Here is a 53,434-nt window from a genome sequence, read left to right as displayed (position 1 = left end):
TAATTAGAATATCTGGAAAATTCACATTAAAGACAGTATATTTACCTGTGATTTGTCAATCCGTATTTGTCATGATATTTAATCAGTTTCCTTATAAACTAATGATGGGGATAGACCTACACCTAGCGTCACCCAGAGCTAATTAATCTCCCCAAGAGATCGTACGTGATCGTTAACACTAGCAACCACCTATACAACTAAGTAATTACCGTACACCTGCTTACTGAGAATATAAAGTCTCCTCATCACAAAGCTGACAGTGTGATGAATGTATCTGAATGGTCGTGTGATTATGGACATTTTTGAATTACCAACATTTTCAGAAGATAATACCCGGCTTAGGCAGTAATAATGTGTCATCATATACCTATTTCTTATACGTTTTTAACGAATGAAAACCACCTACACACACATATATATAGCAGATGTCCTTCAGGATCTAGACGAATAGAATAACATCAAGATTTCACAAGGCTTTATTCATTCACTGACGCCACACGTAAGCGTCTGTAACAAGAGGTTATAAAAACAGTAGATGGACAGAGGTTATAATGGCAGGTATAAGATCCATTGGTACATTTGTATAATACTAATTATCTAGATAGACAAAGGTGTTAATGGAAGATAATACAATTACATTTGTTTTCACTTCTTACGTAGATGAACAGAAGTGAAAATGGAAGACATTTATGTAATATTAGGACAGAGTTAATAATGGAAGACATTTATATAATATTAGGACAGAGTTAACAATGGAAGACGTTTATATAATATTAGGACAGAGTTAATAATGGAAGACATTTATATAATATTAGGACAGAGTTAATAATGGAAGACATTTATATAATATTAGGACAGAGTTAATAATGGAAGACATTTATATAATATTAGGACTGATTTAATAATGGAAGACATTTATATAATATTAGGACAGAGTTAATCATGGAAGACATTTATATAATATTAGGACTGATTTAATAATGGAAGACATTTATATAATATTAGGACAGAGTTAACAATGGAAGACATTTATATAATATTAGGACAGAGTTATCAATGGAAGACATTTATATTATATTAGGACATAGTTAACAATGGAAGACATTTATATAATATTAGGACAGAGTTAATAATGGAAGACATTTATATAATATTAGGACAGAGTTAATAATGGAAGACATTTATATAATATTAGGACAGAGTTAATAATGGAAGACATTTATATAATATTAGGACAGAGTTAATAATGGAAGACATTTATATAATATTAGGACAGAGTTAATAATGGAAGACATTTATATAATATTAGGACAGAGTTAACAATGGAAGACATTTATATAATATTAGGACTGATTTAATAATGGAAGACATTTATATAATATTAGGACTGATTTAATAATGGAAGACATTTATGTCATTCTAATTATAACTTTTCCTAGCGAGGGATGTTATTCCAACGTCATGTCTCAATGGGAATTTTAAATTTGCGGTTCTAAATTTATATAAAGAGAATCATTCTTTTTGATTAAGTTTTATCATGTAACGTTCCAAATTGAACCAAGATTTATAAACTAAATAGACTTGTCCTCGAGAGGAATTTTCAATGTCATTTTTTTGATAAACTGGTCTTTGCTTAAATTCTGGTTAAATGATTCTCTTGTTATTGTGGTAGATTATTGGAATACCCTGCTTCATAAAACCCAGTATTATTTAGAATATCGTGTATATGTAATGACTACTTAGAGCAGTATACAGAGTCCTGGTGTTACTTACATATTAACTTATACAGAGCAGTAGATAATTTAGTTCCATCCGGTATCAGTCTATAACAAATCATAATCATTCTTAGTTTTTATTCAATTTCTAGTGGGTATCTACCCAACTCCCCATTAACCATATACCAACTGTACAGGTACGAGCATTTAAGATCCATTTACAAATCTGTAAATTAATTTTTCTATAATTTCAGTATTTTCGTAGCCCCGTATTTTACATGTGTTTATAAAATTGTCATCACAAGTACATCAAACAATTTCAACTGAGAATCTATGAATAATGAAACTTTTTTTTCTTGGTATACAGAGCGTACATAACTATGTTTCCTTGTTCAGTTTATTCAATTTTCGCTTTTGAAAAAAACCCATTAAAAATGTAGTAATAATCCAAGATATGTATAAATATCTTGGATCTCTATCCACCTAATTGTCATTTTTGACAAGTTCCAAAAATCAACTCGTGTGTATTTCTATAAAACTATATACCTTGTAAGTCAGTTAAATAAACAAAAACTTTCGTGCACACCATACGTCTGTATCTACTGTACACATGACACACTGTCGCATTACCGCATTCCGTTACGTTTGGGATTTTCAGTCCATTCAATGGCTCTCGTTTGGTTTCAGGTTATTGCTGACAGCAGAATGACAATCCTCTGTAAGCTTGGAGACTCAATAATAAAATCAAATACTGTAATGGATAAAAAAGATACGGTTTGATCGCTTTTCGCGCCCCCAATATAAAGACCCGGAATCAAATTTCCAGTTCCGCCTGGGATTTCCACGCACGCCTCTTCCGAATCGTGTAGTGAACTGGGTGACGACAGGTGATTTTTTTCGTGAAATGTGAAAGTCAGCAGTTCTCAGAAATTTTTAAAGACGTTGATCATCCATACTGCAAGTAAAAAGATCACGTGCTTTTTGTATACATCTAAACCTCACAAAAGATTCACCTACGTAAAATGCAGTACATTACAATTTGAATGCACAAATTGTGCTTTGATGTGTCCACCTTTTTCTAAAAAAAAAAAAATAAAAAACAGCAAGAAGGATATATACATATGTTGTGGTTTTATTTCACAATTATTTGTTCGTGCAAAATTTTGTTTAAAGGGATTTTGAAATGTTTCCTTTGCAGTTTTGACGGCAGCTACATATAAAGAGTTACAGTCAATTACGGAAGCATGTTCAGAATTCTTGAATATGGTCATGATAATGTTATCTAGTTATAAAAACTTTTTCTGCTAGAAAACACATAAAAACAAAGACTGAATAGATTATTAAATTAAGCCTAATGACGTTGATGACTTTCATTAATCTCATTCATGTCATTTCAAGAAATTTATGATACAAGAAATATGTTTTGTTCATCCTTGCAGGCTTTGTAGTTAAGGGTGTATCCTTCCTCACTCTATCACAAAAAATCGAGAATGTCCACTTTTTTCGTCTTTTCCACTTTGACATGGAAGAGTTCTCCTCTGACGTGTCAACAAACTTATGAATGGTGTAATTGAATAAACAAACTTATGAATTGTAAAAATGTTTCATTTGATGATTGATTTGTGGTTTTTGAGGGTTTGTTTTACAGTTACATTTTCATAAAAGTGTTTAATGTCACTTCACTTCCGGGTACATAGCATCAAAGAAAGTCTGGTGCGTGGCCTTTGACCTTTTCTACGAACGAGAAAATATAGGAAAAGTAGAAGTATGATGTGAAAGTAGATAAGGAGAGGGTAGAGGGATGATGATGACACTCCTTATCGTGATGTTAACCCATAACCTTTATTCGATACTCGTTCCGAGGCGCCGAGATGATGATTAAAACCAGGTCCCGTGTGCCGATGTCGGTATACAAGGCGCGATTAACATTCCAAGCATGTAAGAGTTATTTCCCCTTAATGAGTGTGTCTTTGTTATTGAGATGGTTATCAATAAACCAGGACCCAGACATATAAATTGTACAACATTCAGGGAATTACATACAACAAAACCAGGACTCAGACATATAAATTGTACAACATTCAGGGAATTACATACAACAAAACCAGGACCCAGACATATAAATTGTACAACATTCAGGGAATTACATACAACAAAACCAGGACTCAGACATATAAATTGTACAACATTGTTGACATCTTCCACATATTGTAATAACATTATCTTATCTTTTATTTTACTCGTTTAGTGCCCTCTATGTTATATCTTAATATGTAAGACTCTCTTCCCTTTCTTTATCATTGCTCAGCTGTTCAAAATACAAAGAAACAAAGACTTTTCTAACAATTGTATCCTACATCTATTCCCTACAGAGGTTCACGACACCTCAAGTCCGTTATTAGTGTCATCTCTCGGATCGGAAAAATAAATCTAAAGAGAAAATTGTTCTTCAGTAGACACCCATGTGTTCTATAAAACACAAACACTCATCAATATCATATCGTGACAGAAAACATAAGTTATATGTTGTGGACAGAGTGTACCACGAGTTGATTGCTACAGTTAAAGTTTTCATACAAAAGCTTAAACCAAATGTTTTCCCATTAGTAGTATGTAACATCCACACAGAATATACCATAATCCTCCTCTTAATACTGAAGTTAAACAAGAGGCCCACGGGGCATGTATCGCTCAGATGGATATTTATGTCAATAATGCAAAACTTTACATTTTTTAGAAAGAAAATATTTCCCCTGATGAGCCTCACCCCACAGATTCAGCTTTAAATTCCCTTGTGGTGGGGACAGAGATCAGTTGTTAATCTTTTGATGTTCAGCAATAATATGCAATATGAAAATTAACTAAATCTACTTTGGGATTAGATTTTCCTTGATGAACCTGCCTATCTGACCCCAAAGGCCGAAACCCACTCTTTATACAAAACTGATTTCCTTTCTCCCAAGGATGCTTCAAACCAAATTTGATTAAAATCTGCTTGGTTGTTCATGGATCGTTGCAATATATGGTAAAAGTTGACAGACAACGCACAATGCAATATCTTTGTAGCCCTTCCAGCCAGGTAAGTTAAAAAAGAAAACTAGACTTGCCCAAGTGACATGAACGCCCCATCAGTAGGCCTCTCATGACTTGTGAAATGTAGTTCTGCATGCCAAATCTATGGTAGAGAAGGATAATTAAAAATACATAAGGCTCTGCTGCCAAATTTTAAAATTCCCACTGGACCTAGGTAAGGGTCTCCAGTTTTGGTCTTACCATTTTTTGGAATTTTTTTAATATTACAGTAATAGCTATAACCCTGGAAAAAGTAATCTGATTACAACTAAATCATAATTTGACCTGTAAACTATCAATAAACAACTACATACAAAATCAGTATCCATTGAAGAGTAAATGAGTGAAAACAAAATACGACGGAAAAATAAAATGATGCCAATGATGCATGAAACAGTCTTGCGTAAATAGAGAATGATAAACAACATATTACAGCATCTCTATGCTATATGAAATATCAAAGCTTCAGTATAAATATATTTTATTCACTAATCAACAAAAAAACTTTTAATCGAAGTTGATGTACATGCACCAGCAGACGGTGGAGACCAAAAGCCAGAGCACTTTACAACAGGACAAACAAGTTCTTTCTACATTAAAATTTTTTATTTAAAGTCACTGTTATCTTAAACAAAAGTATACACCATGATAGCATTGATATGTATCACAGCAACACAATACTAAATATGGTAACAAAAATTTACTCGATAGTATGAATGGCTGTAAGTAAAAACTAATAATGGAATAGAGGGGAGTAAGTTTCAGAGTGAAAATTATCAAATAATTTTGTGTCAAAAATTGACCTCTACTGAATAAAAATAATTTATAATATTCATAAGACAAAAACATCAGTAATTACAGAAATATATTCAAACAATAGATTATAGGTATCTTGAATTCAGAAATAAAAGTTATACATACAAGAACATATTTAACTATGGCACACATATGATAACAGGTTTTATGGAATTTTTAATATTGATGAAATTGGATCTCAATTTGATTCCCTTTAGATAAATAAACAACATTAAATTGTTTAACAAAATCAATCAGTTGAGCAATAAATATGAATTTCGAAAAAATGAACACTAAGTGATGACTTTCTAATTTTGACTCACTTATTAATATTTTGAGTAAGTTTTCTGTAGTACAATACACAGGCAATATAAAACCTGTTTTTTTTTGTTTTTTGTTTCCAACTAATCTATGACTAAGACTTCAAAACAATAGTCTAAGTTGTATACAAAGTTTAATTAAATGTAAAAGCTGAATTTTGTGATGCTAACAACATTTGCGATGTACCTCACACAAGGTTTTTCATGAATCTAACACTGTTTAGTATTAATGTAAATTTTTTCATATCTCATGCCTACAAGAAAAATGGGAAAATTGACAAAATTAAAAAAAAAAATCAAAAAGCTAGATAAGTTTTCCATGTGATAAATTTTAATCAACTTTCAAACAACATACATGATATACTAATTTTGAGTGAAAAAAGTGTAAATAGAGAAGTTTATACATCAGGTCTATAAATACTTTTTAACATTTGATCACAATTAAAGTTTCCCTCAAACCTAAAAAAATAGTTTTTGGTCAAATGCTTTTTTTTCAGTTGATTTTAAAATTTTAGATTTTAAAAACCAGTTAGAGCTGTAATGATATTCATACAGAAAAACAGTACAACATTTTTTTTTACATCAAAGTAAATGCACATACAACATCACATTTAGATACTGAACCACATAATTTGCACCAGATTCAAATAAAAACAAATCTATCATATCTTCACACAAACAGACAAAATATTACACTACACATTGTTAGAATGATTATACTTAATAATATGTAAAACATCTATTCCACAAATGGATTTCTTTACATAAATTAATAAAATTTCCATTTATCTAACGGTTTTACGTTTACTCCATGGCCTTTCAGCTGACTATACTCTCTCCAGTTTAAGTTTGGTGTATTCATCCTGACGAAGAATCATAATTAATTCACTAATCTTGTAGAAAAAAAAAAGAAAAAAGATACCAAAACAGATTTCAGTTATTCACCTTTGATGAAATAGTTGCTTAATACTTTGAGAATCTGAAAAAACAGGTGTGACTGTAAAGGGAAGTAACTCTTCTAAGACTGAAGTTACAGGTAGAGCCTTACATTCACGACACATAAATTATTGACATAACTTCAAATTTACAAAGATATACAAAAGTCTTCTGTAAAATTTAAAAAGTTTTTGACTATCAGTTGAACATGTAATGCTGAATTGCCTTATCTAACATTTATTTAACCCTAATTCAACTTCACTATAGCAAGCTTCTACATAAATTATCATTCATCAGAAGTATATCTACTGATAAAAATTATTGTATTAATCAACTAATAAACTGATGTCTGGTAATATGCCCACCCATATCTGTTGCTGTTCTGTTGGATCACCAACAATTGTTTTTCTTTGACCTATACTAAGCTCACTCCTTTCCTTTCAGTTTGAAGTTACATATGCTGACTCTCTTGATTTCGTGTAGAATATCCCTCATATCTCAGAATATTTGTCTATATTCTTGAAAAACATTTTCAGATAAAAAAAAGTGCAGTGTTGAAATAATGAACATTGATAAACCTCAACATGTGGCAATAAAACGATTCCTTTATATGGTATTTCATCACCAATATTGAATTCTTACTGCCTGAAAAATATTTTCAGAAATTATTCTATAAGTGATGATAATTTAGGATTATTAATTATCTACATATTTATGTGTGTATTTATATGTATAAATAACAACTTTTCTAGCCTTGACAGACTCATACTAAGTGTTGGTTTCCTGAACATGATAAAACATTGTTGCACTTTCTCAATGAGTGTTTTCTATAAGCACTGTGACTAACATAGGCTCCATGGTTACCATCACTTAACAAAAGTGATTGATAAAATGAAATAAAACTTGGTTTGTGAATGTTTTAAAATATACAAACCTAAAGTAAAACAATCCCAATAGGAACATTTTTCAGAAAATGACAAATGAAAATGATTTCAAAATTTTCTCCAACATATATTAAAATAAGATTTCTTCAACAGTCTATTTTTATCTTAAAACATAAGTGTGTGTATGTGAGTGAATTAGCTACATTTTATTGAGGCCAACAAGCATGATTCATATGAATACAATATATGATGATATACAATTTGAAGTCACCACTTCTTACGTGCAAAGTTGCAACTAATTTCATTCTACAATAATTTTTTTAGAGGTAGCATTTATTATCAATAAATTCAATTCAAAGCCATAAAAAGATCTTAAAAACTAAAAATTTGTTGAAGCATATTGAAAGTTTCCTGGACTCTCTAACGATACTTTCCATATTAAACAGTGCAGATACATATATTTACACCCCAAGCCTCCTGAGTGCCAACTACAAACAACAGCATGTAGATCTACAGAGGTAAATAGTAATAACTTCAGTATAAAGAAAATTATTTATTTGTACAAAAAATTCACATGTACTTCACTGACAATAAGAAATGAGGAAATTAAAAACAAAAAAAAAAGAAGTCTCCATTATTACAATCTTATTTCTCAATGATAAGCTCAGAGCCTTAGTCACACCATTAAAACCAACACTTTTCATATACAATGTATACTGGGGGTAAATGTATTTGACTGAATTGTCTTCTCTGTAGAAGTGTAAGATAGACATACAAAATTTGTTCTCAATTGAATACGATGTTTGTATATGCCAATGTCACATAAAGGTACCTGACAAATAGGACAAGACTTAAAGATTCTTTCAACCTTTGTAGGTAAGAACTGAAGTCTGAAATATGGTGCATGATTATTAAGTAGGCAAACACGAGACATGCTCTGTGTTTGCAGCTGAAAAATCTTTCCCTAAGGGATGGGAATCCCCTAGCTCACTCCCATGATTATCGTTCTCTAACCCAGCTGACTTTTGTGTCATTAATTGCAAAGATTGACATTTTTGGCATGACATCATTGTTACAAATCAATAAGAACCCATGTCCCAACCCTAGGTTAACACCGGGAAATCTCACACAGGTAAATTCTATAATTAACACAATATACTTTCAACTTAATGAGAATGTAAAGACAGTTAAAAATACTCTAAATATACTTCACAACACACACACATACATATATATATATATATATATATATGCTTAATTGTAAACTGATTTCAGTTCAAACCTAGTATACCAATCTCTTGTTAGTGATACTCACAATCAAGGCTGACAATAATGAGTACCATAAACAGGTGTATACTCAACACAGTTATGACAGACTTGATGCCAACATTCTCAAACACAAGTTGATATATAGATATACACCAAATGCCTTGACAGACAGAACACTGAATACCAGCAAGGTATGTTTACTTTAAAGCTTTCACTCATTTACTCAGATATCCAGCAATAAGCCCATACCTTGTAAACAGCCCACTCACATCTAGTATAGTGTGAGGAAAAATGCCAAGAAATGCTTTATCATTGTCCTGTAATATACACAATTCCTTTGTTTGATTGAGAAAAAAACAAGCCCAAATTCATTAAAACTAGGCCAAAATGTAAATAAAGAGAGATTTTCAAGAAGATTCCTGAAAAAGTACAAGGAGAATGAGACCAGGTGTTCCAGAAGGGTAAGTGCCTTCTGTTTCAATGACAACGCCTGCCATGTGAATCCTGCTCAGACTTTATGTATTGGTCCCCTCGGCTTATTGTAAGATCAGTACAGCAGTGTTAAGCAAGATATAAGAGAGAAAAAGATATCACAGTATGGAACAGATCTTGTTATATAAAGAAGACATTTAATGGTTTCCTGCATAATATCATATTTCATATTTAAGTATGACAGGATATCTATATTTTACATGAGTGAAAAATATAGATATCATCTGTGATATGAGTGAAATTTATGTGATATTTAATGGGAAACCATTAAATTTTCATAACATTTTCAACGAAACAACAAAAGAAACAAAAAACAAATCTAGACATAAAATCAATTGCCTCAAAAAAGTTCGGGAAATATTTGTGTGCTATTTGATGTCATATAGTTTGACTTTATGCTTGACAACAAGACTGCATTACATTGTATTGTAGCATTTTTTATGCTATTGTCTGGCAGGAATCACTCATAATTCTTTTTATATGCCAGAAATGTACACAGGAATCATTGGATTAAAAACCATCTTTTTCAACCTAGGCTTCATATGCATCTGGACAGGTAAATTACGGAATTTTCTGATTTGTCAAAAGTACATATATCCTTACTCGAAAAGCTATGTCATATTTCTTATATCATCAATCTTTGCAGTGACACTACAAGTATTTATCAAACTGATTATTCCTATATTTCACTGGCAAAAATGTGATAATACATATCAAACTTTGTTGAATGTTCTAGAAAAAGTGTGTCTGAATTTTTGTGCTTATTTTAATCAAAACATCAATTAATGAAAGACCTGAAATGTATGTTCTTTACTCAAGTGGAACTTATTTAACAGGGAATGTTATTCTACTATATCCATTTTCATGCATGCTGACCATTAAGACGAGATGATTGGGTCAAATGATGCATTGACTTGTTGGATTTGATGGAGGAACAAAGTCTGTACCATCTTATCAAACTCTAATGCTTTTTCAAATATTTATGCAGGAATTTAAATTTCTTTTGTTGATGTGATTACATACCGATATTTATTTGTTCTTTCACTATGGCCAAAGTTGTAATAGTTGAACATAGTTTTATCAAAAACCTTGAGTACATGCTTCAAGTTTGATGGACGAAGCTTGGAAGATAATTTTTATTGGCACGAGTGGAGAAAAACTGCCCATGGTTTATGTATGTGATGTGTCTGATAGTTTACAAAACAAAACACCTGATTTTGTTTCATAACAAATAGGGGGAAATCATTTGGATTGTTTGCAATTTGCTAATGTCAAGGTCACTGTAATGAACCTTTACTGGCGATGGCTGAGTAGCTAGTCTTAGGATTATTGGTGGCCAGAGTTGGTGTGTTACAACTCTTTTACTGTCGCCGTAAAAGACAAGCAAGATGTAGGACAATGGATAATTGCACTCCCCATCTTTCTAATGATGTGGTTCATTTGAATATGTCAGGCATGCGTAGGTGCATCCTTTCTGTTAGAGGAACATTGCTGTGTGGTTTACAGTCAGTCAATATGTCGAACTTTTCCAGATATGAATATTTCCTGAAGTAAGCTTATCTCAACAGTGAGGCATGTAGTTCTATTTAATTACTAAATATCTGAAACATACACCTTTCAAAATTTTCATCAGAAAACTGTTGTGTTGCTATTTTAACCAGGAAACCATGTCACTTTGTTTAGCCAATCACAGAATGAATCGGTCAATCTGCTCTCCTTACACAGAATGAATCGGTCAATCTGCTCTCCTCACACAGAATGAATCGGTCAATCTGCTCTCCTTACACAGAATGAATCGGTCAATCTGCTCTCCTCACACAGAATGAATCGGTCAATCTGCTCTCCTCACACAGAATGAATCGGTCAATCTGCTCTCCTCACACAGAATGAATCGGTCAATCTGCTCTCCTCACACAGAATGAATCGGTCAATCTGCTCTCCTCACACAGAATGAATCGGTCAATCTGCTCTCCTCACACAGAATGAATCGGTCAATCTGCTCTCCTCACACAGAATGAATCGGTCAATCTGCTCTCCTCACACAGAATGAATCGGTCAATCTGCTCTCCTTACACAGAATGAATCAGCACTTATTACTCAGAATTAATCAACTTTCTTCACAGCGAATGAATCAGGAATACATGTTTAACGTATCCGTGGATTTGAAACACCAACAGTCCTCACCAAGTATTGATATCGAGTGTACTACAATCCAGTCCTGATCTGGACACATCAGTTCACTCACAATATCACTGTGTTATAAGTAGTTGTATGGATGTGGAATCTATGCACTAGCAATGGCAGACTGGGTATATGATTCCACTGAATCTTGACTGACTGGACTATACTGTGAGTTTACTGAGCTGTCTGCAAACGTTGGACGTCTGTAACCATCATCATCCACATCATCAGCCAGACTATTTCGGTGGTCATCTGACTCGCTCTGTCGTGTAGTTGGTTCTGTGTTAATCGTCTGTCCTGTGCCAATAGTTGGTTCTGTGTTAATCGTCTGTCCTGTGCCAATAGTTGGTTCTGTGTTAATCGTCTGACCTGTGCCAATAGTTGGTTCTGTGTTAATCGTCTGACCTGTGTCAATCCCACTAAGACCAGAATCTTTTTCCTTTGTAACATCCAACTGTAATGAGCTGCTGCCATTTTGTTTATTAATGATATTTCTGACAGAAGTGGAATGTTGGTCAGTGGAATCTTGGTGTTGTATCAGTGGTGTTTTACACAGCTCATTTCTTCGTATCTGATGATCTGATAAGTCCTTAGTTATCTGAGGCAGTAAAGCAACTCTTGTTGGATCCTCAGAGGAATATTTGCTGTCCTCGCCTACGCCAGAATCAATACTGTTTCCTTGAAAATCACCACTGGTCTAAAAAACAAACAAAAAACTTTTTCATTCTGTCTTAAGGTTTTGTATTAATATGAAGAAGCCATGTCAAGTTCTCCGATTATGGGACAAATGAAAAGGACTCACTAACACACCAACATCTACTTAGACACTGTTAAATGTAAAGCGTGGTTTATAACAGGAGAAAAGATAGACTCAGATTTATTTCAATGATATTTCCTGGGACATTAACAATTTTGTAGGTCCTTGGCCATATCTGTTAATTTTTTGATAGTGAGATACATACTTTTGCTGTCACTTTGCCGACCTCTGGAACGTCAATCTCTTTTGTAGCTATATAAGCTTTGTGATTCACTTGCCTGAAAAATAAATACCAGCAGACAGAGTTACTTTAAGTGAGAAAAGTGCTGTCAGACAGACTTAACTAGGTACTGGAGGTACTCAGGTAATGAAATATTAACAGACTTAACTAGGTACTGGAGGTACTCAGGTAATGAAGTATTAACAGACTTGACTAGGTACTGGAGGTACACAGGTAATGAAATATTAACAGACTAGATTAGATACTGGAGGTACTCAGGTAATGAAATATTAACAGACTTAACTAGGTACTGGAGGTACTCAGGTAATGAAGTATTAACAGACTTAACTAGGTACTGGAGGTACTCAGGTAATGAAGTATTAACAGACTTGACTAGGTACTGGAGGTACTCAGGTAATGAAATATTAACAGACTTGACTAGGTACTGGAGGTACTCAGGTAATGAAATATTAACAGACTTGATTAGGTACTGGAGGTACTCAGGTAATGAAGTATTAACAGACTAGATTAGGTACTGGAGGTACTCAGGTAATGAAGTATTAACAGACTTGACTAGGTACTGGAGGTACTCAGGTAATGAAATATTAACAGACTTGACTAGGTACTGGAGGTACTCAGGTAATGAAATATTAACAGACTTGATTAGGTACTGGAGGTACTCAGGTAATGAAGTATTAACAGACTAGATTAGGTACTGGAGGTACTCAGGTAATGAAATATTAACAGACTTAACTAGGTACTGGAGGTACTCAGGTAATGAAGTATTAACAGACTTAACTAGGTACTAGAGGTACTGGTAATGAAATATTAACAGACTAGATTAGGTACTGGAGGTACTCAGGTAATGAAGTATTAACAGACTTGACTAGGTACTGGAGGTACACAGGTAATGAAATATTAACAGACTAGTTTAGGTACTGGAGGTACTCAGGTAATGAAGTATTAACAGACTTAACTAGGAACTGGAGGTACTCAGGTAATGAAGTATTAACAGACTTGACTAGGTACTGGAGGTACTCAGGTAATGAAGTATTAACAGACTTGATTAGGTACTGGAGGTACTCAGGTAATGAAATATTAACAAACTAGATTAGGTACTGGAGGTACTCAGGTAATGAAATATTAACAGACTTAACTAGGTACTGGAGGTACTCAGGTAATGAAGTATTAACAGACTTGACTAGGTACTGGAGGTACTCAGGTAATGAAGTATTAACAGACTTGATTAGGTACTGGAGGTACTCAGGTAATGAAGTATTAACAAACTAGATTAGGTACTGGAGGTACTCAGGTAATGAAATATTAACAGACTTAACTAGGTACTGGAGGTACTCAGGTAATGAAGTATTAACAGACTTAACTAGGTACTGGAGGTACTCAGGTAATGAAATATTAACAGACTTAACTAGGTACTGGAGGTACTGGAGGTACTCAGGTAATGAAGTATTAACAGACTTAACTAGGAACTGGAGGTACTCAGGTAATGAAGTATTAACAGACTTGACTAGGTACTGGAGGTACTCAGGTAATGAAATATTAACAGACTTAACTAGGTACTGGAGGTACTGGTAATGAAATATTAACAGACTAGATTAGGTACTGGAGGTACTCAGGTAATGAAATATTAACAGACTAGATTAGGTACTGGAGGTACTGATAATGAAATATTAACAAACTTGATTAGGCACTGGAGGTACTCAGGTAATGAAGTATTAACAGACTTAACTAGGTACTGGAGGTACTCAGGTAATGAATTATTAACAGACTAGATTAGGTACTGGAGGTACTCAGGTAATGAAATATTAACAGACTTAACTAGGTACTGGAGGTACTCAGGTAATGAAATATTAACAGACTTAACTAGGTACTGGAGGTAATGAAATATTAACAGACTTAACTAGATACTGGAGGTACTCAGGTAATGAAATATTAACAGACATAACTAGGTACTGGAGGTACTCAGGTAATGAAATATTAACAGACTTAACTAGGTACTGGAGGTACTCAGGTAATGAAGTATTAACAGACTTTACTCAGGTTATGAAGTATTAACAGACTAGATTAGGTACTGGAGGTACTCAGGTAATGAAATATTAACAGACTTAACTAGGTACTGGAGGTACTCAGGTAATGAAATTAACAGACTATTAACAGGTACGTAATGAAATATTAACAGACTTAACTAGGTACTGGAGGTACTCAGGTAATGAAATATTAACAAACTTGATTAGGTACTGGAGGTACTCAGGTAATGAAATATTAACAAACTAGATTAGGTACTGGAGGTACTCAGGTAATGAAATATTAACAGACTTAACTAGGTACTGGAGGTACTCAGGTAATGAAATATTAACAGACTAGATTAGGTACTGGAGGTACTCAGGTAATGAAGTATTAACAACCTTAACTAGGTACTGGAGGTACTCAGGTAATGAAGTATTAACAGACTAGATTAGGTACTGGAGGTACTCAGGTAATGAAGTATCAACAGACTTAACTAGGTACTAGAGGTACTCAGGTAATGAAATATTAACAGACTAGATTAGGTACTGGAGGTACTCAGGTAATGAAATATTAACAGACTTAACTAGGTACTGGAGGTACTCAGGTAATGAAGTATTAACAGACTTAACTAGGTACTGGAGGTACTCAGGTAATGAAATATTAACAGACTAGATTAGGTACTGGAGGTACTCAGGTAATGAAATATTAACAGACTAGATTAGGTACTGGAGGTACTCAGGTAATGAAGTATTAACAGACTAGATTAGGTACTGGAGGTACTGGTAATGAAATATTAACAGACATAACTAGGTACTGGAGGTACTCAGGTAATGAAATATTAACAGACTTGATTAGGTACTGGAGGTACTCAGGTAATGAAATATTTACAGACTTAACTAGGTACTGGAGGTACTCAGGTAATGAAATATTAACAGACTTAACTAGATACTGGAGGTACTCAGGTAATGAAATATTAACAAGGATTTCATGCAATGTGCTTATAATATGTTACATGTTTGTAACAATGAAACAGAATACCAGTGGCAGAAATCTTGTATCAATAATATCGATATGGCTACTCTGTGATTTTAGTTAAATAAATATAAAATTATTAATTAATATTTATCACAAAAATCTTTAAAAAAAATAAATGATATTTTCTATCATAAAACTTCAATCCATTACTAAAGCATTTTACTTGATTTTTTAACCCTACCTGACTCTGACAAACCTACCTGACTCTGACACACCTACCTGACTCTGACAAACCTACCTGACTCTGACACACCTACCTGACTCTGACACACCTACCTGACTCTGACAAACCTACCTGACTCTGACAAACCTACCTGACTCTGACAAACCTACCTGACTCTGACACACCTACCTGACTCTGACAAACCTACCTGATTCTGACAAACCTACCTGACTCTGACAAACCTACCTGACTCTGACACACCTACCTGACTCTGACACACCTACCTGATTCTGACAAACCTACCTGACTCTGACAAACCTACCTGACTCTGACAAACCTACCTGACTCTGACACACCTACCTGACTCTGACACACCTACCTGATTCTGACAAACCTACCTGACTCTGACACATCTACCTGACTCTGACAAACCTACCTGACTCTGACACACCTACCTGACTCTGACAAACCTACCTGACTCTGACACACCTACCTGACTCTGACACACCTACCTGACCTGACTCTGACAAACCTACCTGACTCTGACACATCTACCTGACTCTGACAAACCTACCTGACTCTGACACATCTACCTGACTCTGACAAACCTACCTGACTCTGACACACCTACCTTGACTTTGGTGACCCTGCCTTGCTTTGTTAACCCTACATAACAGTGGTTACCTTATATGACATTGGTAACCCTACATGACTTTCTACTTTTGACTGACTATGGTAACCCTACATGACTTTCTACCTCTGACTGACTATGGTAACCCTACATGACTTTCTACCTCTGACTGACTATGGTAACCCTACATGACTTTCTACCTCTGACTGACTATGGTAACCCTACATGACTTTCTAATGCAGGCTGACTCTATCCTGTAGAACTCCCAACACAGCTCAGTAAACTTACTGGACTTTACCCTCTGGTCTGATGAGGATGATAAACAGAGTAGAACTCCCACAACAGCTCAGTAAACTTACCAGACTTTACATTCTGTCCCAATGAGGATGATAAACTGGAGTAGAACTCCCACGACAGCTCAGTAAACTTACCAGACTTTACATTCTGTCCCAATGAGGATGATAAACAGGAGTAGAACTCTCACCACAGCTAAGTAAACTTACCAGACTTTACATTCTGTCCCAATGAGGATGATAAACAGGAGTAGAACTCCCACCACAGCTCAGTAAACTTACCAGACTTTACATTCTGTCCCGATTAGGATGATAAACAGGAGTAAAACTCCCACCACAGCTCAGTAAACTTACCAGACTTTACATTCTGTCCCAATGAGGATGATAAACAGGAGTAGAACTCCCACGACAGCTCAGTAAACTTACCAGACTTTACATTCTGTCCCAATGAGGATGATAAACAGGAGTAGAACTCTCACCACAGCTAAGTAAACTTACCAGACTTTACATTCTGTCCCAATGAGGATGATAAACAGGAGTAGAACTCCCACCACAGCTCAGTAAACTTACCAGACTTTACATTCTGTCCCGATTAGGATGATAAACAGGAGTAGAACTCTCACCACAGCTCAGTAAACTTACCAGACTTTACATTCTGTCCCGATTAGGATGATAAACAGGAGTAGAACTCCCACCACAGCTCAGTAAACTTACCAGACTTTACATTCTGTCCCGATTAGGATGATAAACAGGAGTAGAACTCCCACCACAGCTCAGTAAACTAGAACTCCCACCACAGCTCAGTAAACTTACCAGACTTTACATTCTGTCCCGATTAGGATGATAAACAGGAGTAGAACTCCCACCACAGCTCAGTAAACTTATCAGACTTTACATTCTGTCCCGATTAGGATGATAAACAGGAGTAGAACTCTCACCACAGCTCAGTAAACTTACCAGACTTTACATTCTGTCCCGATTAGGATGATAAACAGGAGTAGAACTCCCATCACTGCTCAGTAAACTTACCAGACTTTACATTCTGTCCCGATTACGATGATAAACAGGAGTAGAACTTTCACCACAGCTCAGTAAACTTACCAGACTTTACATTCTGTCCCGATTAGGATGATAAACAGGAGTAGAACTCCCATCACTGCTCAGTAAACTTACCGGAGTTTATAAAAAATCGCGAAGAGGATGATAAACAGGAGAAGAACTCCCATTACTGTTCCGATGATAATACCTATAGAATCTGCTTCTCCTGTCAAACAAAAACAAATGTGAACAAAGAGCTGCAAAGCATGGCATTATCCCCCACATCAAGCCATTTGTGTAAAACCCAAATATAATATATATATATATACCAGTATAACAATATGTGATGTCACTCAATTATGTACCGCTACTATCACCTGAATAAATGTAACGTCTTCTTTTGTCAATCATCAATTAAATTTCCTTGCATCTCCTCAATTAATTTTATATATCAACCTTATAGTATTATTTTCTACATCTTGATGTAGATCCTGTGTGTTTGACTGTTGGTATTTGAATAGAGAGAATTATGCAACACTCTATAAGCTCTGGAGTAATACAAGAAGTCACAAGAAATCAAAAAATTTGATGACAACAGAAAAAAGATAAATAATAAAATGTTTTGATAAAAAAGGCACAACTACGGCCTTAACCTTATATATACAGAGAGTTTTGTGGAGTTGAGGGAATGATTTCAAAGTTGTTTGTGTTTCCATGGTAACCAAAAGTTATAAAATAAGAAATGTCTTCAATAGCAAAAGGCACAACTAGGGCACTAACCTAATATATACAGAAAGTTTTGTTAAGTTGTGGGGAATGGTTTTGAAGTTGTAGGATGGAAAGGAAAGCAAACACTAATTTTGTGGTTTTTGGCTTTGTTTACGTGGTAACACAAAAAAAAAAAAAATTAAAAAGGAAATGTGGCCAATAGCAAATGGCATGACTTAGGTGCTAACTTAATATTTACAGAAAGTTTTGTGACGTTAAGTTGAATAGTTATGAAGTTACAGTCCAGAAAAGCCTTCAGACAGACGGACACATGTATGGTCAGAGCCCAAATTAACATCCCCTGCAAAATGCGTTTGCCCATGGGACCTGCATCAGTCATCTGTCTAATTTAGCATTCAGCCATTTAACAAAGAATTTCATATGTGACAAACAATTCTGAAATAATTTCCCTAATGGGTCCCAGTTTTATGGTCAAACAGAAATCAGATTCACTATTAATAAAAATGGGGCAGGGCCACAATTGGCTAGGTTGCGGGATGAGTGAAATGTTATATGGTATATATAAGACAGTTAAGGGTGTTTCATTTGTTGAGTATGTAGAATATTTGTTATAAGAGAGAAAGTTTGGTTGTATTTTATGAATTGGTGCAGAAGAAGTGCATTTGAAGAAAGAAGTTGCAGCCATTTTTGATTCAGAGATGTTCAGGAAAATAGACAATGGACATCTAGGGCCCCAAGGTGATTTATATGTGAAAAGATTCTTGTAGCAGTTTCTGAGAAACTGATAACAAGAAAAGTTTCAGAAAATGACCAAGTTCGAAAGCCCGTAAAATCCAGAAAAATGTCCAGAATGAATCCATAATATGAGGTGCACATCTTCAACATATATATAAATATCCTACAAAGTTTCAAGCTTCTATGTCAAAAACTCTAGAAGGAGTTGATTCTACAAAACTGGTACCCCTTTCAAACTTTATAGCACTCCTATTTAGCATTCATTAATTTAAATGTTTAAAACTCAGTTGTAATGATAGTCAAACTAATACTTTATTTTTTGCTTTCAAATGTGATTTACTGAGGTGATCTCATACAACTGCTTCTTATAATTCATGAATAATACATGACCCTTACCTGAAACTGAGGCACCCATATTACCTGGAGATCCAACAACCAACTTGGAGGCAATGCTCATTGGACCATATCCACCAGAAAATACCCCACGGACAGTACAGTTGTAGGACCCAGGGTCCAAAGAGGTAACTGAGAACTTCATGGGGCTGTCACTGGCAGTAATATTGACCTCTGGAAAAATCAATGTTACTTAGTCATTCAACATCAAAGAGCAGAGAAGTAGAAAACAACAGTAGTTGTACATTTCATTCCTAATTTATAGAAATGGTTTTTTGCTTACAAGGTGTTGAAACTAAATATGGAACAGACATTAACCTTCCCTAAATATTTGATGTTGTGATCCCAATAATACTGTCATATTTAGTTACAATATAATCAACTGATCAGAAGCAGAGCTTTTATATAGTAAACATCCAAAAATCTCATTCTGGTCCAATTAGCAAGCCTGTTTTCATCGCTTGATATCCAGCAATATTTTATACATAGCTATGGGGTTACAATCCGAACCTGAATGTTTGCAATTCTGATGACTTCATAGACCACCGAATGTTTTCTAAATTAAAAGTTACCTGTACAATTGTGTTTCCTACAGTAGATAACTTGATAGGCCAAAGCTGGGCTATAGTCCGGGGAGTTCGTCTCATAAGGACCCCAGGTCATGTTAAAGCCATTGGGTTCGGTGAGGGAAGTTTCTACTTCTGGAGGAGCATCTGAGGGTACTGCAAATATCATTTATTGCTAAAATTTAATTAATGATACATCATGTTGAGTTGTTTATCATATACTGAAACAAATTCTGTGTTAATATTGATCCATTCCACAGTGCTGGACAGTTTGTTGAAATCACTATAACACTGAACAATTGAAAAACAAAAATGATCAAGAATTCTACATGAAACAGCATACCTTTTTCCCAAAAGTTAAAGAATAAAATTGAATACTATGAATGAACTTAAGAGAAAACAATGTGACTTGTTACAAAGTTTCAAATGTGGAATTGTAGTTGCATTCTTGCATGCTGCTTTTTCATATCTTTTTTTGCTTTTGAGAGAGATAACTCCCAGACAAATCGTCACCAAACAATTGTTTCAGTTCCACAGTAATAGTGTGACAAGTATCTTTACATTATCCTCTGATTCTATAGACTGACAATTTTCCCAGTGTACACTGTAGGAAGGCGATACACACACTGTAGCTCCATATTTAAGGAAGGGTTGCCGCTGTTAAGCCCTTGCTTCCCCCCCATTCTCAACACACACCTGTGTTTTTAAGGACTCTCCACACATACCTCCATATTTAAGTAAGAGTACTGCTGCCTTCCCTCTCCACACACACATACCTCCATATTTAAGGAAGAGTACTGCTGCCTTCCCTCTCCACACACACATACCTCCATATTTAAGGAAGAGTACTGCTGCCTTCCCTCTCCACACACACATACCTCCATATTTAAGGAAGAGTACTGCTGCTTTCCCTCTCCACACACACATACCTCCATATTTAAGGAAGAGTACTGCTGCCTTCCCTCTCCACACACACATACCTCCATATTTAAGGAAGAGTACTGCTGCCTTCCCTCTCCACACACACATACCTCCATATTTAAGGAAGAGTACTGCTGCCTTCCCTCTCCACACACACATACCTCCATATTTAAGGAAGAGTACTGCTGCCTTCCACACACACATCTCCACACACACACACATACCTCCATATTTAAGGAAGAGTACTGCTGCCCCACACACCTCTCCACACACACATACCTCCATATTTAAGGAAGAGTACTGCTGCCTTCCCTCTCCACACACATACCTCCATATTTAAGGAAGAGTACTGCTGCCTTCCCTCTCCACACACACATACCTCCATATTTAAGGAAGAGTACTGCTGCCTTCCCTCTCCACACACACATACCTCCATATTTAAGGAAGAGTACTGCTGCCTTCCCTCTCCACACACACATACCTCCAAATTTAAGGAAGAGTACTGCTGCCTTCCCTCTCCACACACACATACCTCCATATTTAAGGAAGAGTACACACACACACCTGCTGCTGTCTGTCCTCTCCACACACACATACCTCCATATTTAAGGAAGAGTACTGCTGCCTTCCCTCTCCACACACACATACCTCCATATTTAAGGAAGAGTACTGCTGCCTTCCCTCTCCACACACACATACCTCCATATTTAAGGAAGAGTACTGCTGCCTTCCCTCTCCACACACACATACCTCCATATTTAAGGAAGAGTACTGCTGCCTTACCTCTCCACACACACACACCTCCATATTTAAGGAAGAGTACTGCTGCTTCCCTCTCCACACACACATCCACACACACACACACATACCTCCATATTTAAGGAAGAGTACTGCTGCCTTCCCTCTCCACACATACATACCTCCATATTTAAGGAAGAGTACTGCTGCCCCTCTCCACACACACATACCTCCCACACACACACACACATACCTCCATATTTAAGGTACCTCCATATTTAAGGAAGAGTACTGCCTCCATATTTAAGAGAGTACTGCTGCCTTCCCACACACATCTCCACACACACATACCTCCATATTTAAGGAAGAGTACTGCTGCCTTCCCTCTCCACACACACATACCTCCATATTTAAGGAAGAGTACTGCTGTCTGTCCTCTCCACACACACATACCTCCATATTTAAGGAAGAGTACTGCTGTCTTCCCTCTCCACACACACATACCTCCATATTTAAGGAAGAGTACTGCTGTCTGTCCTCTCCACACACACATACCTCCATATTTAAGGAAGAGTACTGCTGCCTTCCCTCTCCACACACATACCTCCATATTTAAGGAAGAGTACTGCTGCTTTCCCTCTCCACACACATACCTCCATATTTAAGGAAGAGTACTGCTGCCTTCCCTCTCCACACACACATACCTCCATATTTAAGGAAGAGTATTGCTGCCTTCCCTCTCCACACATACATACCTCCATATTTAAGGAAGAGTACTGCTGCTTTCCCTCTCCACACACACCTCCACTGCTGCTTTCCCTCTCCACACACATACCTCCATATTTAAGGAAGAGTACTGCTGTCTGTCCTCTCCACACACACACACATATTTTTAAGGAAGAGTACACACACACATGCTGCTGCCTTCTCTCTCCACACACACATACCTCCACATTTAAGGAAGAGTACTGCTGCTTTCCCTCTCCACACACACCTCCATATTTAAGGAAGAGTACTTCTGTCTGTCCTCTCCACACACACATACCTCCATATTTAAGGAAGAGTACTGCTGCCTTCCCTCTCCACACACACCTACCTCCATATTTAAGGAAGAGTACTGCTGCCTTCCCTCTCCACACACACATACCTCCATATTTAAGGAAGAGTACTGCTGCCTTCCCTCTCCACACACACATACCTCCATATTTAAGGAAGAGTACTGCTGTCTGTCCTCTCCACACACACATACCTCCATATTTAAGGAAGAGTACTGCTGTCTGTCCTCTCCACACACACATACCTCCATATTTAAGGAAGAGTACTGCTGTCTGTCCTCTCCACACACACATACCTCCATATTTAAGGAAGAGTACTGCTGTCTGTCCTCTCCACACACACATACCTCCATATTTAAGGAAGAGTACTGCTGTCTGTCCTCTCCACACACACATACCTCCATATTTAAGGAAGAGTACTGCTGCCTTCTCTCTCCACACACACATACCTCCACATTTAAGGAAGAGTACTGCTGCCTTCCCTCTCCACACACACATACCTCCATATTTAAGGAAGAGTACTGCTGTCTTCCCTCTCCACACACACATACCTCCATATTTAAGGAAGGGCACCGCTGTTCCCCACACTATTCCACTGCTGACTAGTAAACCCTTGTTTGTCTGTACTTCAACTGACATCCCAAACCTGTAGTCTCTGAATGATTCCTCTAAATTCACTTCTACCTCCATTGTTGATTTGCGTACAACCTTAACCTGTAGCTCCCCCTAAAGTTAAGGAAAAAAACCCAAATCAAACACACTAATTCACGTTATTACTTAAATAAGAGAGATTTTGAAATACAAACCAATAATGCTAAGAGAAACATTGAGAGTGAGATATCCTTGAAATAATAGCCCTGTCTCCATAACACATAATGTCACAGACAAATTAGACTTACATTACACAGATTTAAACTTTGACAGGACATATATTTTATAGAGATACAATATGAAAACATTTCTGTCTGACTCTGCTTCCTCTATCTATTCCCTATCTGGATAAAAACATTAAAAAAAATATTTTTCTTAATTTTAATTTTAAAGAATGTTTTCATTTCACAAGTTTATTTTCATTTTCTTTACCATTTTCTTTTATTTTTTTTTTGTAACATTTCTAAAAAAATTGTCCTTAAAACTATTAGCCATGGGGAAACAACATTATTTCAGTCAAACAGCTGTATATTTAGATAATCTACATTGCTGTGGTAAGTGCTGGTCAGTACTTTACCTGACAGAGGTCAGTGTGTGTTTTACGACGACACCATACAATGCTGTAGTTAGTTATAGATCTAACAGTTTTTGCGTAAGCTTGTTTCTGGTCTAACCATGTAATTCTAACATATGTGTCATTCAGCGCTTCCACATGAAAGTCCCTTATATGTTTCACAACAGGCCCTGTGAAGAAAACAAATAACATGAATTTTCTTTTCAAAAGAGTTCCAAGGTTTCATACAAAAAGAGCCCAAAATTTATAATACAATGTTTTTTAATTATTTGAGGAAAATAATCCAAGATGGGTCTGTCCTCTGAGCAGGGACCTCTCTGTCCTCTGAGCAGGGACCTCTCTGTCCTCATGCTGACCAGGCAAATTCTTTCATGAGGGTTGATACATCTTAGACCAAAGAACAAACAAGAATGTATTAGCCTATGCCATACAGTCATTTCTATATGTCTCTACTCGTATAAACTACAAGGAAAGCATGGTAGCATGCCACCAATGAAAGGTACGACACTATACTTACTTTGGTTAACAGGCAGAAGAAATAGTTGTGAGGAGTCATTGTGAGAATATCCCTTGACATTTTTTAGGGCCAGCTCCACACGGTATTTACAAGTGGTACACAGTCCATTTATTATTAAAAAATTCTGTGGAGTATTTGCATTTTTAACTGTGGAAAAAATTGGTGGAACTGTCATGACCTGTGTCCCATTTTCCAGTAGAAAGCTACTGGCATTGTAGAGTTGAATACGTCCATTCTGAGCCATTTCTGGAATATTCTGTAGAGGAAAATGATTTTGATATCTCCATGATAACAATGTCACAGATTACTATAACTTTCCTGAATTTGTCAAATATAAAGTGCAATGATTAAAGATGGCCTACTGAGATATTCTGGACTTTTTCTGAACAAAGAATCCCATGTAATAATCTGATCACATGACATCAGGGCTGGCTGTTCAAAGGCTGGTTAGAAATAAGCAGGAGTTAGAAAAAAATTATTTACTTAATTAATTAAACAAAAATGGAGACATTCTTGATGAATTCACAACTGTAGGTTTGTTGAAACAAGTCACACTGTAATATATTTGAATGATAATTTCACATTCAACACTTTTAGTTTTTAAGTGGAAACAATTCAAATATTTCACTAACCTTTGGTTATCTCTAAATGACCTTTGAGCAAGCGGGACCAGAAAGCTACAGAGATTTTATTTTATTTGGGATTAGTTTTCATATCTGAAGGTCATTTTAATCATAAACAAAAAATCTGTTTTAGCTCAGTAACTCAAGTTTCAATATAATTCATTATAATTTGGGATTGGTTTTCAGATTGTTTATTTGGTTTAAAATCCCAATGAACTAACAGTCAATCACTGAACAACAAATGTCTATTCCATGTCATCCACAGCAATTACTGTAAAGTCTCTTGCCTAAAGACTCAACCATGTCAGAACAGAAGAGCCCATTTCTCAGCTTCCTGAGAAACACCTACTACCTCTGGTAGAGATTGCAGAACTACACATCTCAGAATTCCACTTAAGGTTATGTTTGTCAGTGCTCTAACCAACTGAGCTATCGCAGTTGATTTCAGATATGAAGATCAAGGTCAGTGTCACTATAAATAAAAATCCGTTTCTGGCTGATAGTGAAAAGTCAAGGTCACTATGTATTGAAAACTGGACCTTAATCTCAGCAGCACTGTTCATGACGACAATCTACTTCTGTGAAATTCTTGCTTTATGACAAGGTTTCAAATTGGTGCTGTATTTAGGAAATGACCTACAAATATTTGTGTTAAAGTTTAGAAACTTTCAAAATTGTTTATGAAAATGAAAAAAAAAGACATATGGATGATAATCCTGACAACAGGATGCACAGCTAATACAAAACATGGAATAGACCAGTCAGTTCATAGGAAAGATTTAAAGTTCACAATAACAAAGTCTATAACAGATCTATGTGGCTTTCTTTACCTTCCAGTAGAGAATTATACTTGTGTTGTTGACACTCTCATAGAATCCTGGCTGCATCTTTGGGTTAAAGAGGGGCACTGTTAAATAAAAACACCAAGCAAGGATTAAATATTCTTAGCTCAGATTACAAAATGACTAGTGTTAATGATTCAATTTTTTTTCTATCAGGAGAGTGAAAATTTTTTTCCAATTTACAGTGTAATCGTTATTTGTTAACATTTTAATATGTTTGATACATAAATTCCTGTTTAAAATTGTCCGAGTATGATCTTACCCAATAGATCTGTTTTATCCTATGACATTGTTGAATATTTACAAAAACAGACCTTAAGTTTGTGTGTCAAACCCAGGGACACTTTTTAACATTGTCAAACCGTGGAACATTTTTCAATATTTACACAAATAGATCTAAAGTAGGTATGTCATACCCCGGTATGTTGATATTGTCATACTCTGGAATATTCCCAAACACTTACAAAAATAAAACTACAGTCTGTATGTCAAACCCCAGGACAATTTCAATCCTTACTATAGAAATGGACCTGAAGTCAGTATGTTGTACCCTGGTACCCTTTTTAACATTTACAAATATAGACCTAGTCAGTGGATATGTCATACCCTGTGGCTGAGTTGTGAAGGTGATATCAACAGGGTCACTGCAGTAACCTGACACACTGTTATTATAGTATGGCTGTGCCACAATGCTGACATTGTACTCTGTATCTGGCACTAGATGTGACAACACTATTCTTCCAGATTTATTTTCCTCCTCCTGTAAAAACAAAGATATATTTTCTATCAAAACTAGCAAAAAATATTTTCCATCAAAAATTACATATGGTATGTAAGTGAATGCTTAATGTGAGGTTTCAAAATAACCTAACGAATAAATACAACACCTTGTATGTGCTATAGGTAACCTCTGTAGTTGTATGTTTACAAAAAGACGTTTTAAGTTCAAACATGAATCATAGTGCCCATTTTTTGCCAAAAATGAAAAAAAAATATATGGTTTTTGGGGAAAATGCTACGATATCATTTCTCCATTTTTTAAAAGAAAACTAAACATGAACATGCTGATAATAACATGTTGGATATCATATATGCAAAGCAAGAAGTCACAGTTTTGAATACATTGAAAACAGGAGGTAAAAATGTGATGGATCTTAATAATGATCATGCTCTTTTTACCTGAAGGTTAGAAATACAACTTCCTATTGGAGAACATTCGTAATTATATGCTTAAAAACATCTTCAAACAGTATAAAATAAATTGCCCAAAAATAGCAATTAGGAGTTTTGTGCAAAGTAATTAAAATTGATTGACAATATTGCTATGAATACATTAAGGAAAAGCATTGAAATATTGTTCAGTGAACAAGAGGCCCAAGGGTCCTGCACTGCTCACCTGGCTAATTTAGCTATTCAGCAATTTAATAAAAAATCTAAAATATGACAAACAACTTCGGATATAATTTCCCTCTTAAGTCATGCCCTTGTGGTCGAACAGAGGTCAGATTCACTATTGAATTAAATTTGAATCAATATTCTTACAAGAATGCTAAATGATAGATTCAAGTTGGTATACACATTAAACCTAATCTGGAATCTAATAAGGCTTCTTGGTCTTAGAATTTGATTGGCCATGTCAGTGTCCCTCTACATTGTACAGTAATGTAGTTCTAATTATCCAAGTCGACCATACCTAATGCCTTAAAGATGAAGGTTGGTAGCAAAATCTACATTACTTGAGGTTTTTCTTAAACCTTTTTACTTTTGGATGCAAAGGCTTACTGGTTTCCAAATGCATGTAGTATCCTAAATAGTACAGGATACTGCCTATTAGGGCACATACCCCCATGGTTTTCTGTCCAGTAGGACACCGTTTTCATTTTGACATCTTGCATCTTGCTCTTGTGTTCTAACATATTTGGGTCCTTGAATTCCATTAAGGCAGGTTGTTACCAATCTTGCGAGTGTCTCGATGACATCAATGAAACAGTTGTTTTGAAAAACAGCCATTGCTTAAATAACCTATTTACCCATCTGGTTTACTTATGGATCTTTCAAGGTTGGCTTGTAGGTCATCATGTTGAGTGTGCCCAGGTTTTAGATACACACCCTATGACTCCAAATCTGGCAAAACATTCCTAAACCCTCAATCAACAAGGTCATCTTCCTCCAGTCAGGAAAGACTATCCATGATGGCTTTCGTAATCTTCCAATCATTATTGCTTCCAAGAAAAGATCTTACTGTGTCAGCCTGGGCTATGCTCATGAACTTTGCTTCTTCTGACCACAGTAGGAGATTCTCTAGAGCTTGTGATCAGTCAAGTATGACAATCGCCCACTGGTCAATAAATGTTTCTTGTTGTGCTCCAGAATATGTTCTCTTGTAAGATGCTCATGTCCAAGGAATAAAGCAACAATGGTTATTTCTAATGCCTTTACTATGGAATGAAATGTTTTCAATATACAAGAAATTGACATGTTTAAAATAGTTGAACAGGTGAACTTTGACCATGTTGCTGAGTTCTGACCTTACACTACAGGTGAACTTTGACCATGTTGCTAAGTTCTGACCTTACATTACAGGTGAACTTTGACCATGTTGCTGAGTTCTGACCTTACATTACAGGTGAACTTTGACCATGTTGCTGAGTTCTGACCTTACATTACAGGTGAACTTTGACCATGTTGCTGAGTTCTGACCTTACATTACAGGTGAGCTTTGACCATGTTGCTGAGTTCTGACCTTACATTACAGGTGAGCTTCAACCATGTTGCTGAGTTCGGACCTTACATTACAGGTGAACTTTGACCATGTTGCTGAGTTCTGACCTTACATTACAGGTGAGCTTTGACCATGTTGCTAAGTTCTGACCTTACATTACAGGTGAACATGCTGTTGCTGAGTTCTGACCTTACATTACAGGTGAACTTTGACCATGTTGCTGAGTTCTGACCTTACATTACAGGTGAACTTTGACCATGTTGCTAAGATCTGACCTTACATTACAGGTGAGCTTTGACCATGTTGCGGAGTTCTGAGCTTACATTACAGGTGAACTTTCACCAAACTTATGACCTCTAACTTAAACTTACAGGTGAATTTTGACTGTAAATCTCTGACACTGTCTTCCCCATGAACATTGACCATTCTGCTGAACTCTGACCTTACCTTACAAGTGTGCTTCAACTTATAACCTACAATCTTACCTTGCAAGAATGCCACTTGGAGCAGTAGTGTAAGTTGTAGAGAAGATTCTTGCTATTAGTGCTGTGGCTCCAGGTGAGACTGGCAACTGTAGCATTAGCCTGGTAGGCGACATTTGTTACCTTCTCAGGTTTAACTGTGAACATGAATACGAAAATGTAAATCACAAAGAATTTCACTTTCAATAGAACTAATAACACAAGGGGCCTGAGAGGCCTTAACAGTAACCTGAGATTTGAAGAGAAGAGGCCATTAACTTCAGATATTGTGACATTGAAACTTTGCTTAAATATTCTGCATTTTTCTTCTGTGGAAGGAAAAAAGAAATCCAAATGTATGTCTGCACAAAAAGTTCAAGGTTTTGGAGAAAATTGGTTGTATTCCAAGTGCAAATGATCTTTTACCTTTGACCTCATGACCATGAAAGTTTGTGAAGGCAAACCTTGCATCAATCCCTACAACTTTTCAAAGCATATGCCAATACAAAAGTTGCACTTATTCGCTTTTTCAGGATTTTTGCAATGCCAAACATTTGCCCCATCCCAGGTAGCGGAACAATATACGCAGAGGCCACAGATTTTGCAATTTCTGTAGAGCATATCTAGAACTTACAACAATACAGAAATATTTGTTTCACTAAAGTACCCCAGTAGAGAAGAAAAATTATTATTATTTATAGTTTTCCTGCGCCCCCTGAAGATTGGGGACCATTAACTTTGCACTTTTGATGCCACTTCAGGTATTGATGCCATCGACCAAGTCTGGTTAGAACCCGCCAATGTGAACCTTGAAAAATGTCAAAAATGTAAAAAGTTAACACGCAAGGGATGAGGCATGCTGCCAGACGAAATATGATCGCAATAAGTCACCATGAGCTCAGGTGACCTTAAAATAGGATTTCTCACATGCTTGGATAAATTAAAGTTTTTTCTTATTTGCACACCATCATGTCTCCAGATCTGCCCCCATTTGTTTGAAAAATATTAATGTTCCTGTTTCAAAGATCTGATATCACATATATATTTGGCTTTATCAAAGATACAAGTTTATCTTCTTTCTAATGGATTCCTAGGTGACAGCAAATGTTATTGTGTTGTTGTCTCTAACACAGCAATATATATTGCCTTACATAAAGGTTTAACAAGAAAGAAATTTCAATTCCAAACATTGCATGACTTTCATTTATCCTGGATATGTTTGATATCATTTCTGGTAATATTGCCTCTTATTTCGCTATATTGATAGTAATATCAACAGTGTCTCATATGTCAATATCCAACGTTTACTAAGTGGTTTGCACAACAAGGAAGTAAACATATACACAAATTTTTTCAATGATCCCTTTGGTAGTTCTTGGAAAAAGCAATAATAAATTCAAAAATAGAATCCAAAATGGCTAATCAAACTTAAACATGGAACATACAACTAAGAAACATAATGAACATGTTCATAAAGTTTCAAGAAGATTCTGTCTTTGGTTATTCAGAAATAGTGTTAACAAACTGCAAATGCAAAGTCCAAAATGGCTGCTGGTCACCATCTTGAGAATTTGATTGAAATAAAAAAGTTTCATGCGAGAAGATAATCTTTATATGCAGTATTGGAGAAATAAAAACAAAGTGAGAAGGGCTCGCATAAATACTGGCCATGACATATCTTGTACACCAGGATTTATTAAAAAGAGATCAAGAGTGACCTTTGACTTGAGGCAATGACCCACGACCTCTAATAAATAATCAGGTGTAGAACATGATGATGTTCTGCTACATTGGTGTAAATATGAACTGAATCTGTTGAGGGGTTCATGAGACATCTTGTACACAAATGTTTTATTTCAATTGTTGTCAAGTGTGACAATTTAACTATGAAGAATGACCTCCGACATCTAATCAGGTATAGAATTAGACAATGCACTGCTATGGTGTGAATATGAACTAAATAAGGTGTGAGGTTCATGAGATATCTTGTACACAAACTTTGCAAGCATGCATCAAACACATACATGCACATACAAATTGATTCCTACATACCTTCTCACCTTTACTAAGTAGGGAGGAATAATAAAGACAATTGGGACTACCTAAGAGATGGACAGGTCATGGATGAAAAGAAACTTAAAAATGCCAAGACGATAATGTGTTTTAATTAAAAGACAAGGAAATTAAGAAGGAAATCCTGCAGAAATCTTGGCACTTAACATTGTGTGATCTAAATTATTGATTCTAGGAATGTTTTAATCTTTTCCTTCTTCTACTTCTTTGCCATTTTAGTGAAATTATGTTTTCAATGACAAGTGAATAATTCCTGCAGAAACCTTATTAAACAAAGGAAACTATCCGCTAATTTCTGACAAATGGTAACGATCAAATGGATATCTGTGAGCCATCTGTATGTCCAATCAGTTAAAAATTAAACCGACATTTCTAAAGAAAAAGTAATCAGTACAATCTATGGCTACCACAATCCATGATGGCTGCCTTCTGGCTCTTTGTATCCATTTCAAAATTAGTTTAGCCAAATGTAAGACAATGAGGGACCTACAGAGGATATTTAATGACAATCCACCAGATACTATTTGAAGGAATAGCCATACAAAATTACATCTTTCAAAATTCCAAAATAGAAACCTTCATACGATATTTGAGCTTTTCAAGAGAATAGCGATGACAGACTTCCTATCAAGAAATTTTCTTTTCCATCTTATCCTCGAAAATTGTTTGGCACAAGTAGAGACCAACAGGAGTTTTAGATCGGTATCTGAGAGAGTGATAAGAAGCTTTAACTTTTGAAATCAAAGATCATACTCTCAGCCATCTGTTAATAATTTTGATTTTCTAATCATTCCTGAAAACAGTTAGGAACAGAAAGGAACCAAGGGGAACATGGCTACAAGATTTAAGGACGAATTAAAATAACTGTTTGTCCACAGATGGTGGATGAAGTGGGATTTGAAAAACCCAACATCTGTTAACAATGGACTTAAAAACAGAAACATTGACTGTTTTGGTTCAGTTTGAATATCTACTGTGAATGGACAATGAAATGTTTCTGTTTTAATTTCTTATCCCATTGGTATATCAATTATAACAGCTTAATACTCCAATTTTTTTGTTACATTTTCATTTATCAGATATGAACAGCAATCACTTCGCTGTGTAGTAACAGTGTTTCTGCACAAATAAAAGGTATTTATATACATAATATTGTTGATTTTCGAACAAGCTTACCTGGAGGTTTTATTTTAAGGATATTGACAACAGGTTGGTCGTCCTGTCGCTTATCGTTTGTGATATTGATACGAAAAGCAAAGACTCCAAATTGAACAGCTGTCCAAGTACATTTGGCTCCAACAGCTGTGGTCTCCAAATTAGGACATTTTGACCACATGGTGTCACTGAAATATCAACAATCAATAAAATGACAAAAAAATTCAATAGTTTTGAACATACATTGTACCTGATATCAATAACACATACCTGTTAATTTTTAAAAAAGTAGTAATTATGTAAGACAAACCTTCATTACACTGAAAAACACAGCCACCTTGACATTGATTAAAGTCAAGGTTGTTACTCACACTGTCCATTCCCAAGTGATGTTGATCTGATTACTGCGGTAATGTGTTCCGTAGTTAAGATGACAGATGAGGCGTTTCCAGTTGTAATTAATACAAGACAGGTTCTCAGGTGTTTGTGGTGGACCTATCAATAGACAACATATAACACTCCAGTACAAGGTATCACAACTCATGGATTCCAGTAATATCATGCATCAATACAAATGTGAAATCAACAAAAATTACTTCCATGGAATATCTTAAAGTTATTATTATATGCATAATTACAAACTACTTTGGTTTTAACGATGTTTTATGGGTGTTTGTTTGAAAAATGTTGAAGTTTATATCAAACAAACATGCCACAAAAATGTTCTTAGTAATTGTGTAGTTATTGTCCTCTTGAATACCTTGTCATCTTTTTACTTGAATATATTTAATGTTCTATTTTAACTGCCAATTATCCAGTAATGAAAATTTTATTGTTTCAAAAGTAAAACCTGTATGAATTATACACCAGTGAGACTGAGTTTAGTTATCACACTCTGTTATTTTGTGTTCCATCAAAGGAAAACAAAAAAGTTTTTAATTATCTTAACAAAAAACTTCAAATCTCAAAGGTCAAAATATTGCATGTAAAATAATTCAATTCATCAACAAAGAGATTTGAGTGAAATACCAAAAGCATTCAAGATTTGGAGCTGAAGGATCAATTATGCTGAATTATTTCTCAAAAATATTGTGATTATCACCAAAAAAGAAAAAGAATTATTACCATCCCACAAAATAATTAGGAAAAAAGAGTTTCAATTTCTTGGTATAATTAATAATATTGGTAGTTTCCTCACTGAACAACTTAATGGAGGCCCATCACATACCATCCAAAACAATCAGGTAAATTGTCTTCCCCAAGGATACAACCACAATAACACAGACCACTATGTTTCTCAGCTTCTTGGTTGGTCATAAAATCAATTATCCCTAGCAAAGATGCACAACTAAAGTAGTCAAAGAGCTAGTGTTTCAACCAAAATAGTCCCCATCCAAAGTAGTCCCTATCCAAAGTAATCCCTATCCTATCCAAAGTAGTCCCTATCCAAAGTAATCCCTATCCTATCCAAAGTAGTCCCTATCCAAAGTAGTCCCTATCAAAAGTAGTCCCTATCCAAAGTAATCCCTATCCTATCCAAAGTAGTCCCTATCCAAAGTAATCCCTATCCTATCCAAAGTAGTCCCTATTCAATGTAGTCCCTATCCAAAGTAGTCCCTATTCAATATAGTCCCTATCCTATCCAAAGTAGTCCCTATCCAAAGTAGTCCCAATCCAAAGTAGTCCCTACCCTATCCAAAGTAGTCCCTATCCAAAGTAGTCCCTATTCAATGTAGTCCCTATTCAAAGTAGTCCCTATCCAAAGTAGTCCCTATTCAATGTAGTCCCTATCCAAAGTAGTCCCTATCCAAAGTAGTCCCTATTCAATGTAGTCCCTATCCAAAGTAATCCCTATCCTATCCAAAGTAGTCCCTATTCAATGTTGTCCCTATTCAAAGTAGTCCCTATCCAAAGTAATCCCTATCCTATCCAAAGTAGTCTCTATCCTATCCAAAGTAGTCCCTATCCAAAGTAGTCCCTAAGTAGTCCCTATCCTATCCAAAGTAGTCCCTATTCAATGTTGTCCCTATTCAAAGTAGTCCCTATCCAAAGTAATCCCTATCCTATCCAAAGTAGTCCCTATCAAATGTAGTCCCTATCCAAAGTAGTCCCAATCCAAAGTAGTCCCTATCCTATCCAAAGTAGTCCCAATCCAAAGTAGTCCCTATTCAAAGTAGTCCCTGTTCAATGTAGTCCCTATCCAAAGTAGTCCCTATTCAATGTAGTTCCTATCCAAAGTAGTCCCTTTTCAAAGTAGTCCCTATCCAAAGTAGTCCCTATCCTATCCAAAGTAAGTAGTCCCTATTCAAAGTAGTCCCTGTTCAATGTAGTCCCTATCCAAGGTAGTCCCAATCCAAAGTAGTCCCTATCCTATCCAAAGTAGTCCCTATCCAAAGTAGTCCCAGTCCCTATCCAAAGTAGTCCCTATCCAAAGTAGTCCCAGTCCCTATCCAAAGTAATCCCTATCCTATCCAAAGTAGTCCCTATCAAATGTAGTCCCTATCCAAAGTAGTCCCTATCCAAAGTAGTCCCTATTCAATGTAGTTCCTATCCAAAGTAGTCCCTATTCAAAGTAGTCCCTATCAAAAGTAGTCCCTATCAAAGTGAGTTTGTGGTACAGGTGGTAGAGGTAGTAGAGGTTGAATTTGGTGATAGATTTTATATCTATAAGAAATATATATATATATATATATATAAGAAACCCGAGGGATCTTCACTGGGCATGCACAACTGAATTACCTTTATTGGCTTCATTCAAGACCTTACAAGGGAACCCTATCAACAAAATCGAAGATTTTCTGAGAAATAGCAATTATGATCTACAACTATCAAAATCCAAGATGGTCTGTGGGCTGCCATTTTGTTTTCTTGAGCAGACAAATATTGAATGAGAACAACTTGGAACCAAGGAAGACATATACATGAAGTTTGCGATATTTCCAGTACTTTTCTACAAATCCTTTCTCTCCAGTTCCTACCTTATAAACCTATACCTATCTCCTTTCTCTCCAGTTCCTACATTATAACCCTATTCCTATCCTTTCTATCTAGTTCCTACCTTATAACCCTATTCCTATCCTTTCTACCCAGTTCCTACCTTATAACCCTATTCCGATCCTTTCTACCCAGTTCCTACTTTATAACCCTATTCCTATCCTTTCTACCCAGTTCCTACCTTATAACCCTATTCCTATCCTTTCTATCAAGTTCCTACCTTATAACCCTATTCCTATTCTTTCTACCCAGTTCCTACCTTATAACCCTATTCCTATTCTTTCTACCCAGTTCCTACCTTTTAACCCTATTCCTATCCTTTCTCTCCAGTTCCTACCTTATAACCCTATTCCTATCCTTTCTACCCAGTTCCTACCTTATAACCCTATTCCTATCCTTTCTATCAAGTTCCTACCTTATAACCCTATTCCTATTCTTTCTACCCAGTTCCTACCTTTTAACTCTATTCCTATCCTTTCTACCCAGTTCCTACCTTATAACCCTATTCCTATTCTTACTATCTAGTTCCTACCTTATAACCCTATTCCTATTCTTGCTTTATCTTATTTTTATCTATTCTACCCTATTCCCATCCTAGTAATGCTATTCTTTCCATTTCAGCATCTTTTCTTTACTTTAGTTGATATACTTTTTTATATCATGGGTATTCAAATCCCTTCTGTTCCATTCCTAACTTTTTATCATTTTTGTCCACCATATTCCTGTCTACTAATCCCTATTCATATTCCTTCTACCCTATTTCCTCCCATCCTATTCCTATCTTTTTTCTCCATTCCTATATTTTTTATGATAATCATATCCCTTTTCTTCCCTATTTCTATCCTCTCTGCCTTATTTCTTTCCTATCTATCCTATTCCTGTCCTATCTATCCTATTCTTTTCCTATCAATCCTATTCCTTTCCTACCTATCCTATTCATTTTCTATCTATTCTTTTACTACCTATCCTATTCCTTTCCTATCTATCCTATTCCTGTCCTATCCCATTCCTATCTTTCCTATTCCTTTGCTGTTTATTCTTTTCCTACCTATCCTATTCCTTTCCTATCTATTCTTTTCCTACCTATCCTCTTCCTTTCCTATATACTCCTTTCCTATCTATCCTATTCCTGTCCTATCCCATTTCTAACTATTCTATTCCTTTCCCATATATCCCTTCTGTCTAATCCTATTCCTTTCCTATCTATTCTATTCCTTTCCCATCTATCCCTTCTGCCTAATCCTATTCCTTTCCTATCTATCCTATTCCTTCTGCCTAATCCTATTCCTATCTATCCTATTCCTTTCCCATCTATCCCTTCTGCCTTATTCCTTTCCTATCTATCCTATTCCTGTCCTATCCCATTCCTATCTAACCTATTCCTTTCCTGTCTATTCCTTTCCTATCTACCCTATTCCTTTTTTCATATTCATTTCCTTTTTACTAGATTCCTTTTTATCCTCACCAATTGCCACCTTTTGTTTCCTTTGTTTCATCTATTCTCCCCTTTTCCTATTTTTTTTTTTTTTTAGCTGTTCTCATTCAAATTCTTCATATGCCTTTTTTCATATTTCAATCCTTTTTTACCACGTTTTGTTCATCTGTCAATCATTTACTGGATCACATGAAAATCAATCTGCTAGAGAGGCCACTGTGATATACCATAATAATCAATTAACAAACCCAAAGAGTAAAGATGTTAATGTAGGGAGTGGGAGTATTTTAGGACAATGCTATATATTATCTAGAAATTCTTACTCAACTACAACAGAAAGGGTGAGCTTATTGCAAGGCATGTGCTTATTGTGACAAACATTGCAAAATTGTAAATCATTTAGCTGAAAGAAAATTTGAATTGTTTCGAAAATGATTTATGAATGTGATGACTTATATAATGTTGCATCAAATATAAACCCCAGATTCACAATCCTTTAAACAGTATTAATTTTGTGAAATTTTGACAAGATGTTTAATCGTTATCCTGAATTTTGTTTTTAAAAAAAAAGGACTCATGGCACATAATACTCAGCATGATTAATATAACTTTGTAACTTTGTATCATTGTCTGGAGTGAGTATATTGATTATTATCTAAAATGTCAAGGACACTGCAACCTTTGTCCTGGACAAGTCAGGTTTGTGCAGGTGCCTATTATTAGTAAACACTCCTAAGCATTAGTTCAGACTAGCAACTCAATATAGAAACAGGTCAAAGTTCTAAATGGAAAATCCTTTTAATGTGAAATTTAATTTCTAAAATATTCTTGTTGGGTAATGTTTTACCATAGATAACGTTGGAATTTTATAGGTATAGATAATTCTGTTACAACTTTAAAAGTCCCCTAGAAAACAAATTTCTCATTAATAATGACTCCCTAACAAATAACATACACTATAAACTAATTAACTATGTCCCCTGGGGTTCTGTAGGGAACTGGCTTTCTCAGTCCTGGAGTTCATCATAACAGTAGTTTCACATCACCTGAGAATCAGTGTAAACTTTTTTGATGTATTAAGTTTAGGTATGTTTGGTTTGCACCAGGTTAACTTTGACCTATATCCAACAGAAGCCTTTTTGTGTAAATGTAATGAAACATGCCAACATATAAGACGAAAAAAACAAAACAACATGAAGAACACAACTTAAAAGCATACAAAAAGAAATAAAAAAGGATTCCTTACTATCTATTGTAACATACTGATTTCCTACTTCTTGGCTGCCTGACTCACACAGTAGTCTGCATCGGTAGTTTACCGATTTGGAGGTCATTTTGACAGGCGTTGTGATTGTTTCATTAATGGTTATGGTTAGTGTCGAATCAGTTTTGATCAAAATTGTGTTTTCAACTTCTTCCACTTTTCCGTCATCGCGCTTTGTCAAAAATATCAGCACTGAATTGTTAGGAAGCTGTTTCGTGGACACGGTGCAGTTTAGGTTAATGTGCTCACCGAAATACACAAACGGGTCGTCAGGGGTGACACCATTTTCTGAAACACGCATCAAGTGTACTTCTATTGATAAAGGTATAAATTACTATTCCTGTTTTTCTGGTGAAGTGTTGGGAGTATAAAATCAGGCTATATTGTAAAACTCTTTTTGTTATTGAACACTAGGCAGGATATTACTGTTACAATAACAGAGAAATAAGTATCATGAGAAATTCTATGTCAGATATTATTGCCAGGTAATCTGGTATTCTCTAACAGTAGAGAACATCTAATGGTAGGGATATATCTAATGGTAAGGGGATAGCAAATGCCAGGGAAAATCTCTCATAGACGGGATAAATATAATGGTAGGGAATATGTAACAGCAAGGAATATCTAATGGTAGGGATATCTAATAGTAGGTTATATCTAATTGTAGGGATATCTAATGGTAGGTTATATCTAATTGTAGGGTTACCTAATGGTAGGTTGTATCTAATTGTAGGGTTACCTAATGGTAGGTTATATCTAACTGTAGGTATATCTAATGGTAGGTTATATCTAATTGTAGGTTATATCTAATTGTAGGGATATCTAATGGTAGGTATATCCAATGGTAGGTTATATATAACTGTAGGTATATCTAATGGTAGGTTATATCTAACTGGTAGTTTATATCTAATTGTAGGTATATCTAATGGTAGGTTATATCTAACTGTAGGTATATCTAATGGTAGTTTATATCTAACTGTAGGTATATCTAACTGTAGGTATATCTAATGGTAGGTTATATCTAACTGTAGGTATATCTAATGGTAGTTTATATCTAACTGTAGGTATATCTAATGGTAGTTTATATCTAATGGTAGGTATATCCAATGGTAGGTTATATCTAACTGTAGGTATATCTAATGGTAGGTTATATCTAACTGTAGGTATTTCTAATGGTAGGTTATATCTAACTGTAGGTATATCTAATGGTAGGTTATATCTAATTGTAGGTATATCTAATTGTAGGTTATATCTAATGGTAGGTTATATCTAATGGTAGGTTATATCTAACTGTAGGTATATCTAATGGTAGGTTATATCTAATTGTAGGTTATATCTAATGGTAGGTTATATCTAACTGTAGGTATATCTAATGGTAGGTTATATCTAATGGTAGGTTATATCTAATTGTAGGTATATCTAATTGTAGGTTATATCTAATGGTAGGTTATATCTAATGGTAGGTTATATCTAACTGTAGGTATATCTAATGGTAGGTTATATCTAATTGTAGGGTTACCTAATGGTAGGTTATATCTAACTGTAGGTATATCTAATGGTAGGTTATATCTAATTGTAAGGGAATATCTATCTCCGACATGATGTCTATATAATACAAGAGATCCCAGACGGATCTTGGTGCCCACCATTGTTTGATCTTTATATGCTCTATGAAATTTGGATCTTTTCCCTTCTTGTCTCTGTTTTTGCTCTTGATGATAAGACATTAGAACATTTCTTTGCAAAGATAGCAATGATAACCTTTACCTGCCTAGAGACCAAGGGAAACCTACATATGCAATTAGAGGACCAGCAAATGAAGTCAAATTGGCAATATCAGGAGAGAATAATGTCCCAATCCTATCTTCAGAAGCAGAAGTGGTTACCTTTTTGGGATCAGTAAAACAGAAAAAAAGAAAATAACAAGCACCCGATTCTTATTTTAACTTGAGAATCCTTCAAGGTAATCAGGTAGGAAGACAAGAAAGTGGATGTACTTTACAGAGTCTACGTCTGGATGTAAACAGTCACAAGAAGAATTAAAGTCTTGAAACAACACCTACCTACCAGTGAAAACATTATTATATAGTTGTATGTAAGTTGCTTGTAATGTAGTTTGAAGACTATTATGTCAAAAATAGTTTAAAATATTGAAATAGAAACCTTTTTTCAAATCCTTGAAACAAAGGCATGTCAATTAAACAAAATATAAAAGTATGGCATATTTGGCCATGCAGTGTGTGAAGCATCCTTCCTCTCAGTATGCACCTTGCAAAATCATGATCCTGAACTCTCGGGAAAAAAGTCGGGAAAAAAGTTGACATCTCCCTGACTGAACATGCAGGTAAGCACGTACCACTGTAATTATAATCCAACAGGCATCTTTTGCCCATTGAGCTAGAAAACTGTTGTGAATTATAATTTGTGGAACCAGTGTGTCTGTAAATAACTCTTGGTTATAAATCTAAGTGTTTATCAAATGAACTGTATAAGCAGAAAGATACTGTACATGTTAACTCGTTATTCTGGATACACATCAGGAATTTTAAAAACCTACAATGATGAAGTTCTTTATTTCATCATATATATTCAAAGTTACTAATTATACTGGTGATGTTTAACAAAGAGTATCAGTTTCTTTGATAAAGAAACTTACACATAATGCCTATGTGAGTATTTGTCCAATAGCACCCATGAGCATCTTCAAGGAAGAATGATCAAAACACTGACACAGTCATAAAATAAACTGAAATTTTTCACCCTCCCAGCTTAAATTTCACCCTTGGAATTCATAACTAATTACAACCAGAATGTTTAGATTGTAATAAAAATATTCTGCAACGTCACAAACACATCTTGCGGCGATATGGAGTGTTATCAACCAATCAGAAAAAACATCAATAAGACATCAACAATGGTGAATTATCCATGATCTTTCATTGATTTCAGACAATCATTTACTATAATCAATATGTTCACAGTGTGATTATATAGATTAAGATTCTATTGAAGTTCCATGTCATATTAAGGTGCCATTGAAGCAAGGCAAGCAGAATAATGTTGCTTTCCTTGTTAATGTTATACCTGTGAATTAATATGCAAAAAAAATGTTATGAGCTTTGTGAAATAAATAGCATATCTAGAGTTAAGGCTACATGTATGATCTGAGTAATTAATTTACCTCCTTTTTAAATGAATTCTGCCAACCAATAGTGTTACATAGTTGAAAATATGTGAAGGTTACACAATAGCATGTGCTTGAATAAAATGAGGTTACCCATTATTGAATTCTGAATGATCACATAATGTCAACCCCAAATAACAAATCCATAATAACTTGTATAGAATGTATCATGTGTAGGACTGGATACAAATTTACTTTTCATTTGAATACTGTTGTCAATGCATATCTCATTGTAGATATTGGCATATATCTGATGAACTCTCTGTCCACTAAATTGTCTTTGAGACAGCTATAAAACTTGACAGATATTCTTAGATAACTGTCATATTTCAGGTGTTAAGAGTAAATTCTATCAACTAAGTAAACTTAATATGTTTTTATCTATGTTTTCTAATACTACCATAATACATTGTGTGGAGCCATGCTCAGATCATTGTGTAAACATACTAATATCTAATAATCTGTTTATTGATTAACTGAGTTGTTCTTTGACTGAAACTGAGTTTCACACACTTTCGGAAATTAAAAATATGGTATAAGAAGTTCACTAGTGTTTCTGTTATAATTTCACAGGATTTCTATCAATTTATTGCTTTAAAGATAACAAACCTATAATTTATTTGCTGTTATTTGTAATGAATTACAAAATTTCCATTTATTTATAAAATTGTCAGTTTTGCAAATTATTTAGCTGCAATTCACTATAGGTTCATCCTCAAAATAGCTTTTTCATTATGGTAGAAACAGGTCACAAAAATCAAGGTTGCTAGATATGCTATTCCATTCAATGTCATTAGTTATTTTTCCAAAGCTACAAAAAGACACTTACTAAAGCTGTTGTATTTCGTTACGTCTGAAAAAATCCCTAACCTAAATGAAAGAAATAGCATACACAACAAATACTCGTTATGTGATATCTATAACCACTATGCCTCACATAAGTCCTGTAGAGTTTATTACTACCAACTCTGGAAGCCCTGGATCTTTTTCACAATAATGTGCCTGTGTTAACCAGTCAATAATGTTATCATTTTTAAACAGAAATCTTACATGGCATCAATGTCCCTGAGCTATTTCAAGCATCTGTATTTCTCCCCAACAAAGATATTGATTTTCTCAAGAAAAAAATCAATGATACCACTCTAAGAGGATACAAACAACATAACTGATATCACTGTTGGGACGTTTCCTGCATAGAAAAATAAAGACAATCAAATAAAATGGAAATATCTTTGTTTTTGATCACTTTAATTTCAATTATTTCTAAACACTTAAAAGTGTATAATTCATCCATTACTCAATTTCAAATTTCATTAATGAAATACAATAATAAATACTCCAAAGTCAAAGAAAACTTTCTATTATTTAAATGCCCTCACGACACAAACATATTAGCACAGACAGGTCTGTTTCTCAGCTTCTTCTTTTTATTTCTCAGTTTCCTTACAAACACAAAGTACTACATATAGGTAGTATCAAACCATGTGCCTTACATGGTAACTTTATTGGAGGTTGTACTAAAGCACACATTCTAAAAACACCTGTGCCTTACATGGTAACTTTATTGGAGGTTGTACTAAAGCATACATTCTAAAAACACCTGATTTATGGATAAGCATGTACAATATGAAACAGTATATATAAAATTGAAATAAATGAATGATTTGGGTAGGTGCATATTCAGAATATGACATTTTCTGGTATTTCATATTAACTTTTTAACAAATTTGCAGACCAATTCATGACAAGTCTAGCTATCTGTTTCCTATAGTTAAAATCTAAATGTTTGATTTTCAAACCCATTAAATTTGAGCTTTATCACAGTAATGTTAAAATGTTAAAATGTTTAAATATACATGACATTCCTGAATAAGAAAAATAAACATACACAAAACTAAAACATGCATATATGTTGCTATATGATTTGCTCAAGCTAATGGTACACCGATAACTTTGTATCAAATACAGTCAACTTGAAGCATGAAAATGACACTGATTACAATTTATGAAATTTCAGACTTACTTTTTGAGATATCAACCTCCGGAAGACATTTCGGTTCCAATGTACACACCTGGCCACAAATTATCCACAGAAAGCCAAGCAGAACAAACCTCCAATACATGGTCTTTCTAAACAAACACTTCCTTAGGTAAGCTGCTCACTGCATTCTACAGCAACTGACAGCACAATTGCCTCTGTTAAATAAAAATCAATTCTTAAGTAGTATTACCAATATCAGAAAAGGCACAATTATCCAAAAACTGATTTTTTTGTATAACAGAGATAATTATCACAATAGTAAGAAATTAATTTTGAACTTATAGATCAAAGAAAGAGACATAGACTGCATCAGCATCCATTTATTGTCTTCACTCTCCCACCCAAATCACTAAAATTTTGTTTTGATTGAATATATATAGTATACATGTATATTTTATATGATGTCATAGACAGCAATATTTTATGAGCACACAAATGTATACATGACAGCCATTTGTCATATCACTTAAACATATTAAAATCACAGTCTATGTATACAAATTCTAACATATTTTTTTTTGCAAACAATTGCCAATGACTGTTTTGGATAAAAATGCAATTCCATTGTGGAAATCTGAAACCAAATGGTAGGAAAAATTGTTTCAGACAGAATGAAGGCGTTTCAGTTGGAGGCTGACTATCCTAATGCCATCAAATAGTCTTCTATAATCTTAGAGAACATTAGGTATCCCACATGTCTGTCATAAATCTGTAAAGTACAATGTATTGTGTTGTCTACTCTGGTATATCTTTACTTCTCTTAATGGCTTTTCAGTAACATATAGTAAAATAAAAATAATCCAAAAGGAAACTGAAATAAAAACAAAAAATCTAATTTCAGTAAATTACATCAGAATTTCAAATTAAGGCCTTACCTTAATATTTGGAGAAATTGCATGAGAAGTAAAGAGCTGAGATTTTATACTTTTTTAAATACACTCCAACAAGAGTAGTTTATTTTTGAGACAGATGTATATAGTACAGAGGCAATAAAACTACCCACTTTTACTTATATATACCTATATTTTGGCATGAATATCAAAATGTAATCATCCATGACAGATCTTTTCCATCCCTTTCACAAAAACTATTTGGAATTTTGCCTAATGTTATTTTTGTGTGCTAAATATGTTACAAAATTCTTATCTGTAAAGTTTATCTGGCTCCAAATGGGGCCATTTTCCTTCCATCTGTTATAAATTGTCAACACAGAAAGTTGTCTGTGAGAACAAAGCCTTGTTATCCTAAACACAACATAAAGAATGTGCTTCATTTTCTTTCATGCATGATGAAGATTTTCAACACATAATAGCTATCATTTCATCTAGATTTTCATCAAAACTGCTTGGGAAATTTTATTTTTCTCTCAAGTTTTAATATCATAATCAATCATAATTACCTCCCGGAAAGTTGTATACAAACATTTCTTTTTCACTTTGGTCTATCACAACAATTTTCATTGGTCAATTCTGTCACAAGTACAAAAATATCAGTGGCATGTAGTTACCTAGCAACACTTTCAATTCAACAAGAGGCCCATGAGGGCTGTGTATCCTCGTATATTATTCTCGTCTATGTATCGGGCATTTTGTTGATTCATAATGTATCCTAAATACTTCAGCATCATCTTAATAACACTGGATAAGTAAAATTCATATATCTTAAAAATTAATAACTAGTATTTTCACAATCATTCAATTATCACTGACCTTTCATATAAGAAGTACTAAACATTGTTTAAAACATGTCACACACTTGTGAAATTCCAGAAAATATGAAACAGAAAAGATAAGAGATCCCAGCAGGTTGTTGGCATCCACTTTTGTTTGGTCTATATAACATATGTTCATTGAAAGTTGAATCTTTTCCCTTCTTTTATATTCTTTCTTCTGTTGTCTGCTCTTAATTATTTGAAATGTGAAAATCCATCTTAAAAAATTGCATTAATATCCTTATTACTGTGAAGTCAAAATTGGCCCCTTATCGATCATTTGGTTTTTCTTATCAATCCTAAAATCAGAAAGGCACAACCTTGGTTCAAGGGAAACCTAAATAAAAAGACTGAAACTTTGAATCCTACAATCTCAACCTCCAGAGGGAGATCCTAACCTGTTCAATCCTACAGTCTCAACTTCCTGAGGGAGTTCCTAACCTGTCCAATCCTACAGGCTAGACTTCCTGAGGGAGTTCCTAACCTGTCCAATCCTACAGGCTAGACTTCCTGAGGGAGATCCTAACCTGTCCAATCCTACAGGCTAGACTTCCTGAGGGAGATCCTAACCTGTCCAATCCTACAGGCTAGACTTCCTGAGGGAGATCCTAACCTGTCCAATCCTACAGGCTAGACTTCCTGAGGGAGTTCCTAACCTGTCAAATCCTACAGGCTAGACTTCCTGAGGGAGTTCCTAACCTGTCCAATCCTACAGGCTAGACTTCCTGAGGGAGATCCTAACCTGTCCAATCCTACAGGCTAGACTTCCTGAGGGAGTTCCTAACCTGTCCAATCCACAGTCTCGACTTCCTGAGGGAGTTCCTAACCTGTCCAATCCTACAGGCTAGACTTCCTGAGGGAGATCCTAACCTGTCCAATCCTACAGGCTAGACTTCCTGAGTGAGATCCTAACCTGTCCAATCCTACAGGCTAGACTTCCTGAGGGAGATCCTAACCTGTCCAATCCTACAGGCTAGACTTCCTGAGGGAGTTCCTAACCTGTCCAATCCTACAGGCTAGACTTCCTGAGGGAGTTCCTAACCTGTCCAATCCTACAGTCTCGACTTCCTGAGGGAGTTCCTAACCTGTCCAATCCTACAGGCTAGACTTCCTGAGGGAGATCCTAACCTGTCCAATCCTACAGGCTAGACTTCCTGAGGGAGATCCTAACCTGTCCAATCCTACAGGCTAGACTTCCTGAGGGAGATCCTAACCTGTCCAATCCTACAGGCTAGACTTCCTGAGGGAGATCCTAACCTGTCCAATCCTACAGGCTAGACTTCCTGAGGGAGATCCTAACCTGTCCAATCCTACAGGCTAGACTTCCTGAGGGAGATCCTAACCTGTCCAATCCTACAGGCTAGACTTCCTGAGGGAGTTCCTAACCTGTCCAATCCTACAGGCTAGACTCCCTGAGGGAGATCCTAACCTGTCCAATCCTACAGGCTAGACTTCCTGAGGGAGATCCTAACCTGTCCAATCCTACAGGCTAGACATCCTGAGGGAGATCCTAACCTGTCCAATCCTACAGGCTAGACTTCCTGAGGGAGTTCCTAACCTGTCCAATCCTACAGGCTAGACTTCCTGAGGGAGATCCTAACCCGTTTAATTTCTTATGTTCTGTCTATGTTCACTTTCTGCAAGATGTTAAAGCTTATCTATTTATAGAACAAATTTCACATGTAAGAAGAGAGTTGCTACAGGTGCGATCAGACAGATGAAGATGAGAGATATCAGCACATATCATATTGCTTACAAAGCAGTTTTTATTATCTGCTATTTTATCAGAACTGTATTTAGACATGTTAAGCCATATATAACAAAACTAAGAAAGTGAAAGCTTTCAGTAGGTTGTAATCAACATATTATTTTCATACAAGCCATACTTTCCTTAAGTTTGTCTGTCTAAAGGTTTTGTGACCTCATTTGCTGTATGAAGTGAATTCAATCCAATTTCTGTCTTTGATTTTAATCAGACATCATCATTTCAGTAAAGGTTGAGTCAGGCACCATTTTTTTCTGTTAAAAGTTGAGTAAGGCACCATCTTTCTGTAAAGGTTGAGTAAGGCACAATCTTTCTGTAAAGATAGAGTAAGGCATCATCTTTCTGTAAAGGTTGAGTAAGGCACCATCTTTCTGTAAAGGTTGAGTAAGGCACCATCTTTCTGTAAAGGTTGAGTCAGGCACCATCTTTCTGTAAAGATAGAGTCAGGCACCATCTTTCTGTAAAGATAGAGTAAGGCACCATCTTTCTGTAAAGATAGAGTCAGGCACCATCTTTCTGTAAAGATAGAGTAAGGCACCATCTTTCTGTAAAGATAGAGTAATTTCCTTAAGTTTGTCTGTCTAAAGGTTTTGTGACCTCATTTGCTGTATGAAGTGAATTCAATCCAATTTCTGTCTTTGATTTTAATCAGACATCATCATTTCAGTAAAGGTTGAGTCAGGCACCATTTTTTTCTGTTTAAGGATGAGTAAGGCACAATCTTTCTGTAAAGATAGAGTAAGGCATCATCTTTCTGTAAAGGTTGAGTAAGGCACCATCTTTCTGTAAAGGTTGAGTAAGGCACCATCTTTCTGTAAAGGTTGAGTAAGGCACCATCTTTCTGTAAAGGTAGAGTCAGGCACCATCTTTCTGTAAAGATAGAGTAAGGCACCATCTTTCTGTAAAGATAGAGTCAGGCACCATCTTTCTGTAAAGATAGAGTAAGGCACCATCTTTCTGTAAAGATAGAGTAATTTCCTTAAGTTTGTCTGTCTAAAGGTTTTGTGACCTCATTTGCTGTATGAAGTGAATTCAATCTAATTTCTGTCTTTGATTTTAATCAGACATCATCATTTCAGTAAAGGTTGAGTCAGGCACCATTTTTTTCTGTTAAAAGTTGAATAAGGCACCATCTTTCTGTAAAGGTTAAGTAAGGCACAATCTTTCTGTAAAGATAGAGTAAGGCATCATCTTTCTGTAAAGGTTGAGTAAGGCACCATCTTTCTGTAAAGGTTGAGTAAGGCACCATCTTTCTGTAAAGGCACCATCTTTCTGTAAAGGTTGAGTAAGGCACCATCTTTCTGTAAAGGTAGAGTCAAGGCACCATCTTTCTGTAAAGATAGAGTAAGGCACCATCTTTCTGTAAAGAAAAGATAGAGTAATTTCCTTAAGTTTGTCTGTCTAAAGGTTTTGTGACCTCATTTGCTGTATGAAGTGAATTCAATCTAATTTCTGTCTTTGATTTTAATCAGACATCATCATTTCAGTAAAGGTTGAGTCAGGCACCATTTTTTTCTGTTAAAAGTTGAATAAGGCACCATCTTTCTGTAAAGGTTAAGTAAGGCACAATCTTTCTGTAAAGATAGAGTAAGGCATCATCTTTCTGTAAAGGTTGAGTCAGGCACCATCTTTCTGTAAAGGTTGAGTCAGGCACCATCTTTCTGTAAAGATAGAGTCAGGCACCATCTTTCTGTAAAGATAGAGTAAGGCACCATCTTTCTGTAAAGATAGAGTAAGGCATCATCTTTCTGTAAAGGTTAAGTCAGACACCATCTTTCTGTAAAGGTTGAGTAAGGCACCATCTTTTTGTAAAGGTTGAGTCAGGCACCATCTTTCTGTAAAGATAGAGTAAGGCATCATCTTTCTGTAAAGATAGAGTAAGGCACCATCTTTCTGTAAAGGTAGAGTAAGGCACAATCTTTTCTGTAAAGGTAGAGTAAGGCACCATCTTTCTGTAAAGGTAGAGTAAGGCACCATCTTTCTGTAAAGGTAGAGTAAGGCATCATCTTTCTGTAAAAGTAGAGTAAGGCACCATCTTTCTGTAAAGGTTGAGTCAGGCACCATCTTTCTGTAAAGGTAGAGTAAGGCACCATCTTTCTGTAAAGGTTGAGTAAGGCACCATCTTCCTGTAAAGGTAGAGTAAGGCACCATCTTTTCTGTAAAGGTAGAGTCAGGCACCATCTTTCTGCAAAGGTTGAGTAAGGCACCACCTTTTCTGTAAAGGTAGAGTAAGGCACCACCTTTTCTGTAAAGGTAGAGTAAGGCACCACCTTTCCTTTCAATAGTGGGACAGGCACTGTTTTTTCTGTAAATAAAGGGTCAGGCACTATCTTTTCTGAAAATAGTTGGTCAGACACTGTCGTTTCTGTAAATAGTGGGTCAGGCACCATCTTTTCTGTAAATAGTGGGTCAGACACCATCTTTTCTGTAAATAGTGGGTCAGACACCATCTTTGCTGTTGAAAGGCTGAGTCAGGCATCATCTATTCTGTTAAAGATGAAATTGGGCACCATCTTTTTTGTTCAAGGTTGAATCCGGCAACATCATATGGTTTGATCCATAACATGGGGTCAATGGGCCTTCACAGTCACCTGAGGTCTTCAGGTCTTTGGACAGTTTTATTAGAACCTGTCCACCATTCCCAGCATTGGGGCAGACAGAACAGAACTGATATATGAATACTTGTATCTTGTTTCTAAATTTAAAGGCTTCATTTTCAATTGCATTGAACTGATAACACTCTTTGTTGTTGTTGTGTTACATATTTGACCCCTGTGACCTTGAATGAAGGTCAAGGTTATTCAAATAAATGGACATGGTAGCCCTTCATCCCAGCATGCTACTGGCCTAATATCATGACCCTGGGCCATGTGGTTTTTGTGAAGAAGTTGTTTAAAAATTTTGACATATTTGATACATGTGACCTTAAAAATGGGTCATGGTCAACAACATGAACAAACTTTAAAGTTTTTCATGTAAGCATACAACAATCCCAATATCAGCACCCTGGACCTAGAGATTATTGAAAAGAAGTTGTTTAAAGATTTCAACACATTTGGTCCCTGTGTTCTTGAAAATGGTCAAGGTCGATCATCCCAGCATGCTACAGACCTAATATAAGCACCCTTGGCCCTTTGATTGTTGATATGATGTCCTTTAAGTTTCTTTTGAACTTAAGTACACAGATCTCCCCCCTGATTTTGTGATTGTGTCCATTGGGGGCATGACACTTCATCCCAATGTCTCTGGATAGCATGTAATGGGCCTCCCTCATCATTTACAATAAGGTATCTAACAACTGCTAAAAGGAAAACCAGCCTCAAAATGACCAACAAACAAGCTCTGATATATTGTTTTGTTTATGTATTTGTAGCTAACAAACCTGATTTTGGGCGTTCACCTTTCCTGCAAGAACATAAACCATGTCAGTCTCTTGGTATGCATAAATAGCTATTTTGTGACACTTTGGTTTAATTCATGATTCAATTTATATATGGAACACTAATGAAATACAAAAATTATTTTTCTAAATGGGATGTTGCCTGGGACATCCAAGGCTCAATTTTAACAGAAATGTTTTAAATGTGTATTATCGTGAGAAAAAACCTTTTTCTCAGCATTTCAGTCTCTAAAAGCATATTACATTAATGCACAAATCACACTAGTATTTATGGAACAACATTCAAAATATATATCTGTCTGCTTTGATTTGTTGCTTACTCAACCACCATCATTTTCAGATACTATAAACTCATATGTTTTTGTGGTGCTCAGTTTTCTTGGTTTGTCCAAAAATGATGATTTCATGGATAAATAGAGCTCCATAAAACAGTTCATACTAATTTTAGCAGTTTGTGGACTTATGAATGTTCATTAAGAGTACTGGAAAATGAATGAAAAAAAAAATCCTTACAAATATTACTGATTTCACAGTAAAGCAAACAGCTAACAAACTAAAGCTCTCGATGAAACAGAAACTTTTTGATATCTAATGGTTGTCATCATAGTCACCTTCAATGTGGCACATTTGAAATTTTACAAATCTTAGACAAAAGTCCTGTCTCCTTACAAATGTCAACTTTCTGGAGATTACCAGCCATCTTAAATGCACAAAATGGTTGGAAATTCAGAAAGGATCATCAGTGAACCACATATACATTTAATAAGCACAAATCCAGTCTCAATTTGAATTTCAGTACATGGGAAATACAGTGCTAAAATGATTTAATCATGTGGATGAAAATTTCTCTCCAACATAAATGTTGACCATGCCCTATTTACTAGTAAAGGTCCTATCTCCATACTGTCATTAAATTGGAGAGGTAACCATAACATGATATTGTGTAAAATTTACAGGTGAAAGCTAGAACACCAGGTGAGATGACACAAACTGAAGGTGAAACAATATTAGTTCTTCTGCTCTTCAACATGCATGCAACTAACTTTAGTACCATAAGACAACAGAAATATTTTTAGTTCTTTTTTAGTCCTTTAAATATGTTTTTTTCTATTTTTAACCCATATGAATAACTGGACTTGTAACATAAGAAACAGCTTTTGTTAAGCTGATCTATAATAACATTTTAGAGTCATAAACACACATTAAACTTTAACAAGAAAATGGCTATAATATGAATTAAGACATTTCCCATGTTCTGCTAAAAAATAAGTTCATATTTTTAATAGATTTGTCCTCAGTGAAATTATCATAGCAAACACTCTGGTAAGAGACAGTGAAAACCTTTTTAGGGTGAAGGGAACATTGCCTTTCACTGACCTGAAAAATTGCATGACAATAATTGTTTACCAATGCAGTGAAGCCATGTGAGTATTTAAATCTAACTTCACATTCTCAGATAAAAGTCAACAAACTTATACGGACATTACTGACAGAATCAAATTTCAAAAACTGATATGACTTTCCTGTGCAGGTGCAAATTGAATTTGTTTTCTTTTTACATTTCCCACTGGGTAGATCTTGACAAAACCAACGAAAGTAACCCTAGTAAATACTACCCACAATATATCCACTCAACTGGCAAGAATTTCTCTTCTAACTTGATTGGTTGCACTCTAGACTAGTAAATTAGAGGTTGCCCCAGGGGTGAATCACCAACATGGAAAGATTATCAATAAATACTGACCTTTGTAACACAAAACTATCAAACTTATTGCTATATGCAAACAAGAGAAACCTCATTTGAAATTTGAAGTTCAGATAAAAGAAATAATACCTGTCTGTCTTACTCAATTTAAACAAATGACAACAGCATGTTGCTTTAATATACATGAAAATAATCCCTTACCCTTTAAAAATTCAAAGCGAGAGAGTAAAAAAAAAACTTTTTATGAAGACTTTAAAATTATTTTAAAAAACCCACCAAACCAGTTTCATTTTCATGTTAAGAGACCTTTATAATTGATTTTAAGATTATGAAGAGAGAATACTGTTTTAATAGTCCCTGTTGAACATTCTTACCTCCGCAATATGAAATTAAAACATCTTCAGCAATTTTCCTACAGTCATTTTTGTAAACCCAGTGATATTGCTGTCAACCTAAACAGTGTTTTATATATAAAGCCTTTAAACATTCACAGTAAACACATCTATCAACTTTTTATAATACATGAATACCTGAAAGGTTAGCATACAGAATACGTTTCATTGTGAAGCAATAATACTACAGTCAACATAAAAACACTTTGTACCCTATCAATATTTTGCAACAAAGGGTTAAAGGTCATTTAGTAATTTGTTTCTTTCATCAGGTAAAATTGTAGTATGTTCTCACACCAATTTTATATAACTCTATCCAAACAATATTTGAAAAAAAATTTAAAATGATAATAACTGACCCGAAAAGATTGTGTTTACATAAATGTGAGAAATTTCTATATATTCAACATACCCATTTAAGTGACTGGTTGAAATTCTATCATATTAAAAAATATCAATGAAGTGTGTGCTCCCAAGCCATAAAGATTTTTCCCCTTAATATTACAGAATCATGTTTATCACGTAATGGTTGGATAGCGTTCCCATACATAAACCATTAAAAGGTAGGGAAAGTTCATTCTGAAAGCTTAAACATATATATTGTTAGGTGTTACAACAAATCTTGGTTATAAGATGTCCAGTGAGACTGTTATGTTCCACTTAATTGTTTCTAGTCTTTTTCTGAGGACAAGTAACAGTATTTAGGCTAACACAATCATATGATGGCTATCTCAGATTTCTAGTCTTTTCTGAGAACAAGTAACAGTATTTAGGCTAACACAATCATATGATGGCTATCTCAGATCTCTAGTCTTTTCTGAGAACAAGTAACAGTATTTAGGCTAACACAATCATATGATGGCTATCTCAGATCTCTAGTCTTTTCTGAGAACAAGTAACAGTATTTAGGCTAACACAATCATATGATGGCTATCTCAGATTTCTAGTCTTTTCTGAGAACA

General features: G+C 35.2%; 1 protein-coding gene across 1 annotated transcript; it reads right to left on the bottom strand.

Annotated features, from left to right (window-relative positions):
* Positions 1-11,767: 11,767 nt before the first annotated feature.
* On the bottom strand, positions 11,768-43,581 carry LOC132565345 (uncharacterized). Its single transcript, XM_060229993.1, has 17 exons — positions 43,482-43,581; positions 38,257-38,562; positions 32,953-33,076; positions 32,603-32,769; positions 29,378-29,511; positions 26,777-26,930; positions 26,159-26,235; positions 24,706-24,961; positions 24,192-24,358; positions 23,515-23,689; positions 20,256-20,405; positions 19,681-19,857; positions 18,198-18,203; positions 17,962-18,043; positions 12,627-12,699; positions 12,070-12,361; positions 11,768-11,997 (listed from the first exon to the last, which is right to left on the bottom strand). The coding sequence occupies exons 1-17, from the start codon at positions 43,579-43,581 to the stop codon at positions 11,768-11,770; spliced, it is 2,670 nt and encodes an 889-aa protein (XP_060085976.1).
* Positions 43,582-53,434: the final 9,853 nt, after the last annotated feature.

This window comes from Ylistrum balloti, unplaced genomic scaffold (genome assembly GCF_031769215.1).
Source record: "Ylistrum balloti isolate Yb309-2 unplaced genomic scaffold, AGI_CSIRO_Ybal_v1 Utg369716, whole genome shotgun sequence".
NCBI lineage: Eukaryota > Metazoa > Mollusca > Bivalvia > Pectinida > Pectinidae > Ylistrum > Ylistrum balloti.
Note: the sequence above shows the minus strand (reverse complement) of the source record. Positions and strands in the feature narration are given on the sequence as shown.

Coding starts and splice junctions, on each gene's coding strand:
- LOC132565345 (XM_060229993.1), bottom strand. CDS start 43,581: ATGTATTGGAGGTTTGTTCTGCTTGGCTTTCTGTGGATAATTTGTGGC. Junction 26,931..29,377: donor CCAAGTGGCATTCTTGCAAG/GTAAGATTGTAG, acceptor TTGTTTTTACAG/GAGGAGGAAAATAAATCTGG. Junction 11,998..12,069: donor TCTTAGTGGGATTGACACAG/GTCAGACGATTA, acceptor CTATTGGCACAG/GACAGACGATTAACACAGAA.